The sequence below is a fragment of the Strongylocentrotus purpuratus genome, unplaced genomic scaffold (genome assembly GCF_000002235.5).
Source record: "Strongylocentrotus purpuratus isolate Spur 01 unplaced genomic scaffold, Spur_5.0 spur5_scaffold_1, whole genome shotgun sequence".
NCBI classification, from domain to species: domain Eukaryota; kingdom Metazoa; phylum Echinodermata; class Echinoidea; order Camarodonta; family Strongylocentrotidae; genus Strongylocentrotus; species Strongylocentrotus purpuratus.
The window spans coordinates 28779373-28849343 of record NW_022145594.1 but is presented as its reverse complement, the minus strand read 5'-3'; the positions used below and the strand labels follow the sequence as shown (position 1 = coordinate 28849343).

General features: G+C 38.1%; 1 protein-coding gene across 3 annotated transcripts; it reads right to left on the bottom strand.

Annotated features, from left to right (window-relative positions):
• Positions 1-28325: 28325 nt before the first annotated feature.
• On the bottom strand, positions 28326-69752 carry LOC587715 (cilia- and flagella-associated protein 44). 3 transcript variants are annotated; one of them, XM_030977989.1, is made up of 35 exons: positions 69668-69752; positions 68807-68893; positions 66540-66740; positions 65333-65861; positions 64658-64820; positions 63613-63932; positions 62357-62636; positions 61401-61559; positions 60680-60827; positions 59974-60068; positions 58977-59186; positions 58000-58110; positions 56987-57139; positions 56420-56540; positions 55569-55675; positions 54983-55143; positions 54358-54679; positions 53297-53512; positions 52441-52571; positions 51399-51589; positions 50399-50559; positions 49416-49604; positions 48558-48742; positions 45431-45572; positions 43929-44206; positions 42897-43011; positions 42278-42464; positions 41497-41612; positions 41083-41259; positions 40374-40570; positions 39335-39560; positions 38867-39001; positions 36621-36635; positions 33439-33507; positions 28326-30360 (listed from the first exon to the last, which is right to left on the bottom strand). In XM_030977989.1, the coding sequence occupies exons 1-35, from the start codon at positions 69723-69725 to the stop codon at positions 30220-30222; spliced, it is 6096 nt and encodes a 2031-aa protein (XP_030833849.1). In that variant the 5' UTR covers positions 69726-69752; the 3' UTR covers positions 28326-30219. The 3 variants fall into 3 exon arrangements, with proteins under 3 accessions (XP_030833849.1, XP_030833850.1, XP_030833851.1); XM_030977990.1 differs by having other exon boundaries at positions 65333-65855; XM_030977991.1 differs by lacking the exon at positions 36621-36635.
• Positions 69753-69971: the final 219 nt, after the last annotated feature.

The following is a 69971-nucleotide window of genomic DNA, read 5'->3' as shown; positions in this document are numbered from 1 at the left end:
GTAAAAATTTGAATTATAACAACTTTCGGGCCGAAATTAGAAGGTCCGGGGTGGTCAGCATTTTGGAGGAAAATATATATTTTTTTAATAGGTTAGTTTCCCCACAATGAATGTCCTACATGTGCCATTATATGGATCTTGACCCCCATATCCCTTTGAAAGGGGCGTAGGGGCAAATATTGTGATAATTTGAATAAACACACCAATTTCATGCCAAAATGGTAGGGCCGGGGGTGGTTCAGCATTTTGGAGAAAATATTACATTTTTTTAATAGGCTAGTTTCCCCACAATGAATGTACATAAATGCCATTAGATGGATCCTGACCCCCATATCCCTTTGAAAGGGCATAGGGGCAAATATTGTGATAATTTGAATAAACACCAATTTCAGGCCAAAATTGTAAGGGCCGGGGTGGTTCAGCATTTTGGAGGAAAATATTATTTTTTTTGAATAGGTTAGTTTCCCCACAATGATGTACATACATGCCATTATATGGATCCTGCCCCTAATCCCTTTGAAAGGGGCGTAGGGGCAAATATTGTGATAATTTGAATAAACACCATTTCAGCCAAATGGTAAGGGCCGTGGTGGTTCAGGATTTTGGAGGAAATTATGTATTTTTTTTAATAGGCTAGTTTCCCCACAATGAATGTACCTACATGCAATTAAATCGATTCTGACCCCCCATATCCCTTTGAAAGAGGCGTAGTGGCAAATATTGTAAAAATTTGAATTATCACAACTTTCGGGCCGAAATTGTAAGGGCCGGGTGGTTCGCATTTTGGAGAAAATATTATATTTTTTTAATAGCTAGTTTCCCCACAATGAATGTACCTACATGCCATTAGATGGATCTTGACCCCCATATCCCTTTGAAAGTGGCATAGGGGCAAATATGTGTGAAATTAGAATAACACCAATTTCAGGCCGAAATGGTAAGGGGCGGGGTGGTTCAGCATTTTGGAGGAAAATATTATATTTTTTTAATAGGCTAGTTTCCCCACAATGAATGTAATACATGCCATTAGATGGATCTTGACCCCCATATCCCTTTGAAAGGAAACATAGGGGCAATATTGTGATAATTTGAATAAACACCAATTTCAGGCCAAAATGGTAAGGGCCGGGGTGGTTCAGCATTTTGGAGGAAAATATTTTTTTTTTTGAATAGGCTAGTTTCCCCACATCAATGTAAATACATGCATTAGATGGATCCTGACCCCCATATCCCTTTGAAAGGGGCATAGTGGCAAATATTGTAAAATTTGAATAAACACCAATTTCAGGCCAAAATGGTAAGGCCGGGTGGTTCAGCATTTTCGAGGAAAATATTATATTTTTTGAATAGGCTAGTTTCCCCACAATCAATGTACATACATGCATTAGATGAATCCTGACCCCCATATCCCTTTGGAAGGGGCGTAGGGCAAATATTGTAAAATTTGAATTATCACAACTTTCGGGCCGAAATTAGAAGGTCCGGGGTGGTTCAGCATTTTGGAGGAAAATTTACATTTTTTAATAGCTAGTTTCCCCCAATGAATGTACATAAATGCCATTAGATGGATCCTGACCCCCATATCCCTTTGAAGGGCATAGGGGCAATATTGTGATAATTTGAATAAACACCAATTTCAGGCCAAAATGGTAAGGGCCGGGGTGGTTCAGCATTTTGGAGGAAAATATTTTTTTTTTTTTAATAGGCTAGTTTCCCCACATGAATGTCCATACGTGCCATGAGATGGATCTTGACCCCATATCCCTTTGAAAGGGGCGTAGAGGCAAATATTGTGATAATTTGAATAAACACCAATTTCAGGCAAAATGGTAAGGCCGGGGTGGTTCAGCATTTTCGAGGAAAATATTATATTTTTTGAATAGGCTAGTTTCCCACAATCAATGTACATACATGCCATTAGATGAATCCTGACCCCCATATCCCTTTGAAAGGGCATAGGGGCAAATATTGTAAAAATTTGAATTATCACAACTTTCGGGCCGAATTGTAAGGGCCGGGGTGGTTCAGCATTTTGGAGGAAAATTTTTTTTTTTTTGAATAGGCTAGTTTCCCCACAATGAATGTACATACATGCTATTAGATGGATCCTGACTCCCATATCCCTTTGAAAGGGGCATAGGGGCAAATATTGTGATAATTTGAATAACACCAATTTCAGCCAAATTGTAAGGCCGGGGTGGTTCAGCATTTTGGAGGAAAAATATTATTTTTTTTGAATAGGTTAGTTTCCCCACAATGAATGTACATACATGCCATTATATGGATCCTGACCCCTAATCCCTTTGAAAGGGGCGTAGGGGCAAATATGTGTGATAATTTGAATAAACACAATTTCAGGCCAAAATGGTAAGGGCCGGGTGGTTCAGGATTTTGGAGGAAATTATGTATTTTTTTTAATAGGCTAGTTTCCCCACAATGAATGTACCTACATGCAATTAAATCGATTGACCCCCATATCCTTTGAAAGAGGCGTAGTGGCAAATATTGTAAAATTTGAATTATCACAACTTTCGGGCCGAATTGTAAGGGCCGGGGTGGTTCAGCATTTTGGAGAAAATATTATATTTTTTTAATAGGCTAGTTTCCCCCCACAATGAATGTACCTACATGCCATTAGATGGATCTTGACCCCCATATCCCTTTGAAAGTGGCATAGGGGCAATATTGTGAAAATTAGAATAAACACCAATTTCAGGCCGAAATGGTAAGGCCGGGGTGGTTCAGCATTTTGGAGGAAATATTATATTTTTTTAATAGGCTAGTTTTCCCCACATGAATGTAACTACATGCCATTAGATGGATCTTGACCCCCATATCCCTTTGAAAGGAAACATAGGGCAAATATTGTGATAATTTGAATAAACACCAATTTCAGGCCAAATGGTAAGGGCCGGGGTGGTTCAGCATTTTGGAGGAAATATTTTTTTTTTTGAATAGGCTAGTTTCCCCACAATCAATGTAAATACATGCCATTAGATGGATCCTGACCCCCATATCCCTTTGAAAGGGGCATAGGGGCAAATATTGTAAAAATTTGAATAAACACCAATTTCAGGCCAAAATGGTAAGGGCCGGGGTGGTTCAGCATTTTCGAGGAAAATATATATTTTTTGAATAGGCTAGTTTCCCCACAATCAATGTACATACATGCCATTAGATGAATCCTGACCCCATATCCCTTTGGAAGGGCGTAGGGGCAAATATTGTAAAAATTTGAATTATCACAACTTTCGGGCCGAAATTAGAAGGTCCGGATGGTTCAGCATTTTGGAGGAAAATATTACATTTTTTTAATAGGCTAGTTTCCCCACAATGAATGTACATAAATGCCATTAGATGGACCTGACCCCCCATATCCCTTTGAAGGGGCATAGGGGCAAATATTGTGATAATTTGAATAAACACCAATTTCAGCCAAAATGGTAAGGGCCGGGGTGGTTCAGCATTTTGGAGGAAAATATTTTTTTTTTTTTAATAGGCTAGTTTCCCCACAATGATGTCCATACGTGCCATGAGATGGATCTTGACCCCCATATCCCTTTGAAAGGGGCGTAGAGGCAAATATTGTGATAATTTGAATAAACACCATTTCAGGCCAAAATGGTAAGGGCCGGGGTGGTTCAGCATTTTCGAGGAAAATATTATATTTTTTGAATAGGCTAGTTTCCCCCAATCAATGTACATACATGCCATTAGATGAATCCTGACCCCCATATCCCTTTGGAAGGGGCGTAGGGGCAATATTGTAAAAATTGAATTATCACAACTTTCGGGCCGAAATTAGAAGGTCCGGGTGGTTTCAGCATTTTGGAGGAAATATTACATTTTTTTAATAGGCTAGTTTCCCCACAATGAATGTACATAATGCCATTAGATGGATCCTGACCCCCATATCCCTTTGAAAGGGGCATAGGGGCAAATATTGTAAAATTTGAATTATCACAACTTTCGGGCCGAAATTGTAAGGGCCGGGGTGGTTCAGCATTTTGGAGGAAAATTTTTTTTTTTTTGAATAGGCTAGTTTCCCCACAATGAATGTACATACATGCTATTAGATGGATCCTGACTCCCATATCCCTGTGAAAAGGGGCGTTGGGGCAAATATTGTAAAAATTTGAATTATAACAACTGTCGGCCGAAATTGTAAGGGCCGGGTGGTTCAGCATTTTGGAGGAAATATATTTTTTTTTTAATAGGCTAGTTTCCCCCCACAATGAATGTACATACATGCTATTAGATGGATCCTGACCCCCATATCCCTGTGAAAAGGGGCGTTGGGGCAAATTTGTAAAAATTTGAATTATAACAACTTTCGGGCCGAAATTAGAAGGTCCGGGGTGGTTCAGCATTTTGGAGGAAAATATATATTTTTTTTAATAGGTTAGTTTCCCCACAATGAATGTCCATACATGCCATTATATGGATCTTGACCCCCATATCCCTTTGAAAGGGGGTAGGGGCAAATATTGTGATAATTTGAATAAACACCAATTTCAGGCCAAATGGTAAGGGCCGGGGTGGTTCAGCATTTTGGAGGAAAATATTACATTTTTTTAATAGCTAGTTTTCCCCACAATGAATGTACATACATGCTATTAGATGGATCCTGACCCCCTATCCCTTTGGAAGGGGCGTAGGGGCAAATATTGTAAAATTTGAATTATCACAACTTTCGGGCCGAAATTAGAAGGTCCGGGGTGGTTCAGCATTTTGGAGGAAAATATTACATTTTTTTAATAGGCTAGTTTCCCCACAATGAATGTACATAAATGCCATTAGATGGATCCTGACCCCATATCCCTTTGAAAAGGGGCATAGGGGCAAATATTGTAAAAATTTGAATTATCACAACTTTCGGGCCGAATTGTAAGGGCCGGGGTGGTTCAGCATTTTGGAGGAAAATTTTTTTTTTTTGAATAGGCTAGTTTCCCCTAATGAATGTACATACATGCTATTAGATGGATCCTGACCCCCATATCTCTGTGAAAAGGGGCGTTGGGGCAAATATTGTAAAAATTTGAATTATAACAACTTCGGGCCGAAATTGTAAGGGCCGGTGTGGTTCAGCATTTTGGAGGAAATTTTTTTTTTTTTGAATAGGCTAGTTTCCCCACAATGAATGTAATACATGCTATTAGATGGATCCTGACCCCCCATATCCCTGTGAAAAGGGGCGTTGGGGCAAATTTGTAAAAATTTGAATTATAACAACTTTCGGGCCGAAATTAGAAGGTCCGGGGTGGTTCAGCATTTTGGAGGAAAATATATATTTTTTTTTAATAGGTTAGTTTCCCCACAATGAATGTCCATACATGCCATTATATGGATCTTGACCCCCATATCCCTTTGAAAGGGGCGTAGGGGCAAATATTGTGATAATTTGAATAAACACCAATTTCAGGCCAAAATGGTAAGGGCCGGGGTGGTTCAGCATTTTGGAGGAAAATTTTTTTTTTTTTAATAGGCTAGTTTCCCCACAATGAATGTACATACATGCTATTAGATGGATCCTGACCCCCATATCCCTTTGAAAGGGGCGTAGGGGCAAATATTGTAAAAATTTGAATCATAACACTTTTGGGCCGAAATTAGAAGGTCCGGGGTGGTTCAGCATTTTGGAGGAAAATATTTTTTTTTTTTAATAGTTAGTTTCCCCACAATGAATGTCCATACGTGCCATTAGATGGATCTTGACCCCCATATCCCTTTGAAAGGGGCGTAGGGGCAATTATTTGTAAAAATTTGAATTATCACAACTTCGGGCCGAAATTGTAAGGGCCGGGTGGTTCAGCATTTTGGAGAAAATATTTTTTTTTTTTAATAGGCTAGTTTCCCCACAATGAATGTACATACATGCTATTAGATGGATCCTGACCCCCATATCCCTTTGAAAGGGGCGTAGGGGCAAATATTGTAAAAATTTGAATTATAACAACTTTTGGGCCGAAATTAGAAGGTCCGGGGTGGTTCAGCATTTTGGAGGAAAATATATTTTTTTTTATAGGTTAGTTTCCCCACAATGAATGTACATACATGCTATTAGATGGATCCTGACCCCCATATCCCTGTGAAAAGGGGCGTTGGGGCAAATATTGTAAAAATTTGAATATAACAACTTTCGGCCGAAATGGTAAGGGCCGGGGTGGTTCAGCATTTTGGAGGAAATTTTTTTTTTTTTTGAATAGGCTAGTTTCCCCACAATGAATGTACATACATGCTATTAGATGGATCCTGACCCCCATATCCCTGTGAAAAGGGGCGTTGGGGTAAATTTGTAAAAATTTGAATTATAACAACTTTCGGGCCGAAATTAGAAGGTCCGGGGTGGTTCAGCATTTTGGAGGAAAATATATATTTTTTTTTAATAGGTTAGTTTCCCACAATGAATGTCCATACATGCCATTATATGGATCTTCACCCCCATATCCTTTGAAAGGGGCGTAGGGGCAAATATTGTGATAATTTGAATAAACACCAATTTCAGGCCAAAATGGTAAGGGCCGGGGTGGTTCAGCATTTTGGAGGAAAATATATATTTTTTTTAATAGGCTAGTTTCCCCACAATGAATGTCCATACGTGCCATTAGATGGATCTTGACCCCCATATCCCTTTGAAAGGGGCGTAGAGGCAAATATTGTGATAATTTGAATAAACACCAATTTCAGGCCAAAATGGTAAGAGCCGGGGTGGTTCAGCATTTTCGAGGAAAATATTATATTTTTTGAATAGGCTAGTTTCCCCACAATCAATGTACATACATGCCATTAGATGAATCCTGACCCCCATATCCCTTTGGAAGGGGCGTAGGGGCAAATATTGTAAAAATTTGAATTATCACAACTTTCGGGCCGAAATTAGAAGGTCCGGGTGGTTCAGCATTTTGGAGGAAAATATTACATTTTTTTAATAGGCTAGTTTCCCCACAATGAATGTACATAATGCCATTAGATGATCCTGACCCCCATATCCCTTTGAAAGGGCATAGGGGCAAATATTGTGATAATTTGAATAAACACCAATTTCAGGCCAAAATGGTAAGGGCCGGGGTGGTTCAGCATTTTGGAGGAAAATATTACATTTTTTTAATAGGCTAGTTTCCCACAATGAATGTACATACATGCTATTAGATGGATCCTGACCCCCATATCCCTTTGGAAGGGGCGTAGGGGCAAATATTGTAAAAATTTGAATTATCACAACTTTCGGGCCGAAATTAGAAGGTCCGGGGTGGTTCAGCATTTTGGAGGAAAATATTACATTTTTTTAATAGGCTAGTTTCCCCACAATGAATGTACATAAATGCCATTAGATGGATCCTGACCCCCATATCCCTTTGAAAGGGGCATAGGGGCAAATATTGTAAAAATTTGAATTATCACAACTTTCGGGCCGAAATTGTAAGGGCCGGGGTGGTTCAGCATTTTGGAGGAAAATTTTTTTTTTTTGAATAGGCTAGTTTCCCCCTAATGAATGTACATACATGCTATTAGATGGATCCTGACCCCATATCCCTGTGAAAAGGGGCGTTGGGGCAAATATTGTAAAAATTTGAATTATAACAACTTTCGGGCCGAAATTGTAAGGGCCGGTGTGGTTCAGCATTTTGGAGGAAATTTTTTTTTTTTTGAATAGGCTAGTTTCCCCACAATGAATGTACATACATGCTATTAGATGGATCCTGACCCCCATATCCCTGTGAAAAGGGGCGTTGGGGCAAATTTGTAAAAATTTGAATTATAACAACTTTCGGGCCGAAATTAGAAGGTCCGGGTGGTTCAGCATTTTGGAGGAAAATATATATTTTTTTTAATAGGTTAGTTTCCCCACAATGAATGTCCATACATGCCATTATATGGATCTTGACCCCCATATCCCTTTGAAAGGGGCGTAGGGGCAAATATTGTGATAATTTGAATAAACACCAATTTCAGGCCAAAATGGTAAGGGCCGGGGTGGTTCAGCATTTTGGAGGAAAATATTTTTTTTTTTAATAGGCTAGTTTCCCCACAATGAATGTACATACATGCTATTAGATGGATCCTGACCCCCATATCCCTTTGAAAGGGGCGTAGGGGCAAATATTGTAAAATTTGAATCATAACAACTTTTGGGCCGAAATTAGAAGGTCCGGGGTGGTTCAGCATTTTGGAGGAAAATATTTTTTTTTTTTTATAGGTTAGTTTCCCCACAATGAATGTCCATACGTGCCATTAGATGGATCTTGACCCCCATATCCCTTTGAAAGGGGCGTAGGGGCAATTATTGTAAAAATTTGAATTATCACAACTTCGGGCCGAAATTGTAAGGGCCGGGGTGGTTCAGCATTTTGGAGGAAAATATTTTTTTTTTTTAATAGGCTAGTTTCCCCACAATGAATGTACATACATGCTATTAGATGGATCCTGACCCCCATATCCCTTTGAAAGGGGCGTAGGGGCAAATATTGTAAAAATTTGAATTATAACAACTTTTGGGCCGAAATAGAAGGTCCGGGGTGGTTCAGCATTTTGGAGGAAAATATATTTTTTTTTAATAGGTTAGTTTCCCCACAATGAATGTACATACATGCTATTAGATGGATCCTGACCCCCATATCCCTGTGAAAAGGGCGTTGGGGCAAATATTGTAAAAATTTGAATTATAACAACTTTCGGGCCGAAATGGTAAGGGCCGGGTGGTTCAGCATTTTGGAGGAAATTTTTTTTTTTTTGAATAGGCTAGTTTCCCACAATGAATGTACATACATGCTATTAGATGGATCCTGACCCCCATATCCCTGTGAAAAGGGGCGTTGGGGTAATTTGTAAAAATTTGAATTATAACAACTTTCGGGCCGAAATTAGAAGGTCCGGGTGGTTCAGCATTTTGGAGGAAAATATATATTTTTTTTAATAGGTTAGTTTCCCCACAATGAATGTCCATACATGCCATTATATGGATCTTCACCCCCATATCCCTTTGAAAGGGGCGTAGGGGCAAATATTGTGATAATTTGAATAAACACCAATTTCAGGCCAAAATGGTAAGGGCCGGGGTGGTTCAGCATTTTGGAGGAAAATATATTTTTTTTTTAATAGGCTAGTTTCCCCACAATGAATGTCCATACGTGCCATTAGATGGATCTTGACCCCCATATCCCTTTGAAAGGGGCGTAGAGGCAAATATTGTGATAATTTGAATAAACACCAATTTCAGGCCAAAATGGTAAGGGCCGGGGTGGTTCAGCATTTTCGAGGAAAATATTATATTTTTTGAATAGGCTAGTTTCCCCACAATCAATGTACATACATGCCATTAGATGAATCCTGACCCCCATATCCCTTTGAAGGGGCGTAGGGGCAAATATTGTAAAAATTTGAATTATCACAACTTTCGGGCCGAAATTAGAAGGTCCGGGGTGGTTCAGCATTTTGGAGGAAAATATTACATTTTTTTAATAGGCTAGTTTCCCCACAATGAATGTACATAAATGCCATTAGATAGATCCTGACCCCCATATCCCTTTGAAAGGGGCATAGGGGCAATATTGTGATAATTTGAATAAACACCAATTTCAGGCCGAAATGGTAAGGGCCGGGGTGGTTCAGCATTTTGGAGGAAATTTTTTTTTTTTTTAATAGGCTAGTTTCCCCACAATGAATGTACATACATGCTATTAGATGGATCCTGACCCCCATATCCCTGTGAAAGGGGCGTTGGGGCAAATATTGTAAAAATTTGAATTATAACAACTTTCGGGCCGAAATTGTAAGGGCCGGGGTGGTTCAGCATTTTGGAGGAAATTTTTTTTTTTTTGAATAGGCTAGTTTCCCACAATGAATGTACATACATGCTATTAGATGGATCCTGACCCCCATATCCCTGTGAAAAGGGGCGTAGGGGCAAATATTGTAAAAATTTGAATTATAACAACTTTCGGGCCGAAATTAGAAGGTCCGGGGTGGTTCAGCATTTTGGAGGAAAATATTATATTTTTTTAATAGGCTAGTTTCCCCACAATGAATGTACATAATGCCATTAGATGGATCTTGACCCCCATATCCCTTTGAAAGGGGCGTAGAGGCAAATATTGTGATAATTTGAATAAACACCAATTTCAGGCCAAATGGTAAGGGCCGGGGTGGTTCAGCATTTTCGAGGAAAATATTATATTTTTTGAATAGGCTAGTTTCCCTACAATCAATGTACATACATGCCATTAGATGAATCCTGACCCCCATATCCCTTTGGAAGGGGCGTAGGGGCAAATATTGTAAAAATTTGAATTATCACAACTTTCGGGCCGAAATTAGAAGGTCCGGGGTGGTTCAGCATTTTGGAGGAAAATATTAAATTTTTTTAATAGGCTAGTTTCCCTACAATGAATGTACATAAATGCCATTAGATGGATCCTGACCCCCATATCCCTTTGAAAGGGGCATAGGGGCAAATATTGTAAAAATTTGAATTATCACAACTTTCGGGCCGAAATTGTAAGGGCCGGGGTGGTTCAGCATTTTGGAGGAAAATTTTTTTTTTTTTTAATAGGCTAGTTTCCCCACAATGAATGTACATACATGCTATTAGATGGATCCTGACCCCCATATCCCTGTGAAAAGGGGCGTTGGGGCAAATATTGTAAAAATTTGAATTATAACAACTTTCGGGCCGAAATTGTAAGGGCCGGGGTGGTTCAGCATTTTGGAGGAAATTTTTTTTTTTTTGAATAGGCTAGTTTCCCCACAATGAATGTACATACATGCTATTAGATGGATCCTGACCCCCATATCCCTGTGAAAGGGGCGTTGGGGCAAATTTGTAAAAATTTGAATTATAACAACTTTCGGGCCGAAATTAGAAGGTCCGGGGTGGTTCAGCATTTTGGAGGAAAATATATATTTTTTTTAATAGGTTAGTTTCCCCACAATGAATGTCCATACATGCCATTATATGGATCTTGACCCCCATATCCCTTTGAAAGGGGCGTAGAGGCAAATATTGTGATAATTTGAATAAACACCAATTTCAGGCCAAAATGGTAAGGGCCGGGGTGGTTCAGCATTTTCGAGGAAAATATTATATTTTTTGAATAGGCTAGTTTCCCCACAATCAATGTACATACATGCCATTAGATGAATCCTGACCCCCATATCCCTTTGGAAGGGGCGTAGGGGCAAATATTGTAAAAATTTGAATTATCACAACTTTCGGGCCGAAATTAGAAGGTCCGGGGTGGTTCAGCATTTTGGAGGAAAATATTACATTTTTTTAATAGGCTAGTTTCCCCACAATGAATGTACATAATGCCATTAGATAGATCCTGACCCCCATATCCTTTTGAAAGGGGCATAGGGGCAAATATTGTGATAATTTGAATAAACACCAATTTCAGGCCGAAATGGTAAGGGCCGGGGTGGTTCAGCATTTTGGAGGAAAATATTATATTTTTTTAATAGGCTAGTTTCCCCACAATGAATGTACATAAATGCCATTAGATGGATCTTGACCCCCATATCCCTTTGAAAGGGGCGTAGAGGCAAATATTGTGATAATTTGAATAAACACCAATTTCAGGCCAAAATGGTAAGGGCCGGGGTGGTTCAGCATTTTCGAGGAAAATATTATATTTTTTGAATAGGCTAGTTTCCCCACAATCAATGTACATACATGCCATTAGATGAATCCTGACCCCCATATCCCTTTGGAAGGGGCGTAGGGGCAAATATTGTAAAAATTTGAATTATCACAACTTTCGGGCCGAAATTAGAAGGTCCGGGGTGGTTCAGCATTTTGGAGGAAAATATTACATTTTTTTAATAGGCTAGTTTCCGCACAATGAATGTACATAAATGCCATTAGATGGATCCTGACCCCCATATCCCTTTGAAAGGGGCATAGGGGCAAATATTGTAAAATTTGAATTATCACAACTTTCGGGCCGAAATTGTAAGGGCCGGGTGGTTCAGCATTTTGGAGGAAAATTTTTTTTTTTTTGAATAGGCTAGTTTCCCCACAATGAATGTACATACATGCTATTAGATGGATCCTGACCCCCATATCCCTGTGAAAAGGGGCGTTGGGGCAAATATTGTAAAAATTTGAATTATAACAACTTTCGGGCCGAAATTGTAAGGGCCGGGGTGGTTCAGCATTTTGGAGGAAATTTTTTTTTTTTTGAATAGGCTAGTTTCCCCACAATGAATGTACATACATGCTATTAGATGGATCCTGACCCCCATATCCCTGTGAAAAGGGGCGTTGGGGCAAATTTGTAAAAATTTGAATTATAACAACTTTCGGGCCGAAATTAGAAGGTCCGGGATGGTTCAGCATTTTGGAGGAAAATATATTTTTTTTTAATAGGTTAGTTTCCCCACAATGAATGTCCATACATGCCATTATATGGATCTTGACCCCCATATCCCTTTGAAAGGGGCGTAGGGGCAAATATTGTGATAATTTGAATAAACACCAATTTCAGGCCAAAATGGTAAGGGCCGGGGTGGTTCAGCATTTTGGAGGAAAATATTTTTTTTTTTAATAGGCTAGTTTCCCCACCATGAATGTACATACATGCTATTAGATGGATCCTGACCCCCATATCCCTTTGAAAGGGGCGTAGGGGCAAATATTGTAAAAATTTGAATTATAACAACTTTTGGGCCGAAATTAGAAGGTCCGGGGTGGTTCAGCATTTTGGAGGAAAATATATATTTTTTTTAATAGGTTAGTTTCCCCACAATGAATGTCCATACGTGCCATTAGATGGATCTTGACCCCCATATCCCTTTAAAAGGGGCGTAGGGGCAATTATTGTAAAAATTTGAATTATCACAACTTCGGGCCGAAATTGTAAGGGCCGGGGTGGTTCAGCATTTTGGAGGAAAATATTTTTTTTTTTTTAATAGGCTAGTTTCCCCACAATGAATGTACATACATGCTATTAGATGGATCCTGACCCCCATATCCCTTTGAAAGGGGCGTAGGGGCAAATATTGTAAAAATTTGAATTATAACAACTTTTGGGCCGAAATTAGAAGGTCCGGGGTGGTTCAGCATTTTGGAGGAAAATATATATTTTTTTTAATAGGTTAGTTTCCCCACAATGAATGTCCATACGTGCCATTAGATGGATCTTGACCCCCATATCCCTTTGAAAGGGGCGTAGAGGCAAATATTGTGATAATTTGAATAAACACCAATTTCAGGCCAAAATGGTAAGGGCCGGGGTGGTTCAGCATTTTGGAGGAAATTTTTTTTTTTTTGAATAGGCTAGTTTCCCCACAATGAATGTACATACATGCTATTAGATGGATCCTGACCCCCATATCCCTGTGAAAAAGGGCGTTGGGGCAAATTTGTAAAAATTTGAATTATAACAACTTTCGGGCCGAAATTAGAAGGTCCGGGGTGGTTCAGCATTTTGGAGGAAAATATATATTTTTTTTAATAGGTTAGTTTCCCCACAATGAATGTCCATACATGCCATTATATGGATCTTGACCCCCATATCCCTTTGAAAGGGGCGTAGGGGCAAATATTGTGATAATTTGAATAAACACCAATTTCAGGCCAAAATGGTAAGGGCCGGGGTGGTTCAGCATTTTGGAGGAAAATATTTTTTTTTTTAATAGGCTAGTTTCCCCACAATGAATGTACATACATGCTATTAGATGGATCCTGACCCCCATATCCCTTTGAAAGGGGCGTAGGGGCAAATATTGTAAAAATTTGAATTATAACAACTTTTGGGCCGAAATTAGAAGGTCCGGGGTGGTTCAGCATTTTGGAGGAAAATATATATTTTTTTTAATAGGTTAGTTTCCCCACAATGAATGTCCATACGTGCCATTAGATGGATCTTGACCCCCATATCCCTTTGAAAGGGGCGTAGGGGCAATTATTGTAAAAATTTGAATTATCACAACTTCGGGTCGAAATTGTAAGGGCCGGGGTGGTTCAGCATTTTGGAGGAAAATATATTTTTTTTTTAATAGGCTAGTTTCCCCACAATGAATGTACATACATGCTATTAGATGGATCCTGACCCCCATATCCCTTTGAAAGGGGCGTAGGGGCAAATATTGTAAAAATTTGAATTATAACAACTTTTGGGCCGAAATTAGAAGGTCCGGGGTGGTTCAGCATTTTGGAGGAAATATATATTTTTTTTAATAGGTTAGTTTCCCCACAATGAATGTCCATACGTGCCATTAGATGGATCTTGACCCCCATATCCCTTTGAAAGGGGCGTAGAGGCAAATATTGTGATAATTTGAATAAACACCAATTTCAGGCCAAAATGGTAAGGGCCGGGGTGGTTCAGCATTTTGGAGGAAATATTTTTTTTTTTAATAGGCTAGTTTCCCCACAATGAATGTACATACATGCCATTAGATGTATCCTGACCCCCATATCCCTTTGGAAGGGGCGTAGGGGCAAATATTGTAAAAATTTGAATTATCACAACTTTCGGGCCGATATTAGAAGGTCCGGGGTGGTTCAGCATTTTGGAGGAAAATATTACATTTTTTTAATAGGCTAGTTTCCCCACAATGAATGAACATAAATGCCATTAGATGGATCCTGACCCCCATATCCCTTTGAAAGGGGCATAGGGGCAAATATTGTAAAAATTTGAATTATCACAACTTTCGGGCCGAAATTGTAAGGGCCGGGGTGGTTCAGCATTTTGGAGGAAAATTTTTTTTTTTTGAATAGGCTAGTTTCCCCACAATGAATGTACATACATGCTATTAGATGGATCCTGACCCCCATATCCCTGTGAAAAGGGGCGTTGGGGCAAATATTGTAAAAATTTGAATTATAACAACTTTCGGGCCGAAATTGTAAGGGCCGGGGTGGTTCAGCATTTTGGAGGAAATTTTTTTTTTTTTTGAATAGGCTAGTTTCCCCACAATGAATGTACATACATGCTATTAGATGGATCCTGACCCCCATATCCCTGTGAAAAGGGGCGTTGGGGCAAATTTGTAAAAATTTGAATTATAACAACTTTCGGGCCGAAATTAGAAGGTCCGGGATGGTTCAGCATTTTGGAGGAAAATATATATTTTTTTTAATAGGTTAGTTTCCCCACAATGAATGTCCATACATGCCATTATATGGATCTTGACCCCCATATCCCTTTGAAAGGGGCGTAGGGGCAAATATTGTGATAATTTGAATAAACACCAATTTCAGGCCAAAATGGTAAGGGCCGGGGTGGTTCAGCATTTTGGAGGAAAATATTTTTTTTTTTTAATAGGCTAGTTTCCCCACCATGAATGTACATACATGCTATTAGATGGATCCTGACCCCCATATCCCTTTGAAAGGGGCGTAGGGGCAAATATTGTAAAAATTTGAATTATAACAACTTTTGGGCCGAAATTAGAAGGTCCGGGGTGGTTCAGCATTTTGGAGGAAAATATATATTTTTTTTAATAGGTTAGTTTCCCCACAATGAATGTCCATACGTGCCATTAGATGGATCTTGACCCCCATATCCCTTTGAAAGGGGCGTAGGGGCAATTATTGTAAAAATTTGAATTATCACAACTTCGGGCCGAAATTGTAAGGGCCGGGGTGGTTCAGCATTTTGGAGGAAAATATTTTTTTTTTTAATAGGCTAGTTTCCCCACAATGAATGTACATACATGCTATTAGATGGATCCTGACCCCCATATCCCTTTGAAAGGGGCGTAGGGGCAAATATTGTAAAAATTTGAATTATAACAACTTTTGGGCCGAAATTAGAAGGTCCGGGGTGGTTCAGCATTTTGGAGGAAAATATATATTTTTTTTAATAGGTTAGTTTCCCCACAATGAATGTCCATACGTGCCATTAGATGGATCTTGACCCCCATATCCCTTTGAAAGGGGCGTAGAGGCAAATATTGTGATAATTTGAATAAACACCAATTTCAGGCCAAAATGGTAAGGGCCGGGGTGGTTCAGCATTTTGGAGGAAATTTTTTTTTTTTTGAATAGGCTAGTTTCCCCACAATGAATGTACATACATGCTATTAGATGGATCCTGACCCCCATATCCCTGTGAAAAGGGGCGTTGGGGCAAATTTGTAAAAATTTGAATTATAACAACTTTCGGGCCGAAATTAGAAGGTCCGGGGTGGTTCAGCATTTTGGAGGAAAATATATATTTTTTTAATAGGTTAGTTTCCCCACAATGAATGTCCATACATGCCATTATATGGATCTTGACCCCCATATCCCTTTGAAAGGGGCGTAGGGGCAAATATTGTGATAATTTGAATAAACACCAATTTCAGGCCAAAATGGTAAGGGCCGGGGTGGTTCAGCATTTTGGAGGAAAATATTTTTTTTTTTTAATAGGCTAGTTTCCCCACAATGAATGAACATAAATGCCATTAGATGGATCCTGACCCCCATATCCCTTTGAAAGGGGCATAGGGGCAAATATTGTAAAAATTTGAATTATCACAACTTTCGGGCCGAAATTGTAAGGGCCGGGGTGGTTCAGCATTTTGGAGGAAAATATTTTTTTTTTTAATAGGCTAGTTTCCCCACAATGAATGTACATACATGCTATTAGATGGATCCTGACCCCCATATCCCTTTGAAAGGGGCGTAGGGGCAAATATTGTAAAAATTTGAATTATAACAACTTTTGGGCCGAAATTAGAAGGTCCGGGGTGGTTCAGCATTTTGGAGGAAAATATATATTTTTTTTAATAGGTTAGTTTCCCCACAATGAATGTCCATACGTGCCATTAGATGGATCTTGACCCCCATATCCCTTTGAAAGGGGCGTAGAGGCAAATATTGTGATAATTTGAATAAACACCAATTTCAGGCCAAAATGGTAAGGGCCGGGGTGGTTCAGCATTTTGGAGGAAATTTTTTTTTTTTTGAATAGGCTAGTTTCCCCACAATGAATGTACATACATGCTATTAGATGGATCCTGACCCCCATATCCCTGTGAAAAGGGGCGTTGGGGCAAATTTGTAAAAATTTGAATTATAACAACTTTCGGGCCGAAATTAGAAGGTCCGGGGTGGTTCAGCATTTTGGAGGAAAATATATATTTTTTTTAATAGGTTAGTTTCCCCACAATGAATGTCCATACATGCCATTATATGGATCTTGACCCCCATATCCCTTTGAAAGGGGCGTAGGGGCAAATATTGTGATAATTTGAATAAACACCAATTTCAGGCCAAAATGGAAAGGGCCGGGGTGGTTCAGCATTTTGGAGGAAAATATTTTTTTTTTTAATAGGCTAGTTTCCCCACAATGAATGAACATAAATGCCATTAGATGGATCCTGACCCCCATATCCCTTTGAAAGGGGCATAGGGGCAAATATTGTAAAAATTTGAATTATCACAACTTTCGGGCCGAAATTGTAAGGGCCGGGGTGGTTCAGCATTTTGGAGGAAAATTTTTTTTTTTTTGAATAGGCTAGTTTCCCCACAATGAATGTACATACATGCTATTAGATGGATCCTGACCCCCATATCCCTTTGAAAGGGGCGTAGGGGCAAATATTGTAAAAATTTGAATTATAACAACTTTTGGGCCGAAATTAGAAGGTCCGGGGTGGTTCAGCATTTTGGAGGAAAATATATTTTTTTTTTAATAGGTTAGTTTCCCCACAATGAATGTCCATACGTGCCATTAGATGCATCTTGACCCCCATATCCCTTTGAAAGGGGCGTAGGGGCAATTATTGTAAAAATTTGAATTATCACAACTTCGGGCCGAAATTGTAAGGGCCGGGGTGGTTCAGCATTTTGGAGGAAAATATTTTTTTTTTTTATAGGCTAGTTTCCCCACAATGAATGTACATACATGCTATTAGATGGATCCTGACCCCCATATCCCTTTGAAAGGGGCGTAGGGGCAAATATTGTAAAAATTTGAATTATAACAACTTTTGGGCCGAAATTAGAAGGTCCGGGGTGGTTCAGCATTTTGGAGGAAAATATATATTTTTTTTAATAGGTTAGTTTCCCCACAATGAATGTCCATACGTGCCATTAGATGGATCTTGACCCCCATATCCCTTTGAAAGGGGCGTAGAGGCAAATATTGTGATAATTTGAATAAACACCAATTTCAGGCCAAAATGGTAAGGGCCGGGGTGGTTCAGCATTTTGGAGGAAATTTTTTTTTTTTGAATAGGCTAGTTTCCCCACAATGAATGTACATACATGCTATTAGATGGATCCTGACCCCCATATCCCTGTGAAAAGGGGCGTTGGGGCAAATTTGTAAAAATTTGAATTATAACAACTTTCGGGCCGAAATTAGAAGGTCCGGGGTGGTTCAGCATTTTGGAGGAAAATATATATTTTTTTTAATAGGTTAGTTTCCCCACAATGAATGTCCATACATGCCATTATATGGATCTTGACCCCCATATCCCTTTGAAAGGGGCGTAGGGGCAAATATTGTGATAATTTGAATAAACACCAATTTCAGGCCAAAATGGTAAGGGCCGGGGTGGTTCAGCATTTTGGAGGAAAATATTTTTTTTTTTTAATAGGCTAGTTTCCCCACAATGAATGTACATACATGCTATTAGATGGATCCTGACCCCCATATCCCTTTGAAAGGGGCGTAGGGGCAAATATTGTAAAAATTTGAATTATAACAACTTTTGGGCCGAAATTAGAAGGTCCGGGGTGGTTCAGCATTTTGGAGGAAAATATATATTTTTTTTAATAGGTTAGTTTCCCCACAATGAATGTCCATACGTGCCATTAGATGGATCTTGACCCCCATATCCCTTTGAAAGGGGCGTAGGGGCAATTATTGTAAAAATTTGAATTATCACAACTTCGGGCCGAAATTGTAAGGGCCGGGGTGGTTCAGCATTTTGGAGGAAAATATTTTTTTTTTTTAATAGGCTAGTTTCCCCACAATGAATGTACATACATGCTATTAGATGGATCCTGACCCCCATATCCCTTTGAAAGGGGCGTAGGGGCAAATATTGTAAAAATTTGAATTATAACAACTTTTGGGCCGAAATTAGAAGGTCCGGGGTGGTTCAGCATTTTGGAGGAAAATATATATTTTTTTTAATAGGTTAGTTTCCCCACAATGAATGTCCATACGTGCCATTAGATGGATCTTGACCCCCATATCCCTTTGAAAGGGGCGTAGAGGCAAATATTGTGATAATTTGAATAAACACCAATTTCAGGCCAAAATGGTAAGGGCCGGGGTGGTTCAGCATTTTGGAGGAAAATATTTTTTTTTTTTAATAGGCTAGTTTCCCCACAATGAATGTACATACATGCCATTAGATGTATCCTGACCCCCATATCCCTTTGGAAGGGGCGTAGGGGCAAATATTGTAAAAATTTGAATTATCACAACTTTCGGGCCGATATTAGAAGGTCCGGGGTGGTTCAGCATTTTGGAGGAAAATATTACATTTTTTTAATAGGCTAGTTTCCCCACAATGAATGTACATACATGCCATTCGATGGATCTTGACCCCCATATCCCTTTGAAAGGGGCGTAGGGGCAAAAATTGTGATAATTTGAATAAACACCAATTTCAGGCCAAAATGGTAAGGGCCGGGGTGGTTCAGCATTTTGGAGGAAAATATTATATTTTGTGAATAGGCTAGTTTCCCCACAATGAATGTACATACATGCCATTAGGTTGATCCTGACTCCCATATCCCTTTGAAAGGGCGTAGGGGCAAATATTGTAAAAATTTGAATTATCACAACTTTCGTGTCGAAATTGTAAGGTCCGGGGTGGTTCAGCATTTTGGAGGAAAATATTATTTTTTTTGAATAAGTTAGTTTCCCCACAATGAATGTACATACATGCCATTAGATGGATCCTGACCCCCATATCCCTTTGGAAGGGGCATAGGGGCAAATATTGTAAAAATTTGAATTATCACAACTTTCGGGCCGAAATTAGAAGGTCCGGGGTGGTTCAGCATTTTGGAGGAAAATATTTTTTTTTTTAATAGGTTAGTTTCCCCACAATGAATGTCCATACACGCCATTAGATGATCCTGACCCCCATATCCCTTTGAAAGGGGCGTAGGGGCAAATATTGTGATAATTTGAATTATCACAACTTTCGGGCCGAAATGGTAAGGGCCGGGGTGGTTCAGCATTTTGGAGGAAAATATATATTTTTTTTAATAGGCTAGTTTCCCCACAATGAATGTACATACATGCCATTAGATGGATCTTGACCCTCATATCCCTTTGAAAGGGGCGTAGGGGCAAATATTGTGATAATTTGAATAAACACCAATTTCAGGCCAAAATGGTAAGGGCCGGGGTGGTTCAGCATTTTCGAGGAAAATATTATATTTTTTGAATAGGCTAATTTCCCCACAATCAATGTACATACATGCCATTAGATGGATCCTGACCCCCATATCCCTTTGAAAGGGGCGTAGGGGCAAATATAGTGATAATTTGAATAAACACCAATTTCAGGCCAAAATGGTAAGGGCCGGGGTGGTTCAGGATTTTGGAGGAAAATATGTATTTTTTTTAATAGGCTAGTTTCCCCACAATGAATGTACCTACATGCAATTAAATCGATTCTGACCCCCATATCCCTTTGAAAGAGGCGTAGTGGCAAATATTGTAAAAATTTGAATTATCACAACTTTCGGGCCGAAATTGTAAGGGCCGGGGTGGTTCAGCATTTTCGAGGAAAATATTATATTTTTTGAATAGGCTAGTTTCCCCACAATCAATGTAAATACATGCCAGTAGATGGATCCTGACCCCCATATCCCTTTGAAAGGGGCATAGGGGCAAATATTGTAAAAATTTGAATAAACACCAATTTCAGGCCAAAATGGTAAGGGCCGGGGTGGTTCAGCATTTTGGAGGAAAATATTATATTTTTTGAATAGGCTAGTTTCCCCACAATCAATGTACATACATGCCATTAGATGAATCCTGACCCCCATATCCCTTTGGAAGGGGCGTAGGGGCAAATATTGTAAAAATTTGAATTATCACAACTTTCGGGCCGAAATTAGAAGGTCCGGGGTGGTTCAGCATTTTGGAGGAAAATATTATATTTTTTTAATAGGCTAGTTTCCCCACAATGAATGTACCTACATGCAATTAAATCGATTCTAACCCCTAATCCCTTTGAAAGGGGCGTAGGGGCAAATTAGTTTTGCCGCAGACTTGCCGTAGACTTGCCGCATACTCTTTCAGTATGATGAAGAGTCTGCGGCAGACCTGCCGCAGACTTGCTGCAGACCTGCCGCAGACTTGCTGCAGACTTGCCGCATACTCTTTCAGTATGATAAAGAGTCTGCCGCAGACTTGCCGCATACTCTTTCAGTATGATAAAGAGTCTGCGGCAGGTCTGCCGCAGACTTGCCGCATACTCTTTCAGTATGATGAAGAGTCTGCGGCAGGTCTGCCGCAGACCTGCCGCATACTCTTTCAGTATGATGAAGAGTCTGCGGCAGGTCTGCCGCAGACTTGCTGCAGACTTGCCGCATACTCTTTCAGTATGACTTGCTGCAGACCTGCCGCAGACTCTTCGTCATGAATATTCACATCTCATATAGACCTGCTGCAGACCTGCCGCATACTCTTTCATATCCAGTACGTGGCAATAAAGTATGCATGTACATGTAGAAGAACCAGTGATAAACTGATTGATACTTCATAATCGATATTGGCAATATCAATATTACCAATTAGGTAATACCAATATATATATATATATATTATCAATTAGGTACATTCTATTCTCAATTGTATTAACTTCATCACATTGATCATTTGAAGTGTATTCAAGAGTAACATTTAAAGTGACACAGGCTCGTACACATATATATATACTAAATATGTATATTGTTTCTTGGTTAGTAATCATGTTTCTTGGTTAGTAATCAATATATCTATTGCTTAAACGTGAATGTAATTGTAACATGATCAGACAAAATAATCTATTGGTTATTAATGGCAAAAGGAAAATAGAAATCACAAAAATGATGTGCATTGTCTTAATTTGCTTAACAAATCATGATAAATGTATTTTTCTGTCACACGTGTAAAGTAATAATGAATATGCATGAGATGATTGGTTTCAATTGGCCCTATTAGACTTTAATGGGATTTCCTGTGGCAGACCTGCCGCAGACTGTTCCTGTGGCGTACTGGTATGCGGCAAGTCTGGAGCAAAGTTTCGCCCTGCCGCAGATCTGCCGCAGACTGTTCCTGTGGCATACTAGTATGCGGCAAGTCTGGAGCAAAGTTTCATCCTGCCGCAGATCTGCCGCAGACTGTTCCTGTGGCATACTAGTATGTGGCAAGTCTGCAGCAAAATTTCATCCTGCCGCAGATCTGCCGCAGACTGTTCCTGTGGCATACTAGTATGCGGCAAGTCTGGAGCAAAGTTTCATCCTGCCGCAGATCTGCCGCAGACTGTTCCTGTGGCATACTAGTATGCGGCAAGTCTGCAGCAAAATTTCATCCTGCCGCAGATCTGCCGCAGACTGTTCCTGTGGCATACTAGTATGCGGCAAGTCTGCAGCAAAATTTCATCCAGCCGCAGATCTGCCGCAGACTGTTCCTGTGGCATACTGGTATGCGGCAAGTCTGCAGCAAAATTTCTTTCTGCTGCATACTTCGGCATACTCTTTGCCGCAGACTAAAAGTCTGCGGCAGGTCTGCGGCAGATCTGCGGCAGGTCTGCGGCAGGTCTGCGGCATACTTTTCACTTTCCTATGGGTCATTTTCGACTGCGCGCAGTCAAAATTCCATCTAGTTTATATATACAATGTTTTTTGATGGTTTCTTGTCAATTCGAGGGTGCTGATTCCAAATCCGATGAGTGCCAGACGCGAAACCTTGAGCATTTCTCGTAAACGGCGAAAATTCAAAATGGCCGCCAAAATGGCCTCCAAACCATGAAAACGCTTATTCTTTGGCCATTTAACAGGTTATTTTATGTTTTCTTGTCAATATGAGGGTGCTGAGGGTGCTCAAGGTTTCGCGTCTGGCACTCATCGGATTTGGATTCAGCATCCTCATATTGACAAGAAAACATAAAATAACCTGTTAAAAGGCCAAACATTCGCAAAGAATAAGCCTTTTCATGATTTGGCGGCCATTTTGGCGGCCATTTTGAATTTTCGCCGTTAACGGGAAATGCATAAGGTTTCGCGTCTGGCACTCATCGGATTTGGATTCAGCACCCTCAAATTGACAAGAAAACATAAAATAACCTGTTAAAAGGCCAAACATTAGCAAAGAATAAGCCTTTTCATGATTTGGCGGCCATTTTGGCGGCCATTTTGAATTTTCGTCGTTTACGTGAAATGCATAAGGTTTCGCGTCTGGCACTCATCGGATTTGGATTCAGCACCCTCAAATTGACAAGAAAACATAAAATAACCTGTTAAATGGCCAAACATTTGAAAAGAATAAGCCTTTTCATGATTTGGCGGCCATTTTGAATTTTTCGCTATTTACGAGAAATGCATTAGGTTTCGCATCTGGCACTCATCGGATTTGGATTCAGCACCCTCGAATTGACAAGATAACATCAAATAACCTGTTAAATGGCCAAAGAATAAGCGTTTTCATGATTTGGCGGCCATTTTGGCGGCCATTTTGAATTTTCGCCGTTTACGAGAAATGCTCAAGGTTTCGCGTCTGGCACTCATCAGATTTGGAATCAGCACCCTCGATTTGTTAAGAAACCATCAAAAAAACATTGTATATATAACAAAACAAGGTTCCTTGCTCTCTAGCCTGGACTATAGCAAGTAAACGGGTTTCCTTGCATAATTTGAATATGAGGACACTGCTAACGTTTAAATTTCACAGATAGGACATACATGACATATTCATAATTCCTGCAAAGTTCTACAGCATTTGAGGTTGGCTGCAAAAGGGACATAATACCTTTAAATATGAAGAATATATGATTTATGGATAAAAATGTGAATGTTATTACCATATTTGCATAAATTACCATAAATATGCAAATGAGTGAATATTTCAAAAAAATTGAAATTACCATAGTATACAAAAATACACTACCTTGAGAGGTTCTGGTTAAAACTATGCGCAAGAGGTGACTCCAATAGTACTATTTGCTGAGGGGCGCAGCCCGAAGCAAATGGTACTTTTGGAGTCACAGAGGCCCATAGTTTAACCAGTACCTCGAATAGAAGGCATGGTTATATAACAACAAAAAAAAAATCACATTTTTTTTTCAACTCCCAAATAGTAAACCAAAATAGTACTCTCATATAGTACTTTCTAAAAATAGGTCAAATATTTCTGGTCATGTGACGAGCTCTCAACCAATCAAAAGCCAACAAATTTTTGATGCAGGATATAATATTCTATACACTTCACTTGACATGCATGCAAATTTTTGCAGCGATAGGTCGTTTCACGGCTGAGTTCATAGGGGGGGGGGGGGCCTTAGAAGCCCCCCCCCCCCCCCGGGCTATATAGGGTTAAAGGTGTTTATGAGAAAGTATATTTTCTACTCTGTAATTTCAAATTTTGGAAGCAACAACCAACTAAAAGAGCCTGTATTTAATTGATCTGTTTTTTCTAATCTTGAGTTCGTTAAGGGATTGTCATTCTTTACAACCTTGGCTACTTGTCCCTTTTTTTTTTTTTTAGATACAGTAAGCTGTTGCATTGATTTTGGTCAAAATAAAAACAGTATGTGCTCAATTTGCTTGCCCAGTTTTAAGACAATGTGATGATCTCTTCACAGAAATGTTTGCACAATACCTCGAGGGTCAGAGTACATGAATTAATAACAGACTTTTACCACCATTTTCTCTACATCAACATTCTTTAAACCTCAACTGAAAATCACACCTTACAACTCTTTGACGGTTTTGTGGTGTCTGGTCATATTTATATTTTTATATTTTTTCCTTTTCTTTTGTTTTCTTTGACAGGGTGTACTTCTCCTCGATGATGATCTCGACCAGACCCCTCGAAACAAGATCCGGGTCTTCTAACTCCAGCTTCCAGAGCCACGCCCGAAGATGGAGAGAAGGGATGCAGTTCCAGTATGATAGAACCCTTTGAGACAGTTGATAAATAGGATCTTGGAGTCTTCTAGCTTAAGCTTATCTTCCAAAGCCTCATTGTGGCCTGGATAGATAAAGTGATGCAGCCCCGATTCTGTTCAGATTATAATAAGAATTCTTTGAATCGCGATGATGGGTACCTGTGATGCACTCCTCATCTAACAGTGTCAATCCTCTGGGGTGTCTGTTAAAGGGGGTGGAGCATGACGAGTCTACGTGTCTTTCCCGTGGCCGACTCGGGGCCAATCGGGTATAATACGACTACGGACAACAGGACTACAGTATCGACATGCGTGTAACCTACTCGAAACGGAAGCGTGAGGAGAACTTCAGTCTGTTTCGCAAACACAAGAGACTTTTATTGCTCGATCTACATGTACCTCTGCCAACCATTGGCGATGCAGCACAAATATACAAACATTCCGATTTTAAAAATCTAAACCATTCCAACATTTGTTATGTACATTGACATTTCGATCTGCTTGCCTGTACACAGTGTATTTTAATTCCTGATCCACTTTATACAGTGTACTCTGTAATACCCAGAAAATATAAACTTGCTTTTATTACAGTACATGTACCTGTGCCGGTTGAAAATGTTATAGCCGTACACGTATGCTTAGGCCCGTTTTGGACATGTTCTCTGCATTTTATCTTTGTATGTCTTGCCAGCACATTTTAGCTGCGATGAACATTTTGTTTCAGATGCCTATTGTTTTATAATGTGCTATTGATGTGAAAGTATCTGAATTTTCTTTTGTTCTGTCTTTTTAAATGAAAAATAAAGGTAAATCATCTTTAAAACTTGAAGGTTTTAGTAAAACGATCTAGTGGAAACCTTGATTTTAAAAAAAATTAAAAAATTGAAAATTAAAAAAAAGCAAATGGTCAGTTATAGATATGCCAATGCCATTATTTTTTGTTAACCATTTATATTGCCAATATTTACTATAGATCTTGTTTTAAATTTGTGAATAGTTTTTCTGTGTAGCGATATGTAGTATTGATAGTAATATTGCTCGAGGTATATGTAGGTATATACACAAGATTATTGGAGTCAGTTTTGTGCAATTTGAATGAGGCATGTGTACATGTACATGTATGTAGTCAATGTTATAACTTTGTTTATGTCATGTAGCATGCCTGAATTTAAAGAACAAAATGTAGTTTTGTGTTCATTTTTTAAATATTATTTATTCATTAATTTGTATGTTTTTATTTTATTTTTTATTCTACTTTTTTTAAATTTGTATTACTGTTAATATTATTATTATATATAAAAACAAGTTGTTAGGGTGGAGTTTTTTTTCTTCTTAATTGCTGAATTAAAACAAGTTTCAAGCAAATAATTAGGGCAAGTTATACACTGTTCATTCTCTTGATTCTAAGTTTGTAGAATTCTAGATTTTTAGATTTGTCTCTTGAATCAACCATATATATTGAGCAATATCATTGTAAAAGGTATAGGTTTATAAGAGACTTCTATAGAAACTTAGAGCTCAATGGTACTCAACAATTGTACTAATGTGCCTATTGAAAGTGAAATCAATCATTCATTGGTTTGAAGAAATAGCAGATCTAAGTACGATCACTTTTTTTAATCCTTTTTTATTAGGTTACCTGTATAAAATCTTTCTAACAGAAAAATATATATCGTATTATGTATATAGTAATGTTGAGAGAGAGAGAAAGCGGGGTGTATCGATCTGTTCATGCTTTTATTCCAAGTCGACTATTGGAAAGATGATTCTAAATGTTTTGTCAATTATGAATAATTATTGTACATGTTTGCATGTGAGGGGCTTTTCTATTTATTCAAGAGCATAATCACCTTTACTATAATACTTACAGTGTACAGGTTTTTTAAATTTTTATTGCAAAAAGATGCATTTTATTATATTATGTTGATGCTACAATGTACCTATGGATGTTCAAAATATATTAAAGTATTTCTGTCTGCATTATAAATAAATTTATGCATTTATGACTCGCGATTCTTCCATAAGGCCTTTAAAAAAAGATGTTGCATTGCCCTTTGGGTGCCAGTAGCACCTGGGTTGGTCGGTCAATTTTCTTTTTTTGTGTGTGCTTTTTCTCTCTCTTTGGGCTGATATTTTTCAGTTTTGAATGCTTTAATACATATTTTGGGATTAATTTAACATTTTTTCTTCTTCTAAAAAAACGGTGGTCGCAAAGGGCAATACAACCACTTTTTTTTTAATAGCCCAACTTCAGTACTCTATCACTTTGCATGTGTATTGAATCATTACCATTGAGTATTAATTGTATCAATTGTAATGTAATGGTTACATTTTGTTTGTTTCAATACTTGTCCAAGTATGGGACTATCAGGACATTTCCAGGGGTTATGGAATGACATTTCAAGAGAATGTAGATATTTTAATGAGAACTTTTCTCAAAGTTTAAAATTCTCTTAAAATGTCATTCCGTAATGCTTGGAATTGACTGTTACACTGTTTACAGATATGTACATGTAAAGTATATGTATTAAACAATGATTTGTATAGTGATTCATAATGTAGTAAAGTTATGTGGTGATATATATGAATGTTTTACTTTACACTGTATTTTTTTAACTTAATTAATTATATGTGGAGCTATCACAAATTATATTGTATATGTTATGTAACAATGGGGGACTTGAAGTACAAGTTCAGTGAATAATCATGTTGTAGGAAATACTTTTACGATTAAAAGGCGATTACTGTAGTTGTGTGTAAAAGGTTGCATGATGTGTTAAGCATTACAAATGGTCAAGGTCTAAACACTTTTCCCACACTCATGGATCTATTGGACATGTATTCGTTTCTGCTGCATTTGTGCAACAGATGGAGCTGTTCAATATCCAAAGTCAGAGCCAGAGCCATCTAGACACAGAGTTTGGCCAACTTTGTATCACTTGGTCACAACAAGGCGTGTGTTCTTTTGTTTTGTGCTTCCCAACTAAGCAGTATTCACCATATTGTGCCCAACTCAAACCGAGTTGCCCAAACTCTCCTGATTAATGGCTCTGTTTGAAGCTCAGCTATGCCAACTAATTTCCCCCTAGATTTGAATAAAATTTACAGAGGAAAAAAGGATGTTACAAGTAAAGAAGTTATTTTATTTTATATCAATGTTGCCTTTGATATAATCACGTTATGTTTTTGTTTTCACTAGATAAACACTTTTGCACAACTCATTCTAAAGTAGATGAACAAACAGATGAGAAAATAACCAGACAAGATCCTTTTTTTCTGAAATGAAAGAACATTTATTTAGCATAGAATTTAATTTTCTTGTATGGACGGAGTTTGTACAATATGGTAGATAAATATCAACAATTCTATAAATGCTTTTAAAGTTTCTGAAAATAGAGAACATGTGAAGGCGGTAAATAGGTAGAGTATGTGAAAGAACAGGTGATAAATTCTAATTTTTCTTCCTTGCATATGTATAATTCAAGTACAATATCAAAGGTGTAAGTGATTATAAATTCTTGTCTAATCTTTGCAATATTGTATGTACACTTAAATTGCATAACTTTATACACTTTTATTATAAATGTGACTATCGTAATAAATTAAAATCTATGAATACGTTGTCAACACAATACTACTTGTTAGGTTGGTCTGTTTCTTAAAGTATTTTGTGTGCATGTGAAGTGAAATTTCTTGTACATGAAACCGACCCTTCATTGACAAAATCTATGGCATTTGGGGGCCACATCAGTTCACTGTCAGTTTTTTGTGTGGGTACAGTTCCCAAATCTGCCAGTCTCTGATCATATACATGTAGTCTGTTTGGAGCCAGAAGGGTGTTAACTTATTTGCTTTAACACAGGGTTAAGGCCCTTTTGGCTTTTAACAGACGATATGAAAATGCCTGAAAGATCTTAAACCCAAAATTTGTGACAGATCACTTTGGGATAGTTCTGGAAGAGCACAGAGTATATAAATGTTCATTAGAACTACAAATGCCTTATGCAATATATTATTCATATATACAAAACAAAATATATATAGATATATTCATTAATGTAGTGTGCTGTGGATTTTTGTTGGGGGGGGGGCATAGTTGCCTGAAATTTTTGAATTTTTGAACAAAAATGCACCATAAAGACTACATCACAATGGAACCTGGTATCTGCAAACTATGTGTCAACCATCCTATCGTGACTAAAAGAAGAATTCAGTGTTTTGAAATATGCAACATCATTCTTTTTACACAGACATACATAATGGAATATTTGTCTGAACAATGTACAGCCAATTCAATGTACAGCCAAACCTGTGATATTGGCCCCTTCTTAAAGAAGCAAAGCACCCTACACAGAAGTACTTCTTCCTATTACAATATTTCATCATACATGTACAGTCAAACCTGCTTAAGTGAACACCTTTCTACTAAAAACACTATTTGTGTTTCCCTTGGGCGGTCACTATAGACAGGTTTGACTGTACATGCACCACCTCCTATGAAACCAGAAAGCAACCAGAAACTATTGTATTCTTGAAACTTCTGAGCATTTCACAAGCGGACCCTCTCAGCAAAAGTTAAACGTTGGGAACGAGTGACTTCAACACCTTGGGTGGTATTCTGAAAACGATGTTCCTTTCATGTTAGCAAAACCATGTTTATGATTGTCAATAACAAATCAAATTAAGACATGCCATTGTTTATGTCTGCACAAAGCTGGCTGACCTCGGGTAAAATTACACAAGATATCCGCGCAAGCACCAATGGTACTTGTTAGTCCCATGCATTTAGAGCTTTTTATTTTCACTGACATAAAGATAACATTAGTTTTCAGAATACGTTCCAAGATTTCCATGTTTTCTGGTCATGAAAAATCCATCGACTACTGAATTTCTTCATTCCCACATACTTCAATACAGGGACAACCAGGGCCCGGTTTCATAAAACTTGTTATCAATAACAATATACCATAATTGTTATAAGCTACTGAAGTCCTTGCATTTGATTGGCTGGGACCAGATTTTTCATAGATATGTGGCGGTTGTTATTGATAAACAAAGCTTTGTGAAACAGGGCCCGGTTCCTGTAGGCGCAAGATTAACAATTCACACAAGTTTCAGGTCACAACAAAAGTTACTGATTTCACAGCAGGCAGACAGCATCGCCTAGTTGTGACCGTTGACTGCCGACCTGACGCCGTGGGGGGTATGCGGAGCAGGGGGTTGGGTTGGGGGTAGGATGTGACCCCCTTTCCTCGAGAGCAGACCGATCTCCTCCTTGAGGGCCTCGATCTCCTGGGCTTGGAGCTGCAGAGGATGGAAGAAAAAAAAGAAATGGTGGCAAATTTTGTTAAAACCTTGTTCAATCTAAATTTCATTAAGACTTTACCCAAGACAGAATACAGTTAACTAGATACTTGAAAGAAATTGGTATTAAAAACTTCCTTAAAATACAAGATATAGAATTTCTTTATGACTTTTTAAAAAACTTGTTTATTGTTATAACAGACACTTTTGCTACAATGAAATTCTTATAAAATGTCAATGGCGATTACTGCAGTATTGTAGTAAAACAAAGTGAAGAGATACAGTTGTGCTTTGAATTGCGGTTCAAATATCTAACAGCATGCTAATTAAGAGAATCAAAATCACAATGTGCTTGAGAAGCTCGCCAACATTTCATGCACGCACACATTTCTTCAGCAATGTTGCCAATTTTTAGGCAAGCAGCTTATTCATCAAGCCCTCTTCAGCGAAAAGGAGGGGGGGGTCTAGACATCAACATGCTCTAATGATATCCTTGTGATTCAACTTAGTTGGTGGTCTGAGTATTAATGTATCATCTCTTTCTAAAAATATATCACAGCCAATTTATAAAAACATGAAAAAGAAGTTTAGCCTCCTTTCCCTTGAACCATTCTGCAAATTCATGTTGAGATTACGCGACGATAAGAGGAACATTCAGCGGAGAGTCTCGATGTGACTGATTTGGGAATTCTGCTTGTATTTCTGGCCTTTCAGGTCTATTTTGGGAGTCGGTGAAAGAAGGCACCTCAAGAAATTTGGCTCTGATTTTAAAGGATGCCATTTTCGTCGAAGAAGCAATATGATTCTATCAGTATAAATGGCTTTGCTTGTACTCATTTTGTTGCACATTTGTTTACAAAACAGACCTTCCCTGCCATTATAATTGTAATGTTTTCTTTATCCAATTTTCAATTATTTATTGTTTTGGCCCTTCTCTCCTCTATGATCTCCCTCATCTCCAACTAATTCTATTTCAACTCTTCCTACATTTATATCTTTCCCTTCTCTTTTTTCTTTGAAGTTATCATCTTTATCCTTTTTTTAGAAATCCTACTTCCTTCTTCAGTCCCTTCTCATCCTGACCCTCTTTTTTATGCAACTTTATTGTGCAACTTCTTGAAAAGTCTCCCCCTTAACTCATCTAATAGTAATAGTAGGACAATAAAAGGTGGAAGGAAAAGAGGGAGATCGAACCTCAAGATAACGCCCACGCAGAACCATGCCCTTCTGACTCAGGTGAGGTGAAATCAAGTTGATCATCAGTCCACGAGGGGGGGGGGGTGTTTCACAAACATCCTAAGTTGAACTTATCTCTAAGATTCATGTTCTTGATGTGTAACTTATGAAAAGTCTAAAATACTTGAAATGTTGATTTGAACACATTTTTATTTTAAGGCTACAAATGGCTCTCCATAATATTTAAGTCCAACTTAGAGTTAAGTTCGACTTAGGATCTTTGTGAAACACCCCCAGGAGGGGGAAGGGGGTGAGGGGGGGGGAGGGGGTGAGGGCAGGGGCAGGGGCTTAATCTTGACATACAAATACAATGTACAGTACATGTAAGTCGGAGGGCGATTAAGTCTAAAGTCTAAAGTCAGAAGAGAAAGAGAAGGAAATGAAGTCTCAAGAGTATGCCCCAAATCACAATGATCATTGTCTACAATCTAGTCACTCACTTCTGGTAAGTTTAAGAGAGAGAGAGGTGGAGAGAGTGATGGGGGGGGGGGGGGGGAGGTATTATGTCATTAATTCCCTCTTTTATAATAATGTCATATTAAATTATGAGCCAGGAGGAAGAGAGGGAGATGGGGGCCAAAAGCTTGTGCACACCTACAGTACATGTACATGAACCCATTTCTGACTTGATTTAATTAAGATGATTTCTTTCAATTCAGAGAGTCCGAGTGACAGGGGAGGGGGGGGGGGGGGGGGTAATTGTTTGTTCTTTTTTTCTGCTAAAGGATTATGTAAAAATAGTACAATCAGGGGGAAGGGACCATCCCCCCCCCCCCAAACAAAAACAAAAACAAAAAAAATCTCTGAATGGAATATGTACAATTATAACCTTTTTCTCCTTTTTAAACTTTTCTCGAGAAGTAACTGTACAGGGTACATACAATATCACTATCGGAAATTGAGTAAGCAAATATTGCATCACTCAATACGACAAGACAAGCACAACAAAATGATACAGAGACAAGGGAGTCAAGAGGGTTTTCAGTTTTCTTTCGGAGTTTGTACAATTACAATCGGGAGGAAGAGAGGGAAATTGAGTACGCAATCAACGCATCACTCAATGCAACACGGCGCGCACCGCAAATCTCCAGCCCGACATTGTTTCCTTTATCTCTCTCTGATCCGACCGGGATAATGGGTGGATTTGCAGAGATTCCACCCCGCTTAGTCCCATCTGTTCGTTGAAATGTGAGCTTCAGGCCTAAGCCAGAACCAAATTTAGTGTTTCCCTAAAGTAGTTTATACATGCACTGCAAAGTTTTCTTTTTGTGTGAGTGTGTCAGGAAAGACGCGTTTTAGCCTGGAAATATCAAATCTTGCCTGTCATGTCCCTTTTCTTTAGTTATTTGGGAACAATGTCGTTGCCAAATGAAACAAGAGAGACTTTATACAAGCAAAGTTGCTAGACTGAAGAGTGTCTGTCAAGTTGAACAAAGTAGTAATTCTAACGCCTAACTTGTACATAACACCTCAAAGCAGAAACATCCTGTCTTGACAGGGTATTTTTTCTCTCCATTTAGTTTACCTTACTGCAGAAAATGCTACAGCTAGGTATGTGTAGCTAAAATGGGAACCAAACAAAAATGGGGTCTTTCTAATCTCTTTATGGGTTGTCACTATAATATACTGAAAACAAGTTGCCGGTACAAAAACAATAGTTTTCTCTTAGAAATGCAATAAAAGGCAGAAAAGAGTGGTTTTTCTATTCACTAAAGCAGGATGGACTGAGTTAATGACAGATTTTAATCAGTAATTTAAAAACATACACAAATGTGGTCTTTCTATAAAGGTTACCATTGCAAACAATCTTGACAGTATAAGCAGTGAGAATGTATGACAAACCTGTACAAGTTGGATCAAGCGTTTCCTCTCCACCACGTCGGCTTTCCGGCTACCCTGAAACTCACCGCCCTGTAAAATTGTGGGATAGAAGAAAGAGAAAATTGTCATTAACAAAATTAGCATTAGTAATTGCGAAGAAAAAAAATAATAATTCACATGAACTTGAAGTCATGTCAAATAACTTTTTTAAAAATATATTATAAAGAAATTATATTGGATTTACTTCTCTGCATATTTAAAAAAAATGTACATACATGTACCTACAGGTACAGGTAGATGTATAGCTATGTCACCAAAATGTATGCAAACTTTGTCAAGAACTCTTCATGATAGAAAATGGAAAACTTAAATTGTAAATAAAAAATATAATAATTCACATGAAGTCATGACAACTGACTCTACAGATTTATAAAAAAAAGGAAAACTTAAATTGTAAAGAAGAAATAAAATAATTCACATGATGGTCATGTCAAATGACTTTTCTTATATATATATATATATATATATATATATATCATACAAATTTAATTGGATTGTTCACCAAACTGATGAAATCTTTGTCGAGCACTCTTCAGAGTAAAAAAGGAGGGAAAAAAAACTGAATCAAACAGCATACAATGTAAGGAATACTTCAAATGAAATAAGAAACAATCCTTTTTGCTGATGTCCATTACAAAAATTGTTAGCAATTTAAAGAACTGAACTGTGGTAGTATGACAACTCTGTCAAGAAAACTTAGTTTGTAAGTAAGAAAGGACAATGTCTTTATTAATTCTCTCTAAACTAAAAAAGAATTTAAAAACAAATTGGTAAATGGTAAAACAGTAAAGAGAAAGGAAAAAGGAAGCAACAAAACAAGGGGGGAGAGGGGAGAGTGGTGTGCTGAGAAAGGACACAATTTGCCCTAAATGTACCCTCAATGGAACGTCCATGAAACTTGTAAGCATACCCGTCTCGTACCCGGCCAACTACGAGTTTATGACTGAGTTCCTACATGGACACATCCCTAATATTCCCTACACATATACTATGTATCATCTTTCGGGGCTGTATACGACACCCACTAATTAATACTCATAAGCGTCCTCGTCTCATACACCCAAATACCAGTCGATGAATGGGTTCCTATTTATGGACACATCCACAATTTCCCCTAAATCAAACATCTCTATATACATGTATGGAGTACCGGTACATACATTTCATAGACTCAAATACCAGTTAACAAACGAGTTCCTTTTCATGAAATTGTCCCTAATTTCCCTTAAAATGGGAGTACATGTACATTTCATAGACTCAAATACCAGTTAACAAACAAGTTCCTTTTCATGAAATTGTCCCTAATTTCCCTTAAAATGGGAGTACATGTACATTTCATAGACTCAAATACCAGTTAACAAACAAGTTCCTATTTTTGAAATTGTCCCCAATTTCCCTAAAATGTATCATTTTTAGAGTACCCCCGTTTCACAAGGGTATACTAAAGGTGCATGTACTGTAAGCGTATCACGATACCCATGATAGTTCTTAACATATTATGACGCCCTCAGCAGTCTTAAACAAATTGTCTCATACCTAGGTATCACTTTATGAATGAGTTTCTATTTACGGGACGCATATCCCAAAACTATATCCTTCATATCAACCACCTAGTTATTAATGTTTGACACCCATCACTCATGTTAACACTCCTGTCTCCTTCCTTAATTCCAGATTATTGAAGACTTCCTATTTTTAGAAATGTTTACAATCTTCCCCACGGTTACAACAAAGCTTCAAGGTCATACTACATACTACCTTCAGTAAGAAAACCACCCAAACTTTATTGACGTCGACCCCAAAGTTGAACGACAAATCCCGCCTAAAACATATTCCTTGATATAGCCCCGATTACTTGCTCATACCAGTGAAATACACCCAGCGTCAATGGATATTACCCAAGGCGACTAAAAATAGCAGGGATTTTTTTCCTTTCTTTTATGTTGGGATGTTTCTTGCCGTCATTTTGAATCATGAATTGATAATCCTGTCTTCCTTCAAAGGCGTGAGGTATCAAGTTTAGGTTAGAGCAGTCTCGAACTGAAAGGGCTTGTGAACTTTACAACACTTATGATACGGAAAAGAGACATATATATCCTTGCCAAACATCACTGAAGTATTACAAGGAGTGTATTCTTTTGATTCATTTAATTTTCACCTTTTGAATCTTTCTTAAAAAATTGATTTCATGCCAGGATTTTTCTTGGCGTCATTTCGAATCATGAATTGATAATCCTGTCTTCCTTCTGAGAAGGTGTGAGGTATAAAGTTTAGATTGTAGCAGTCTCCAAACGAAAAGGGCTTGTGAACTCTATGACACTTTAAGACACATCCTTGCCAAGCATCTGTATTGCAAGAAGTGTCTCCTTTCAATTTCAGATTCTTACTTTACAAACAAAATTAAAAAAACAGAATCTTTCGTTTGCATAGAATGTTTGCGAGTGGTTCAGTTTTGTGAAGTTTCTTATAACCACAAAATAATTGAATCACAGTTTGTGAAAGCTTAATTGTAAATGGCCATTCGTGAAAGTTCAGATCACAAGAGTTTTGGGTTTTAACAGAAGCTTTATCACACTTGAATATGGAGAAGAACAAAATCTTTGCCAAACATGGAAACTTCAGGTATAACAAGAAGTTTTTCCTTTCAAATTCAAGCAACTTCAAGTTTACAAGTTGAAGTTCCTTCTTATGCAATAAACTGTAAAATCAGAACCTTTGAGAGCATGACTTGCTTGCAACTTTTGTAAGCGGTCCAGATTTACAAAAGTTCATGCCGAGAAGCAATTGCATCCCTAGTGACACTCCACTAAATTCTTGCAATTAGCAAGAGTTTTTTGCTGTAAAAATGGCCATTCCCGCTAACGTTTTGTTAAATTTCTATTTGGTGAAAGTTTCTACAATATACCACACAAAGGTGCAAAGTTAAGTGGGAGATAACACAAGAAAGAAAATAAAAAGAAAGACATAAAAATAGCAAAGTATATCAGAAAGAAAATGGGATTTAGTTTCAATTAATACATCATTAAAAAGTGTCTGATATTCTAGAGAGGGGAATAGGGAATATCAAAAGAAATTATCATATAAAAATTGTTAAGTGTTAAGTATGCAATAAAATTAAATTAAAAAACTAAATCACTATTTACCGATTTTTGCCCAGTCTGACGAGCATGATTAAATCATTGATAAACAATGTTATTGAAAATAAAAAGAACAATGAAATAAGTCAAATAAAAATTCAAACATGTTATCATGCATGCTACAATAAAAAAGATCAAACAATTATAGCTTATTACAGCTGATATGTAACTTGATAAAATTATCATTAAACTTGAAAAAAGGACGGGCAATATCATTTATTTCCAAAAAAGTATGTACATGTAGTATATATATATATTCTCTTATCTCTTGGACTTTAAGTTTAAAAAATATATTTTATTTTTTAAAATTCTGTCAGAATACAAATTTTCAATGCCACCAATTTCTCCCCCCCCCCCTCCTCCTTTTTCTTCTTCCCCCACTACTACATATCCATCAAGCTTTAGCTAGTGAAACACATGTTTTCTTGCAAACATTTGAATTTTGCAAGCACATCCACAGCAGCAGTAGTACATGTAAATACCACCAATTTCGGTTACAAGAAATGACTACTTATAAAAATAACAATGAACATGTTTATACCGAGTATAAAATCTCTCTGCAAATTATATACATGAATTACTAAACAGAATTATGTTCTTTTTATACGTTTACATGGTGTGCAGTTACCATCACAACAAATGTAGAGCAGCAATGGGCTCAGCTAGCACTAAATACATAGACGAAGTTTGTAAACAAAGATGAAAGCGTAATTGCAATTCATACACAAGTACATGTACAAGTATTCTGCTTGCCTTTACATCTACCAAGTAATTCCTCTCTCTCTCTCTCTCTCTCCATCCTATAATTTTATTTTTCTTCTTGAATTGCTTCCTCCTCCTCCTCCTCTTTTTTTGTCTTCTTTGTCTTCTTGTATCATATACTAGTTTTATATTTTGCTTTAATCTAAAAAAAACACTACTTAGATAAAAAACTAAACATAAAATACTTTTACAATCAAAGCTGCATGAAGATGCTAAACACAAAACCATGCTAACAAATAATTTTGTTTAAAGGCTGTAATTTGCTTTAAAAAATCACTTATCTTCATTTCTAGATGTCTCATGTCTCATGTCACATGGAACATTTTAAAACTACAGTCAAACCTGTTTATTAAGGCCACCCAATGGAAACACAAGAAGTGACCACTGTAGACAGGTGGCCTATATATATACAGGTTTTTCATCACATGTTTCCTCTTAAAGGAAGGCAATACCGGTGACACTGATACACAGGCTGCCTTTATATAGAGGTCGCTACTAAGACAGGTTTGACTTTACATTGAATTCTGCTATCAAATCAACAAAAACAACAAAAAAGCAAATCAAATTCTGAAATTTGGCAGCACAGATAACCTTATAACAATATGCCAACATACAATCAATGTAACGTTTATTGAACCATTGAATTTAAAGCAACATAAACAAAACTGAACTTGTTCCTAACAAGGAAAGCAACACAGCTAAAGGCATTGTAACATTGACTAAATTGTCTGATAGACACATATTAAAAGCAATAAGCTTTTTATATCCATCTAGAATTATCTTACCTCAACACTAGGCACATCTAAGTCAAATTTATTCTGATTACAGAAAGAGATATAGGTTATTTTTTCAATATTTCAGATGACTGGCACATTCGTCAAAGGGTATTACTATTAAAGAGCCTGGCTGTCATATTACAATGGGATGTAATTGATAAGATGGTAATTGTTACTAATTGCATGTATCAATCGTAAATTGAATGTACATAATATATCACCTGTTAAGACATAGTACACCCCACCAACAAAAAAATAGCTATGAAAACTTGAAAATCATTTTAAATGGAAAGAAAAGGCAAGAGACAATATTGTTTGTGAGTTTCTTTTTTTTTGGGGGGGGGGGGGGTCGTAGTTGCTTACAACTACATGTATCATCCAATCTCGCCTGTATATTTTGACAAAAAGATACTGGAATGGGATTTGACTATAGTTTGTTAGTAAGCACAGATCCTTTAAATATTTTCCACACATATTACATTTATGCCATCTAAATGGGGGCAGTATGATTGAATATGAGGGTAAATAAGTTAACTTCAGTGAATTAGCAGACATTAATCCCTATACTTTTCCTTCAAAGATCAATGCATAGTGCATATAAACGGGGGAAATTGACAAATTACATGCAATCTTCCATTCGAAATACACTGATAATCAAGATGGAAGGGAGTAGCTAGTAAATGGGACGGAAAATGAAAAGAGAGGTGTACTTACAAGACTTGTCTGCCGGGAATCAAGCGCCTTCTCCAGGTCTTTATTCTCGCCTACCAGGTACGTGAGCTGCTGGAGCCGCTCCGTGTTGTCCCGCGTCAGCTCCGTGATTCGCTTCTTCTTGGCTAAGATCTTTTTCTGTGGAGGGTAGGAAGCGGGGTTAGGGTAATTTGTGCTTTCTGTTGTTCCTGTTCATGTGTAGATGTGTTGATACATGGACCGTTGTTTAAGTCCTTCTCAAAAATGTGTTCTATTCACAGGAAATCAGAATTGCCCTACTACCAGCTCTAACATTAAGATTAAAAGTATTTTCAGAATCGTTGATCGATCTAACTATCAAAAATATTATCATCAACAGAATGAAAATTATCATCGTTATCAACACCATCATCACCATCATCGACATCACCAGCACCATCAACATCGTCATCACCCTCCTCCTCCTCCTCCTTTAAGTGCCATGCAACTTACCTCCCACTTCTGTATCTCCTGGGCGTTGCCCCCCTCGTTGATCCTCAACTTCTCCTTGAGTTCCTCCACGTTGCGGTTGACGCCCACCGTCTCCATCTTGTCCAGGTCGACGATGCGGCCAAACTTGAGCCTCATCATCTCGTTGCTCTTCTCCTCCAGCTCGTTGATGCGGGACTCCATCAGCTTGCGGTCCTTGATCAGTTGGACGTGCTGCTGCCGGTGTTCCCTGCGTGAAGAAAAAACAAAGTGTATAAGTGAAATGAAAAACACAATACCCAGCATACGAATACTTGACAAATTGTGGGCCACCATGCTTTCGGAGAGCAGTCTTTGGAATAATTTACCATTTAATTTGAGAATTATAATTTCCTTAGAGACCTTTAAATCCAAGCTGAAATCTTATCTTTTTCAACAATACCTGTACTTGGCACTATGACACTCATGCAAACTCTCTCATCCAAACTTTCTCATTCTTTCTATTTTTCTTGTGCGCCTCGGAATAGCATTGTCTAGATAGACGGCGCTATCCAAATGCCTATCATTATTATTATTATTACTGAATTTTCAAGAGAAAAATTGCTTCACTGATAGATATGATGTGAAAATTTAGGGAGACAAGAAAATGGTCTTTATAAGCAGGTGGTCTTTGTAGACAGGTGCCTATAGTGCGTGTTTCAATGAGAAACCATTTTCAAGGGAAACAAAAAATGTGGTCTTTGTAGACAGGTGGTCAATAAAGCAGGTTTGACTGTATAAATATATACATTCATACAAAAAGACAAATTCAATAAAATAATTTTGAGTTGACAGAAAACAAGCAATTCCAAACATAGATAAATATCATGCATGGTAAACCCAATCCATGATCAATTTACTTGTAATGTTGTCTCTGGACAGTCTTCTCTTCCTTCAGTTCCCTGATCCTCTGCTGTAGCTTCCTGATTAGGTTTCTATCAATCTATCTGTCTATCCATCTATCAATCTTTCCATCCTTCTCTCTCATTCAATCTTTCCCCCACTCTGTCTTTGGCCAACTCACTTGTAATGTCGTCTCTGTGCAGTCTTCTCCTCCTTGAGTTCCCTGATCCTCTGCTGTAGCCTCCTGATGGCCTGGTTGGTGAAGACCAGGCACTGGCTCAGGTCCTGGGGCACTGCGCCATTGACCACATGCTCCACCTGATGAAGCCGCAGGGTCACGATCACATCCAGCTCATTCAGCTTCTGCTGTTTCTCAAGCTACAGATTGAAAAGAGAGGAATGGAAGTGTAACATCAGTCATGAATAGATCACAAATGACAGGTCAATCTCAAGGCCCTCTTTGATAGAGATGGATGAAGTTCAAATGGGTTTGACTAAAGGCTCGTTCAGATATAATGCGGTATTAGTTGCCACAAAAAAACTTGCTGCCATTTTCCTTCTACAAAATGAGTGATTAATTGATTGATTGATTTTATTGAATATTATCCATTCTCGCAGTACAAAGACTGAATTGAAATAGTTACAACAGTTTACAATGTATAGACATGATAAAAGCAATTATACAAGAATGATTAAAACAGTCCAAGCAATCTAGAATTAGATTCAAATAAAAGTGATCAAATGACAATAATAATGGCAATTATCTTAAGTTAGATTTACAGCAATAAAAGTTTGCCATTTGCAAAAAAAACATTTTTGGGGGGCAATGAAAATGGCCTTCATCAACAATTCTTAAAAGTTTCTGATTTTGCAGGACTTCCAAAACTCACCTGGAACTGTTCAAGGTCTGCTTCAGCCGTCTTGAGACCGTTCTCGATGATCTTCTGTTTCTTGATGAGGGCGTCTGTCTCCTTCTTGAGAGATTCAGCCGTCTTCTTCTCCTCGGCCATCAGCTCCTCAATGTCCAGGCGCTTCTCACGCAGGGCACAGGTGTTGTCAAACAGTGCCTGATGATGGAAAAGGGAGAAAAGTTTGCAGTTTATGAATTGTTGTTAATAATGTCTTGTATTTCTAGAGGATTTGTCTCTTTTGTCTAGTATGTTTTTGATGATTTTCACTGTTATCTCTGTCATTGTCATGATTAGCTACTCCATTATGAACAGAATCAAGCATGAAATTGTCAATCATCATCATCACTAACATCTTTATCATCATCATCATTGCTGAACTCTTTAATATCTCACCTGATCACATCCTGGAGGGCAGACAGAATCATCCAGCTGCTCTTCGCCTGACTCGTCATCATCGCTTGACCAGTCTGACTCGTCATCCGAGCTCTCGTCGCTCTCTTCATCAGACTCTGCAGGGATAAAAAGAAAACATGTACATGTATAAAATGAGAATTTTTAGAAATTATCCCAAATTTGTATAGATTTCATGATACATTTGCCAAAACAAACAAAAACATAAAATAAAAGCATACACAATCTCTTTCTTTTTCCTGGTCCTTAATTTCTTTAGCTTAAAAGCTTTCTATTTTCTAACATTATCAAAGTGTATTTACAGGTCTGTAATCTCTCTCTTTCCCTATCTCTCTCTCTCTCTCTCTCTCTCTCTATCTCTCTCTCTCTTTCTGTATATATCTCTGTCTCTCTCTCTCTAACCAATTCTACATTCAAACACTTCTTCATCTCATCTCTCCTTTCCTTTCTTCCAATACCTATAACATTCATGTACTGTACACTCCAAAAAGATCCAATCAAGCAAGATCTTAACCCGTTGACTACTGAATTGTATAGGTCCCATAGGCTTAACACAGGGACCATCAGGGGCCGGTTTCACAAAACCTTTTTTTCAATGACAGATAACAAAAATCAGTGACAAATCTGCTAATAACCAATCAGAAGCAAGGATTTCAGTAGCTTGTAACAAAAACTGTCATTTGTCACTGATGAAAAGTATGTGAAATGCCCCCAGGTTCCCGTAAGCAAAAGGTTAACAATAACAGGAGCATGTTGAACATACCTCCTTCCGTCTTCGCCTTCTTCTTGGCTCTCTTAATCTTCTTCTTGAAGACCTTGGTGAGGAACTCTTGGAACTTGTTGTTCTCGCCGAGAGACGACTGGAAGGTGGCGTAGAGGGCCTTCTCTCTCTCGTTCTGCTTCTCAATGTCCTTGCGCTTGCCGTCGAGCTTCATCTGACATTCAACAACCTACAGAGGAATGTACAGAAGCAAATTATGTTAGTTTAAGATCATTTAAAGATGGTGCTTTGTACTGCACAGTAAGTTAGGTCTTTGTTTTCTCCATATTTGTACATGGATGTAAATTATTGACTGATTGACTTCAATTCAATTTTGTTTTTTGTCCAATAATGACATGGAAATTCATTGTGAGATTTTACATGAGATAACCACCTGCCAGTGACCTTGCAGGGAGGTCTAATCACTCCATGCTAAACTTGTGGAGAGGGGCTTTAAAATAATGTATAAAAAGACATAAAAAGCATGACATTAAAATAAGAAAATTTGTATGCAGTATCATAACAGGTAATATGAGGCACATTTCAAAGACTATTAATTCTTATCACCATTGTGAACCATATCTTATTCAATGACTTGTGGAATGATCGAGGTTGTACGTACCTTGGCCTGCATGTCTGAACGTTCCTTGATCTTGATATCGACCTTGGCTGCGAGCACATTCTCACGCTTCTCAAACTCCTTCAGCAGCTGCAGCTCTTCAAACAGAGTCACACGTCTAGGACACAACCACAACAAAAGCATGATTTAAAGGCATTGTTTAACAATGTTAAATCTGAGATGCATCAGAAATAATACTTATTATTAGTGTCTGTGATGTGGTGTAATATTGAAGCCCTAAGAAAAATTGCGCTTCAAAATGATCATGAAGTGCCTTAAAAAAGTAACAATCTTTGAGCGACCGGTTTTACTATACTCATTTTCCCCAATAGACTGTAGTGTTATAAGAACTGTTAGGAAAACAAAAATTAAATTTTGATTTCCAATCATAAATATCTTGATAATCAGACAGGCGATCTGCTTGTACAAGTCATGGGATTCCTGACTGACCTAAAGGTTTATAATTATGATTGCAGCATGAGCTAAATCCAGGATTTTGTTTCAGAATCTGAGACAATGTTCCTGAGTCACTTTAATTGAAATGAAAGGCAGTACAATGATAAGGCAGTGCAATGATAAGGTTATAGATTCCATCTCATATTTGAATACTGTCACAAAAATAAGGTTCTTCCACACATGACACAGTAAACCCTGCTAGAAAAGGACTCTTATGTACATTTAGCAAAATGAATGAGTCTTGCATCTTGAACAAAGATGTATCTCATGACAACGATCTGGGGAGTGTTTCACAAGTCTAAGATCGACATTAAGTTGGACTTAACTATGGCAGGCTGTTCATGCCACTGTTTTCTCTCACCATAATGATCTTCAAATAACATTTTTTCCTTCAATAATGAATTACAAAAAAATGTAGATTCTGTAGATTTGTGACCATGTTTTGAACATCCCTTGAGAGACCAATGCCAGTAAATAGTGAGAGCAAACAGTGGCATGAACAGCCTGCCAGAGTTGAATCCAACTTTAAGTCGATCTTTGTCTTTGTGAAACACCCCCTGGATTACCAAGACAAATTACCTCAGATCAGCATTCTTGAGGTCCAGGTCCTGGTTGAACTTCTCGTGGCGGAGGAGACGGAGCTCGGCGTCAAAGTTGACGACCAGTTCCTCGATGCGTCCCAGGAGCTGGTCTTGCCTATAGAGCATGTCGATCATATGGACCTCCTTCAGCTGGTACTCCAGAGGAGAGAGTAGGGTGGGGTCGGACGGGATTGGAGTGACCAGGTTGGTCCCACTGCGGTAGGACATGGCCGACTTGCGCAGCATGGCAGGGCTGGGGCCCTTTGCATCGGCTTTCTGTAAGGTTACAAGAAAGATACAGGTACATACACTATGAACATGACTGACAAAGAAAGCGGACAAAATATACAGTTCCTCAGGTGGACAAAGGAATATCCCTTCACTGCTATTATGTAAAACTGTGTAGAACAGGTGTCTCATGCATATTCACCTTTTTACATAATAGCAGTAAAGGGATGTTCCTTTATCTACCTGAGGAACTGTATATTTTGTCCGCTTTCTTTGTCAGTCATGTTCATAGTGATATAATATATATTTTAACACGTTTCAGATATTGCATTGTCTAATAAGTGACAATGTAAATTTGTAATATGTTATCGCATCTTACATTTGATGTACATGTATATGAAGAAGTGTATACAAGTTGAGACAGAATTTTTGCAAACTGTGCATAACACATGCTCATGTCAAGCCTCAGGGACTTTGTAAAGAAAATATATACCCCATACTTAATGTTAAAGGTAATACAAAGTTTTGGTATGGGGTCATGATTTTGGCTCAAATGAATATATTGGAGGCATATGCGATCCTACAATATTCAGTGATCATTGTCGCGGTTGAAATCGAGTCTAAAGTTATGAAATTGTAAATAATAAACTCTTTATGTTGTATAGCTCCCTCTCAAGGTCAATATATTAATTAAGCTATAAAACAATTTTTCTTGACTAAAATCAACCGATTAGCTATTACCGTTTGGAAATTATATATCACAACTACATATTCTGAAATTTTCATGGTCGCAGCTATCATTTTACGCCGTAGGCGCTATTTGAAATTTATCAAAATTTACTGGGAGCACCGGTAAATTTGTATGTTCAATTTTTCTCGAAAGCAGTAGGGACTAAAGTTTCTAGTGCTTATAATACATCCACAGAGGCATCCAAATATATCCAAATTGTAAAGAATCACTATCCACCCAATTTTCAAAATTTCCCAAAACTTTGTATTACCTTTCGGTCTCTCTAGCATAGATATCAAAAGAGCCAAATCCATAGTAAATATTTTGTATCATACATGTGTCAATGCATACATTCGATATACAAAACGTCTCCATCTACCCAAAATTATATCTGTTAAATTTCTCGCTTTGGACAAAGCCAAAGGGAAAATCTTTTATTTTGTATTTGTATTTGTATTTTTGTATGAAGGAATGTCTACAATAACAAAATTTAAAAATAAATTAAAAGGATTAATGCAGGATAAATAGAAGAAAGTTCTTACCTGGGGTGCGGCGTTGCCCCCTCCCATGCCTCCGAAGCCCCCTCCAAATCCTCCTCCCTCTCCCCCGGTGATCTTGGCAAGCTCCTTAGCCTTCATCTCCTCTCTGAACTTCATCAAGGACTCCCGGGTATACTCATACTTCCTGAAATATCCAAGGTGATGTGAAAGGGTTATGACATGCAGGCCTACATTTCTTTTCATTATCCTTCTGATGGTGTACAGGAATAAAGTTTGCTGTAATTAGCATATTGTTGTGTGCAAGCCAGCCAAGAAGGCACAAACTCAAAGATTGGGATCAAATGTTCAATATTAGTTTACTAATGAAGTGTTTGTTTTTTAAGTTGAGAAGAGTCTAAGCTATTAAATTACTATGATTACTAAACAGAAAGGAACAAACCCAAAGATTGGGATCAAATTTTAAATGTAAGTTTGACTTAAGATAATATTTTTAAAAAGTTGAGTAATTTGTAAGCTATCACTATTACTACTATCTACAGACTGAAATCTATTTTGTAAATAGTCTGATGTAGTCAAAGACATGTCTAAATTGAAAATACAATGCATGTTTCTACAAAAATACATATCCACTCGCCACATAACACAACAATTTTACCTATCATACTGTATTCTTATGGGGATTATAATGTACATGTATACATTATGGTAGGTGTATGTGTGTGTACATGCAACATGTGATCATTGTGTTATTTTGCTCTTTCACTGAATTCAATTGAAATTCATTGAAATTGAGCGTGATCCTATTTTGTTTATAATTAATCAACATAATTCAATATGACTTTAGATTTCAAGACACCATGGGTTTCAGTCTGTATTGATCAATCATGATGTACTGAACTGACTGAATGTTTGAAGGAAAAAATGAAATCAAACCTGAATAAAAGAAAAACTATAGAATATTTTATACCATACAGGTAATCTAAATCTCTTGTGACTGAATGTCAGTCTAAAAGAAATTTGGTATGTATCTCTAATGTAAACATCTGTCGCCTGTGTTAACATTTATACTGAAAAGGCTTCAAAACTAAATGCTTGCATGACATTTCACAAAAAATAAAAATAAATAAATGAATAAATACAAAAATATGTAAATAAATAAACAAATGAGATAAGAGAGAAGAGCTTTGTTCCCATGTAGTCCTTTTGCATGCAATAAAAGGGCATGGGTGATTAACACTCATCAATATGAGGAGAAATTGAAGGAGGGAAATTGTGTATTATACATGTACATGTTGTCATAATGTGAACAGAATTAGGTATTTTACATAAATACAGTGAAACCTGTCTATAAAGACCACCCAAGGGCCCCCGAGACAAGAAAAGTGGTCTTTATGTACAGGTGCCTATAGTACATGTTTCAATGAGAAAACGTTTTAAAGGGAAACAGAAAATGTGGTCTTTCTATACAGGTGGTCACTAAAGCAGGTTTGACTGTATATATACATATTTATGAGTTGGTGCTGCTATCTACTACATGTCAATGGATTTGTGTCTATTAATAGACTAATGATGTTAATGGGGACAATTGTGCAGGCACTAAATATTGTCTTCTACTTACATTACTCATCAATAACAAGTTCTATTTTCATGATCTACATGTAGAAACCTGTCTATAAAGATCACCAAATGGAGACAAGAAAAGCAGTCTTTATAGGCAGGTTGTCTTTGTAGACAGGTGGTCACTAAAGCAGGTTTGACTGTACTTGTCATGAAGATGCACATGGGCTCTAAAAGTACAGTTAACAACTGAATTATTCATACCCCTTGTCAAAATGTGATGCTTTTTGTGTTCTTTGTATCTCAAGAATGAAAAATGAACTGGTTGAATTAGGGCGTTTGCTGTACTTTTAGATGTTAGCTTTAATATGTAACATTATCAACAGACATAAATCAGGACCAATCATTTTTTTTCACATGCTTAAACAATTACAAAAGTTGGTAAGGGTATGAATAATTTAGTTTTTAACTGAATATGTGAATATACTTAGGTTATCAAAGTCTGTGTAAAATTGTACATACATTGTATATAATATTAATTATTCATGTATAACTACTGTACTTCTGTTTTTATGTGCATGCATGTCTATGGGTATCATATAATACATTGGTAAATAGGGACCAAGATGCACTATACTGCATAGATTTGATATGAGTGGGATAAATATATTTGTATAAGTACAGGGGGAAGGGGCAGTGTACATATACATTCATATGGGTGAGTAGAAATACCCTGTTTTTGATGGACACTTGAGAAAAATTTGCTTAAATTTAACCTTTCGATTAAACTCAAGGAGGGATTCTCGAGAGCAGTCTAATTTCCTTGAAAAAGAAGAAGATAGAAAGTGGAGAAAATAGTGTTTAACAATAGATCATGTAGAAATGAATTCAGTTCAGCCATCTTGATTCCTGGAACCTGATGAGAGAAATACTTTCAACTACAAAAAAACCAGGGCCCTGCTTCATAAAACTTTTTATCCAGAACATATGCTCAATTTCTATGACAAATATGCTCACAGCCAATCAAATGCCATGATTTCAGTAGCTTATAACAGTTATTGTAACTTGTTAAGGATAACATGTTTTATGAAACAGGACCCAGAATATGGTTAAATTAGAAGGATTCAAATTCAAAGACACTCTCTCTACACTAAGAAATTATCCACCAACTGTTATCTTAGCTTTCATTGCTCACCTTTGTAGAACCAGGGAAAACTTCATGACATCTATTTATCTATTTCTGATATTTATACTTATTTTACCAAAAGTGGTGGTCTTCTAAGAGGCCCTATTTTAAAGTCAAGTTTTCTAATTCAATTCAAAGATTTAAGATTCAATATTAAAATCTGGTTGGTTATAGAGGGATTTAAAGAAAAGATAGTAAAAGGTTAGAGATCTGACAGAATTGAAGCCCACTTACTTTTCCAGGACTTCAAGCAGGACTTTGGAACATCAGAAGTTCTGGGACAGATTTGCTTAGTCAAAACATTTGCAAGGAAGCATGATCGCTCAGTGGGAGAGCAATCAAACGTAAAGCTGATAGATTATATAGTTAGGATAATAGGAAAGTAAATTAAGGGTTAAGGTACTGAGAGTGAAAAGGCCTGCTTACTTCTCTGGGACCTCGAACGGGTGGAGCACGGGGAGCTCCGGGACTGGTTTGGTCTGCTCCTGCTGGAGACTGGACTGGATGTCCTCCAGCTCCTCCAGGATCGTCTTGATCTCCTGGATCATGGACACCTTCTTGTCCCGGAGACGGATCACCCGCCGGTTGATCTGCATCTTGTGCGTGTGGATCTGAAGAAAGAGAGAGAGGACACAGATAGAGAGAGAGGGGAGAGAGATAAAAAGAGGTCCAAAAAAGGTTAAATTCCAACGGCATTTGAAGGACAATACTTATCTAGAACTTCCCTCAAAACGATAGGGTTTGAAGATGGCTATTTGTGGGAAAATAACGACCATTAGTTGTTGAACTGACATACTGTACAGTAAGTGATTGCAATCACCTAATAGTCTGATTTTCAGACCGTTGTACCGAATGGTCATACGTTTTGTGCTGCACAAAGATTCTATCAGGTTAATTTTGGCCATTAGGTTATTGATGTAGATAAATGCTCATGTACTTGTTACAGCTCATTTTATGTATGTTGCAAAGAAAAAAAGATGTCAGTCAGTCACTCAATAGTGTCTGACAGGGAGTCTAGAAAGTAAACAGGTCTCCTTGCATAATTTGAATACTAGGACACTGCTAATTAATGTTTAAATTTCCTAGATAGGACATACATGATATATTCATAATTCCTGCAAGGTTCTACAGAATATGATGCTGGCTGCAAAAGGGACATACATGTAGTATCTTTAATATACAGCACTCAAACATAATCAAACATAGAGACAAGCATTAACATAAAAATGAATAATAAACCCTAAAAATGAATTTTGTAAAGTTAAAGGCTTTGTTGCAACTTACCAGTTCCTCCAGAGTGAGAAGCTGATTGCGTTTCTTGAGGGCATTCATGCGGAGGTGTTCAGGGACGACGTAGTCCTTGGCGGTCTTGAGCTTGAAGTCTCCCATGTGGTCCTGAGCCTCCTTGATAGCTGACACATCGGCGGGGTCTTCATAGTCTTCTGGGGGCTTGCTCTTGTTCAGCTCATTCCACTGGTTGTGGGAGAGATAAATTTGACAATGATCTATTTTTTTTTCTTCAACAAAGGTTAAAACACTTTTGGTCATTTCAATCTAGCTCATTTAAGGTCATTTATCAGGTCAGGTCAGCTAAGGTCAAGTAATGTCCTTTTGTCCTGTGTCTCCTTGATAGCTGACACATCGGCTGGGTCTTCATAGTCTTCTGGGGGCTTGTTCTTGTTCAGCTCATTCCATTATAGAGATTAAGATTCATTGAAAATTATTCTATGTGTTTTGTTTACAACAAGTGTAAAACACTTTAGTTCATTTCAATCTAACTCAGTTAAGGTCCTTTGTCAGGTCAGCTACATTGGTACAGTCTTCATGTATTGTAATCGTCTGGAGTCTTGCTATTCTTAAGCTCTCTCCATTAGAATGGATCACAAAACAACTTTTGTTTAAATTTGGTCAATGTACTGTAGTTGGTTGATTAACTTTTATAAAGGTCAAATCATTTACCTCAATTTAGGTCATTCACCAGGTCAGGTCATGTTGGGTTGCATCAGGTCAAGTCAAGCTGTGTCTTTTCATATCACAGAAAATAACACCTCATCAAGTAACAGGTCAATTTCGAATCAAATCGGTTCATTAATGACATACTAAGCTGACACTATTCTACTTCCAACAGACAACACACGCTTTTCATAATGCTGTAAAACTTCCCCATAATCAACAAGAACTGCGAATGTTGGTTGTCAATATAGATGAATATAAAGAATTGTTAACATTTTTTTTTCCAGGAACAATTTGGGGTGATTCAGACTCACCTGTTTGGCTCTGGCCGTCCTCTTCTGCTTGACCTTCTCAGCTTTCTGCAAGGCCTTGTTGACCTTCTCCCCAAGTCTACCAGTCAGTAGGGTGGCCTTCTTGGTCTGGGTGCCTGGGACCCTGCCAGCATCGATCTCAGTTTCACTGAGCTTGGACTGATCTGAAATCAAGAATATGATGAATGGAAGAACATGATAGAGAGGTGGAATGGATTGGGTGCTAGTGAAGGAAGGTTTGGAATCAAGACTACCAGGGGCCCATTTCACAAAACTTGTCATCAGTGACAAATGCCAGTTTTTGTTATAAGCTACTGAAATACTTGCTTCTGATTGGTTATCAGCAGATTTGTAACTGATTTTTGTCATTTGTCTTTAAAAAGGCTTTGTGAAATGGGTCCCAGGCAGAAGGGCATTTTGACCAAGGGTTACAAGATAAGAGCCCTTCTTGCTATAAGCAGTAATCCTATAAAAAGCCACATGAATTTTCTTAAGACATTCTTATCAGCAGATGACTTTTCACATTAACTTTATCATTGTAACCCGGCATTGCAATTATCACATCCAATATCATCATCATCATCATCATCATCACCACCATCATCATCAACATCTTCATCATCATCCTATTCATTAAAACCATCATCATCATCATCATCACCATCATCACCATCATCATCATCCTCAACACCATCTTCATCATCATCATCATCATCATCATCCTATTCAGCTTCATCATCATCTTCAACACTATCATCATCATCACCATTATCATCATCATCATCCTCATTCATCCCAACCATCATTATCAACCTCACCATCATAGTTATCTGCATTATAATCCTTCCCCCCCCCCCACTTATCTGCATCAAATTTATCATCAATGAGTCACGTCTATTGTTAACATTGTGAGCATCTCCACCCTCAGATCCTAAACCCAACTGCACCACGACCAACATCACCATCACCATCTTCATCACCACTACCACCACCATTATCCTACCAGCAAACAGCTGCTCCCTGGTGGGGTCCCTGGACAGTGATTTCTCCGACACCATGGTCGCCCGCCGGCTCCATTCCTCCTTCTGCAGCAGGAAGTCCTTGCTGAGCTCCGCCGTACGGTAGGTGGCCACCTGATGGGAAGACCTCACCGCCACCACCACGATGCGCTCGCACTCCAGTTCATCCTTGAATCTGCGGGTGAGATGGAGATGGAATGGATCATAGCATATTTAGAGAGATAGTTGTGACACGTGCATGTGTCAAAGGTCAATTGATAGAGCTTCCAATAGTCTGCAATGTCTAACGGAGGGAACTATTGTGGCGCTCCATGAATTTGACCTCTGAATGAACATGACTTCCGCTGACGTAACTCTGTCTGCTCTACTTAGCAATGGAATGCATGCAAGGCGAGTTAAACAACAAATAGTACTGCATGGCAATGGAGAAAATACGGTGATCAACAATTTTCATTCCTGTGGTTTCATATGAAGTTTGGGTTTCTATTTGAAACATATTGTATCATACGGGTGGGCTAAAGCGTGCAAAATATGTGATTTCAGAAAATTGGGTCCACATACATCGCTTGGGTGAGGGCAGTGTTGGATCGAGGAAAGAACCTTTTGAAGGAAAATTGAATCAAGTAATAAAACAAAAACCTGTTTAAAGACGGGTGGACTTTAAAAATAAAGAGATGGAGGGAATGCATTGTGAGTGCAGTATCGTTATTAACCCTGATGATTGGGGTAATAATACACTGTAAATAAAGTTTGATCATATGTCTGGTAGTTGGAAAGGAACCATTATCACTCAAAGCCATCATTTTAAAGCCTATCTGCACTAGTTTGGCCAGGAGGGATTAGACCTACCTGTATGGTCACTCACAAGTGGTTGCCTCATCAATTCAGCTCTAAATTAACATAAGAAAAAGGGGACCATGGGGGGACCAATGGACACTGCTGAGGCATTGTTTGAAATATAGAGGGCGCAACTAGCTATAAGTAGTGCAGTGGAGCTTTAATACGCATTCATAGTTAGTTAGTTACCTTTGCTTGAGTTTTTCCAGCCCAACGCGATGTTTATCCGCCTCCCATGCGAGCTCTTTCCTCACCAGATCTATCTTCTCGGCCGTCTGTCTCTCAAGCTCACGCCTGATGCCCGGATCCATCTCAAATTCCTGCAAGAGATTAATTTCGATCATAATAATGATAATGTGATATTCGCAAATAATGGAGTGTAAAGATAAGATTCATGGAGGCTGTTCACACCGGCAGAGATAGCGCGCGCCAGACCGCGCTATCTCCGCGGTTTGGAAGGTACAACGTCGTTTCGGTCCGCCCAACAGCGAGCCACGGCGAGCCAATACTGGAGCACCTCTTGGGGGTGGTCCACGAGAGATAGCGCGGGCTAGCGCGCGCTAGAAAAAAGGGGGTGCTACGATAGACCGCGCTATCTCATTGCGGTGTGAACAGCCTCATGGAGATCTTATATGGCTATTGGAGAGCAATAAAGTAGTGGTCTTCTGAAATCGATGTTATCTTTTTTGTTAGGAAAATAATGTGACTTTGTCTAAACAAATCAAAACTAGGTAATTATCCTAGAGGGTAGTTGTCCTAGGGGGTAGTTGACCTAGAGGTTGGTTATTTAAGGGGTGGTTATCCGGAGGGAGGTTGTCCAGGGGGTAGGTGTCCTGGAACCACTGGGTTCTGTTTCATAAACATGTTATCAATAACAAGTAACAATATTTGTTATAAGCTACTGAAATGGTGGCATTTGATTGGCTTAGAGCACATTTGTCATAGCAGTTTAGCACTTGCTATTGATAACAAGTTTTGTGAAACAGGGCCCTGGTCTATTTAAGGATTAGACAGATTGGTAATTGGGAAATAAATGTCACATTACCTTCCTCTCTAGCTGGAGATGGGAAGGCAGTTCATGATTCCTCTCAAGGAGCTTCTTGAACTGCCTGCGGAGCTTGGCGATGGTCTTGCGGGCCTCCAGCTTCTTCTCCTCGGCGATCTTCATCATCTTGTCGTGTTCGGCTTTCTGCTTCTCCAGCTCGATGCTGTAATGCTCCTTGTTTTCAATATCAGCCACTGTCCGTTGTTCGTCCTCTTTCTGTTGGCGAACAAAGACATAATGGAATATTAGCCGCAAATATAATCACACTGATGACAATACCTACTTCTATGAGTGGTCCTAATAAGGAACATTTCCAGTTCATAGTGTTTTACAATGCATTATTAGCACATTCACTGAATATAAGATTCTATACTTGCTGTACCTGTTCTCCACACCGCCCCCCCCCCCCCCTCCTGTTACATTTCATAACACCGACCTTTACCCAAGTTTCACACTCATGTATTTTGTTTAGCAGATGGAAACAAGCTTATGCCGTTTGGTCTTTGGAGACAAAATATATTCTTGCATTGAAAAAATGTGATCAAAATACACACTAACAAATTAAACGCAAATCCCACACAATTCTAAATATGTGAAAGTCTAATTGCAGTGAGTGTTTGTATTGCATAATATTAACATGACTTTGAGAGGCAGCTTAGAATTGTGAACTAAATGAATAATCAAAGACTTCATATGATATAATCTTAAGTATAAACCATTGTTTCAAGTTGACAGTTTCACATAGCCGATTCACCAACAGGAGAGTGTTTCACAAAGACTAAGATTAACTTTAAGTTGGACTTAACTATGGCAGGCCATTCATGCCACAGTTTTCTCTCACCATTTACTGGTATCGATCCCTGAATAGACGTACAAATCACGGTCACATATCTACAGAATTTACATTTTTTGATAGTTCATTATTGAAGGAAAAAATATTATCTACAGATCATAATGGTGAGAGCAAATAGTGGCATGGACGGCTCAAAGTCCAACTCAAAGTCGATATTGGTTTTTGTGAAACCGTCCCCTGGTTGTCACGCAATATCAAATGAGTTTACCCTGGCAGAAGGAATCTTGGCCCTGGCCACCGCCTTGGCCTCCTCGATCTTCTCATCGCTCATCATCTCAAAGATGAAGAGGTTCCCGTCGCCTCCGCTGGATACGACACACTTATCATCGAAACTCGTCTCGATGGTGCTGATGCTTCCGTAGTTGTTGTCGTGGACGTTCAGCATCCAGTAAGGGCCGAGCTTGCTGAGGTCGGCCTGGGAGGAGGTGAAGGGTCGCTTCTCGGCGTTCTTGGGGTCGTTGTCCTGGACGACAAATTGGATGCGGATGACTCCGTTCTCCATCCCCATCAGGGCGTGGGTGCCTTCGGAACTGTAAGAATTTAAAGGAAGAAAGTCAGAATAACGAATGTTTGTTTCCCTGTTTGTTTGTTTGTTTGTTATAATTGTGTATGGATTTTTTATTTTGGTGCCAAGATACTATAAGGCTATCTTTCGATTTACTTTTTTCTTTCTTCAAAGCATTCTCCTTTTAATATTGAGAGGCATAAGGATAGATAGAGAAGAAAGGTAAATGAAAGGAAGGAGGAAGAGGATTGAGGAAGGCTACAGGATAAAGAAGAGGGCTAATAAAGAATGAAAAGGGGGAAGGGGGAGGGGGAGGGGTATTCCTTACTTGAAGGTGATACAGGTGATGGGGATGTCATCACTCCCGGGGACGGGGATAGCTCTTTTGGCTTCCTTGATGGCGTTCTCTCGGCTGTCCTTGATCAGAGCCGTCTTCTCCTCCTCGCTGTAGAACTTGCATTCATAGAGGTAACCTGCATCAAAGGCTCCCTACAGGCACAAATGGAAACATATTTATTTTAAAGACATAGTTTAACAATGTTAAATCTGAGATGCACGGCCTTACGTGTTATTTGTGTCTGTGATATGGTGTAAAATTGAAGCCCTACAAAAATTGTGCTTCAAAATGATCATGAAGTGCCTCTAAAAAAGTAAAAATCTTTAAGAGACCGGTATTACCATACTAATTTTCCCCAATAGACTGTAGTGTTTTCAATTTCAACATTTCTATTTTTCAATCATCAATATCTTGATAATCAGACAGCTTGTAAAAGTCAAGGGGTTCCTGACTGACCTAAAGGTTCATAATTATCATTGGAGCATGAGCTAAATTCAGGATTTTGTTTCAGAATCTGAGACAAATTTACCCAATCCTTTTAAATTGACGGTACCATAAATGAACAAGTTTGACTCACCATGGAAACCCAGAAAGTGTCTGGATCGTTTGGAGCGTACATTCCAAAGAGAATAGGACTGGGCTCCTCAGGGATGTACAAGGGCTGTGGCTCCTCCTCTTTCTCCTCTGACAAAAGGAAAAGACAAAAGAAGAGCAAATGAGAAATCTTAATAATAGGCTTTTATATAGCGCCATCTATCTAGACTATTTCGAGGCGCACAAATTAATTATTACCCCAGATTTAGCCTAGCTGCCATTACAGTGCTCCAGCATTTCAAGGAATTAATTCCTGCCAGGTACCCATTTATCTTACCTTGTGGAGTGTGGCAAATGTAGATTAATGCTTTGCCAAAGGACATTAGTGCTGTGTCGGGGATCGAACCACAACCTTCAAATTTCAAGTCAAGTGCTTAAACCACTCGACTACGACACTTCAAGGAGAATAACTGCCCCGTACCATTTCTGATTTGTTTTTTGTTACATATTTTCTTCCACCCAAATATGTCTTACCCACGTCCGACATGACCCTTTACAAATATAAAAAAAATTGTGCTTGTACATTTATATTCTTGACCAAACAATTATGAACACCTTTTCACTTCATTTAAATCATACTGTACAGAGTGTGCATGTATATCTCACAGATTTATATAAAAGATTTCTATGTAAAAGATATTGATAAAAATAAAAGATATTGTAAAAGATAAATGGGTATAATTTTTCCACTGTTATATTTTACATAGAGTACTTTATCCCTGTAAACTTTTGCATATGTTTCATGCAAGGAAAATAAGGCGTTGATTTGTTAATCAGCAATTAAAACAGTTGAACTTGATTTTTACACTACAACACTGATAGGATTGTTTTTACCTTCTTCCTCCTCCTCTTCCTCATCTTCAAGTCCACGTTCCCGACGGATACGTCTCTGTCTCTCCTTCTCCTTCTGCTTCTCCTCCTCTTCAATTCTCTTCCTTTCCTCTTCCTCTTCTCTCTATCATTTGTAAAGTGTAAACAAAAACATGAGCAATAGTTTAAACATCATATCGTTAATTCCTTCACTAATTTTGTCTTTTATGTTGTAATATTCTTTTTTTCCTTCCGCCTCAATATAAATACTGCTACTGAATAGAACATGTCTCTAGAGCCTGATGAAATCCGTATATCAGTAGATACTGATTGTAGAGTAGGGGGATACTACCACCCAAAATAGAATATTATTTATTGACATGAAGAAAACAAATTGGTATTTCGATGTCGCATATTTTCACTGCAGAGACCAGGGACCCATTTTACAAAACCTTTATTCAATGACAAATGACAAAAATCAGTGACAAATCTGTTGTTAACCAATCAGAAGCAAGGATTTCAGTAGCTTATAGCAAAAACCTGCCATTGATGACAAGTTTTGTGAAACGCCCCACAGTACACGTTTCTTACCCTGAGTCTAGACTTGATGCTGGTAAACGAGAAGGACCTGGTTTCCAGACCTGTGATGTTGAAGGTCTTGGAGGTGTCGTAGCTGCCTGGCTCTGGGGCCGTGACCTCCATCACCTCACCATTCGCACAGAACACCAGCAGGGTGTTCTTCTCCTGCAAAGGTCAAAGATCAAAGGTCATAAATTAGAGATAAAATCCAAAAGGCAAGTTATTATTATTAGGTAAGTGATGTTGAAGGTCTTGGCGGTGTCGTAGCTGCCAGGTTCTGGGGCCGCGACCTCTATCACTCTCGTATCCTAACAGAACACAAGCAGGTGTTCTTCTCCTGCAAAGGTCAAAGATCAAAGGTCATAAATTAGAAATAAAATCCCAATGGCATGTTATTCATTGGGTAAGTGATGTTGAAGGACTAGGAGGTGTCCGTAGCTGCCGGACCTAGGGACAGTGACCTCTATCAATTGCCACTGCTAATAGAACACAAGCAAGGTGTCCTTCTCCGGCATAAGTCAAAGATCCAAGGTCATGAATCAGATATGATAGGGTACAGGCTTTTTATCATTACTTCAAGTAATTTACTTGTAGCTATTTAAAGTGCATGGCCCAAAATCTTAAACCTGGGTAAACTAAGTTTTAAAATTTTATAGGAGAGTACAAACGGTCACGCTTTGTTGTAAAATAGTCAACTTAGTCAACTTTTAATGTTTAACATAATAATCAATGAAATATCAAAGTTGTCGATATGATGATGATGATGATGATGATGATGATGATGATGATGGTAATGATGACGATATTGGATTTGATAATGGCAATGGTATCAATGGTTAAGTTGATGTAAACATTTATTTTTCATGAGCATTAATTATTCTAGTGCCTTCATCCATTTTTGTTTGTATTTCGAGGAAAATGTCAGTCGATGTTAGTCCAATTACATCGTCCAACCTCAAACTTTTGGTAGGACTTGCCCACCTACGACACTAAAAGGGTTAATATGGATTTGGAGCAGTACTTACAAAGTTGCCGGGAGCCCAGGTGAGGTGCGTTACTGGCCCTGGCATCTCAATGTATCCAACAGGACTGAACGTATCACTGACAGACATGAAGAACACTGTTCCGTCGGCTCCCTGTAGCGAAAACAAGACATTGAAAAAACTAGCTATTAAGGACTGGTAACAAAACTGGCATGCAAAAGATATCAGCACATTGTAACGGGGCATGTATATGGAACAAATATTCAATTAGTAATTGCTTTATCTAACTGTGAGTTGTTTTTTATTTTCAAAGTGGCAAAGTAGAATGCATAGTGCAGAGGACTAGAGAATGAGATTGAACTGTCACATAAACACCGAGATGATTTCCCTGGCGCTTGAACCATTTTTCAAAACATACATGATGCGTAGAACAAGTAATCAAGAATAGTACCCAAAAAAAAAATCATAACAGTTTCAAATCAATTATGCTTTCAGTGATTTCTTTAGGAAGAGTCAGTGAATCAAACAATATGATGGTTAATGTAATCTGAAGCGTGATGCAAATATAATTTCAAAAATTGTCAACCCTATTTCTTGACTTATATTGTCATGTCATGTATATTAATCAATGCATGAATTCAGCTTTCAACTGAGCAGAAAATGTATGCTTGGATAATCGAGAACCAAGCTTAAAGGGAGTGTAGCTTGGCAAATACTGGTTAACGCCATCCACGTCTTCTTCTGGACAACTGCACGTAAACAAATGGACTTGATATTAACGGTAGTCAGCGACTTAATCTCAACATGGTCAGCATTCGCAAAACAGACCAAAGTTCTCCTCACGCTTCGGTTTAGCGTATGTTGCACACACATGATTGCTGCGGTCGCATCGTCCGTTGTTGTATGATACCCGATTGGCTCAAAGTCAGGCCACAGGAAAGACACATACTGTAGTCTCATCAGTCTACACTCCCTTTAATTATAAGTACTCTGAATACAAAATAAGAAGATGTTTTTACCCCAGAAGCGAGCAGTTCCCCCTTGTTGTCTAGAGCCATCGCTGTGACGGCCTTGGTGTGAGGTTTGAAGGCCTGCTTGAGGATGAGCTGGGCTTGGGGTTGGTTCTGGCCCTTCTTATGGTGGTCTTGATGGTCCTGTCTGGCGATGACCAGTACTCTGACCACGCCGTCGTTGAATCCGGCCAGGACGGTGGCCCCCTTGGGGTCAATCTATAAATTACGAAATGGGCTGACTATTCAGCTGGCATGCTCATCATAGGGGAACAGGCATATGTTTGGAATCAATCTGAAAACAGGTATCACTATATTTAATCCAGGTTCAGTTCAGTTTCAGTGTATTTTCATATTTCACATGTTGTATAATACATTATTACATTTGGCATGTTACATCTTTTTGTTTGTGGTATTAATACAAGCGAACAGAATAATACATAAAACCGAGTTAAATAAAGGGAGAAATATAATGGAGCCTGAAGAGAAAGCAAGGCTTAACCAAGTCATTACCATGATTTTTTTTTTCTTCAATATAATGAAATAAATCAAATTGGAGGACTGCAATCCCAAGTAAATATATTATCATTGAAAAATATCATTGAAATAAGAAGTTATACTGGGATCAATCTGTGAACAGGAATGCTATTAGTCATAAACTTGGCAGTGTAATAGATTTAGGAAGATACCTAAAAGCATTGGGCTATCTGTAAACAAATAAAGCATTTAATCATTTATTTGGCATTGTCAGCAAAGCCACAATTTATCACCACTTACTTGACATTTGAATTGTTGGGGGTAGTTCAAAAAAAAGTATATTTTTATCTACCTTATTTTTTCTGTTACATTAGTAATCAAAGGTTGTATAAGAGCTAATTCATGGATGTACATGTAGATCATAACAAATTGTATGATTACAATTTTATCAAACACATATAAATAACAAAATATGACCAACTTAATAAACACATTCATATATCCAACTGCAATCCTTTGTCTAACTTACAATCTGAGGCAACCACAAGAGGGAGGTGGATCCAGCGTTGAACTTGGTATGGCACAGTGGCGTCTTGGATGCATTGTCATACACACGAACAGTAGCTAAACAAAGCAAAGATAAGCACAATGTGTAACAAGTGGCATTTCTGTACAGATTATATCTCATAAAGTGGTGGAGTCTGATCAGAGAGAGAGAGGGGGGATTTTCTTGAGAAATTGATTCAATCCCGTGAATGTGTATTGGTAAAAACAATTTATAATGTGGATGTATATCGATCCTGGTGCCAAAAGCTCTGCAGTTGATTTCAAACTCTAATCCCATTCCTTATATCAACCCTAGCAACACTATAAACCACTCTGGCCAGTACTAACATAAAATTTAATTGCCACCCGAAACCCAAGCTACGACACTGTTTGCCCATCTCAAGCATGAGTTTGAATGTGAAGACAAAATATTATTTCAAGAAAAAACAAAGCATTTCAGCAAAGCACATTCACATCTGTACATTATTAAAATTGTTATCAGTGATATTATTTTGTGAGCAATGATAGCTAAACAGGTTAGAAGTATGACCAAAAAGTTGCGTTAGCACCCCTCTGTCCAGCACATGAAACGTAAATTTTGACATCGAAGCTCAAATTTTGCAGGAAGAAAAGTTGCATCACCAATTAAACGGGTGGGGCACAGAGAATCAAAAGGCAGTGTCACTTACCATCATGGGCAGTGGAAGCAATGAGCTGCGAGATGGGTGACGTCGCTACGGCAGTGATCTCTCCTGCATGGTACGAGAAGAGCTTCTCCGGGTCCTTGGTGGTGTGAGAGAACGACAGGTCCAGCTTCCAGATCCCACCGTTGGCATCCTGACAGAGACGAAAAATCGAATGAAGAACATGAATTACAGGAGCAGGAGCTCAGGAGCTTTCCATTTTTATATCGAACGACTTGCGCGAGAGGAGTTGTAGGACGATCATCAAAATTGATTATCTCTGTCAATTTGCTAAAAATGACTCTCTTAAAGGTTGATTCTCAGTTGAGACCTTGCAGACATTTTTTGTTATCATTTTCTTTCATCTTGTCAGAGAATTTCAAGTGAAAAAGCAACCAAAAATATCTGATCACCCTTTATTATATGTTTTTGGTCATCAGAAAATATTGAAGCACTCCCCCCCCCCCCCCCCCCCCCCCCCAAAAAAAAAAAAAAAAAAAAAAAAAATCAACAAAAATATGAACTTTATTTTTGTAATCTTGTATTTAAACAGTACATTTGGAACAGTACACTCCTGGAACCCAAACAAGACATCTTTTGACAATTATTTCAAGAGACTTGTATTAAAAGGAAAACAAGTTGACCAGAAGATGGTTATAGCAATTGAGTACGCTTTCCCCTGGAATCATTTCTAAATGTAATTTTTTAACAAGTTATTATTACTTACCTGGCCGTACCACAGGCTCTGCACCTCAGGGTCAACTGACTTGACCATGGACATGAGATGGACGTCGTTTCCAACCTTGAGGTCGTTCATAGGCTCCATCTCAAAGACGCCGGACTCGTCCATGGAATCGGCCGTGTCAATCGACTCAAAGTCCCACACCTGAAGAAAAATAAAGAATAAATTATTTCCAGTGGCTATGGTTGAGAATGTTTATACAGTTGAACCTGCTTTAGTGACCACATGTCTACAAAGGCCACATTTTTTTGTTTCCCTTGAAAATGGTTTCTCATTGAAACAAGTCCTAAAGGAACCTGTCTACAAAGACCACTTTTTGAGTTTCCCTTGGGCAGTTGTTATAGACAGGTTTGACACTACTTTGACTATATCAGTGTATTTGAAAGGATTATCAAATATTATAGATCTAGCTAGTGCTACAAAAGAAATTACATCTATAAGGATACTACAAGAATACATGTATACATTTGATCTGCAAAAACTTGGTTGAGCAGACTACATGTATGACAGACTCAAAGAGACACAGAAACTACAGAAAGGAAAAACATGGTTTTGAAAATCAGGTATAGAAACATATTAGTCACAATATGAAGGAAAGCATGAGACGATGAACAACAGTGGAGGGAAAAAAACTTCCAAAATTAGGAGCACATAAATGGAAGTAAACGTTTTATAGACAAATATCATGAAGAAAAATATATACAAATACATCCAATTTTATAGTAATATAATAATCAGAATAAATAATTTCCTACTCTCCCAAGGAGGTGGGCTTGTATATCTATGCACATGAACCCCTGTTTAAATTTTAATATAGGGGGAGGGGCAGGAAGGAAAAGAGGAGGGGGTATTTAGAGTAAATATTGGGGAGAGGGCATTTGCACCCCCAACCTCTCTTACTGGTGGGCCCTGCAAAATACTGAATGAAAACTGCGACTTACCCTAATAAATCCATCAGCGCCGATCGTGATCAGCTCGCCTTCATCCATCACAAACTGTTCAATAGCCCCTTGATGGCAGGGCTTCTTGCCCTTACGGCCGATCTGGACCTTGATCAGGCCCCCTTCCCAGAGCAGCATGTTGCCCGAGTCCGTCCCGGACAGCACCTTGCCGTCCGGCAGCTCCACATAGCCCCGGATGTCCGAGATCTCGGTGCGGCCAAACTTGCCCAGTGCCCCCTGGAGCTTGAGGCCGGTGAAGGTGTCGGCCATCTTCCAGAACCTATTAGAATTTGAGAAAATCCATGAAATAAAGTTCCTACATGCAAAGGTCGGGTAGAGTTAAAGGCAATAGTAGCATGGCAAATACTGGTTAACGCCATCCACGTCTTCTTTTGGACATCTGCACGTAAACGAATGGACTTAATAAACGGTAATCAGCGACTTAATCTCTACATGGTCAGCGTTCGCGAAACAGACCGAGGTTCCCTCACGCTTCAGTTTTGCGTATTGTATGCATCGTCTGTAGTCCTATTATACCCGATTGACCCCGATTGACCTGGAGTCAGGCCAAGGTAAAGACACGTAGTCTGGTCAGTTTACACTCCCTTTAAGCGTGGCAGAAAGATATTTTTCACACATATTTTTGCAAAAATTTCAATCACAACTCAACAGGCTACAGCACTATTAATCTTTGTGTTCATCAGTTAGCATAAATAATCTAACCCAATATTCATCACTGTAAAATTGCGAAATTTATTGAGGGGTTCATAATATTGTGTTAACCTCATTTACATGCACAAGCTGCTTTTAAGAGGTCCTGGGGAGTGTTTCACAAAGACTATAAGATCGACATTATCTTTAGATAATATATTTTCCTTCAATAACGAATTATCAACAATTGTTAATTCCTTAAATTTAGTGACCATGATTTGCACCACCCTTGGAGAGACCAGTGCCAGTTATTGGTGAGAGCAAATAGTAGCATGAACGGCCTGCCATAGTTAAGTCCAACTTAAAGTCGATCTTAGTCTTTGTGAAACACTTCCCGGGCCTATTATGTACAGTCAAACCTGCAGTCAAACCTGTCAAGTGACCACCTGTCTACGAAGACCACATTTTTTGTTTCCCTTGAAAATTGTTCTCTTGAAACATACACTAAAGGAACCTGTCTACAAAGACCACCTGCCTATAAAGACCACTTTTCTTGTCTCCTTTGGGTGGTCTTTATAGACAGGTTTCACTATATAAACACTAACCTGATGTGGCCGGTGCCGCTGGTTGTCAGCTGCCCCTCGTTCTCAGGGGAGAACGTGACCCTGAAGACATCCTGGGAGAAAGCCTTAGATCTCAATTGGATCTTCTCCTGCTGCCAGTCCCATAGGGTCAGCATGAAGTCAGGGTTACAACCCACGGAGGCCAGGAGGGTCCCGGCAGGGTTGAAGTCCACAAAGGCGTAGCCCTTCTCTGTACCGCCCCTCAGGATGCGGTAGAGCTTGAGGGAGGGGTACTCGTAGAAGATGATGTTGGGCATGTCCCCTTTTTCAGCGACCACAAAGTATTTCAGACTTGGGTGCACCTATCATTAAAAAGAATTTTAAAAATGAGAAAGAGCTTGTTCGTTCGTGTCTCCTTAGATCAAGAATAATGTACAGTTCCTTAGTTAAATTAAATTAAGTTAAGTTCTTCCATCGCCCCAAGGCGGCGATGGCCATCTCATTTACAAGGGCCAGGTCTTCATCTGTGCAACCCGTTCCGCCGCACTGCAAGATGTGATTCATCGTCTGAGAAAGAGCTGGAAAGGCTGGAAACACCTCTAGAAAATATGTTCAATAGTTTTGAACCATCAAGATGTAACATAGTTTGCAGGACAAAGAAATTCTTTTCTGAGTTTTTATTCACTTATTATTTTTTTACGAATTTATTTTATGTTCACACTAATACATTCAGGGAGTATTTGTCTGGAAGAAAAAAAAGTTTCACCCAACTGAGTTTAACATTTCAAAGTCAACATTACTCAGCTTAATAGAGAGGGATTATGAAGTTATAACTAAATCCTTAAATTAGCAACAGTTTGAGCGATTAGAAATTATTGTTTTTCTACCAAATCTTGCTATTTTTTCATTTTTTCGACGACATTCTTGCCCATGTATATCGTCTTCACAAACACAACATTTTATTTTAAGAATGTAGGAATAAAAGAAATATATTGTTGCCAATTGGAGGAAAAACATGTGATCAATTTAGCCCTAAAATCAATGTTGTCCTGAAAGGGTGAATAGGAAATATTCTGTTTTAACTTACAGTGATGGCACCAACTCCACCGCCGCTTGTCGTCCTGACGTATCGCTGCTCCTTGGTCACGAGGTTCAAGATTTGGACTATGTTACCAGCCGCAAAGAGGACTGTGTTGGCATCCAGCATGTACAGATTGGACAGCTTCTTGCAGTCATATCCAAAAGAGTGACTGGTGAAGTAAGACTACAAGTCAAGGATAATACTAGATTTAGGAGTTGATTAATGGGTTAAAGACCCTGTCAGATGATTTATATATCAACAGAAAGCTTATTTAAGCCATAGATTAACATATAATAATAATAATAGTAACAGCTCTCTGAAAAGACAAAATCTAAAGCTATTAATATCAGAAGATGTTGACCTAAAAACAAGCTATTGACTTGATGACATCATCTTACATGTATGTGGAGTAAACATCATCATCGCCTCAGCTATATAGACAAACCGATCAGGTTCACATAACAATTTGACAACAAATTTGTTATCATTTCCAAACCTAGATTCAGAAACCACCCAGTTCCTAAAGTGTTAATAGCTTAATTTGTTCTGTCATTGTATTTTACTTGAATCTGTTTATGTTCCCTCTGATTGTAATTTGTATATGTTTGTAAATGTGAAAATTCAGTAACAATTCAGCCGCAAGGTTGCGAGTATTGAATAAATTAAATCTTCAAAGGATACAATAGTTTGAGCATGTCGTTGGGTAGGCCAGAGTCCTCGGCAATAACTGGCTTGGAGCTGTGTTCTTCATAGTCGTAAAAGAAATCTTTAGGTATCAGATTCTCATCCACTTCCTCCTTAGACTCCTCTCCTTTCTCTCCCTCCGTCTCCTCTGCCCCACCCCCATCGGCCTGTGTCTCCCCACCCTCGGGTTGCTGCTGGGGCGGGGCGTCCTGAGGCTTTGGTTCCCCGTCCCCACCAGTGTCTGCTTGTGGTTGTTGGGATTCTGTCGGGGGTTCTGTTGTGGGTTCTGCTGCTGGTGTCTCCTGTGGTGCTTCTCCCTGTGTCTCCCCCTGTCCTTCTGCCGGTGCGTCTTGGGGTGTGTCATCTTGTGTCTCCTGGGGTGCGTCACCCTGTGTCTCCTGGGGTGTGTCAGCCTCTGTCGCTCCCTCTGCAGCTGGGGCGGCGTCACCATCTGTGACACCCTGTTCCCCTTCAGCCTGGGCTTCCGGTGCCGTTTCTTCGGCAGCCTGGGGTGCATCAGCTAAATCTAAAAGTGATATCAGAAGATCATTCATGTTGAAATCGACATATAATATTTGTTTTAACATTAAATGAGGAACAGATCTGCAACACACATGAAACTCATTTATCATTAGCATCTAATGCACTATTCGCTTTTTTTAAATGCATGTTAAAAATTCAGACCAACTGGGGATGGGAATTACATTGCAAACATGTATATGTGTTGGGAAATTTGTTTTAGGGTTGTTGTTTTTTCATAATTATTCTCCCGGTCAAAATGACACTGGTCGTCCAAGGGTAATTTGAAATTTTGAATCACATTGCAAACAGAAGTTTCATTGATATATGGAATTTTGTATTATCCACAAGAATGAATAGTGATTATATCTCACAAAACTTGTTTAAAGAGTTTTTGTTTTCAATATTATTTTCAAACATTTCAACATTTTCAACAGTAACTTTGGTGTGTCTCTTTTATACTTGTCTTTGTTGCCTTTGTTTTGACAATTTTTTTGTCTTCATATTGATATGTTATTTCATTTTCACTTAAGGTAATATCAACATTTCATCCTTTGTACTGCTGGGGGGGGGGGGATCTATTGAAGTATGGAGAACAATGACTATATACATCACTGATAATTTCATGCCACCTTTCCTAATGCCTCAACAAAGTTAAAATTGGATGAATTATAATAAAACACACCTTCTGGCGCTTGTCCATCTTCAGGAGCATTTTCTATCGGAGGCTCTACCGCATCTGTATTCTCTCCGCCACCTTCCTGCTCCGCTTTCTGCTCACCATCTCCCTCCGTGTTTTGTGGGTCATCCGCACCCTCAGTTGCTGGGGCATCTGCCCCACCCTCCTGACTCACTTCAGCTGTTTCTGCATTGTCATTAGCAGGCTCTGTAATGAAATAATGAAATGAAATGAAATTATGGAAGCCCTTTTAAAATAGAATAAATGTGCCAGATTTGTTTAACTTTAGTGAGTATACACATCAAGACCAGAAAATCATGTACGAATGGCTCTAGAAAGAATACATGTATGCCTGAATTATAAACATTATCATTTTAAAAGCTGTAAATAAATTATCTCTTTATGACATCCACACTGAATTATTATCATTATCATTTTAAAAACTGGAAGAAAAAAAAAGAATACACGTATGCCTAAATTATAATCATTATCATTTTAAAAACTGGAAATAAATTATCTCTTTATGACATCCACACTGAATTATTATCATTATCATTTTAAAAACGGGAAATAAATTATCTCTTTATGACATCCACACTGAATTATTATCATTATCATTTTAAAAACGGGAAATAAATTATCTCTTTATGACATCCACACTGAATTATTATCATTATCATTTTAAAAACGGGAAATAAATTATCTCTTTATGACATCCACACTGAATTATTATCATTATCATTTTAAAAACGGGAAATAAATTATCTCTTTATGACATCCACACTGAATTATTATCATTATCATTTTAAAAACGGGAAATAAATTATCTCTTTATGACATCCACACTGAATTATTATCATTATCATTTTAAAAACGGGAAATAAATTATCTCTTTATGACATCCACACTGAATTATTATCATTATCATTTTAAAAACGGGAAATAAATTATCTCTTTATGACATCCACATTGAATTATTATCATTATCATTTTAAAAACAGGAAATAAATTATCTCTTTATGACATCCACACTGAATTATTATCATTATCATTTTAAAAACTGGAAGAAAAAAAAAGAATACATGTATGCCTAAATTATAATCATTATCATTTTAAAAACTGGAAATAATTTATCTCTTTATGACATCCACACTGAATTATTATCATTATCATTTTAAAAACGGGAAATAAATTATCTCTTTATGACATCCACACTGAATTATTATCATTATCATTTTAAAAACGGGAAATAAATTATCTCTTTATGACATCCACACTGAATTATTATCATTATCATTTTAAAAACGGGAAATAAATTATCTCTTTATGACATCCACACTGAATTATTATCATTATCATTTTAAAAACGGGAAATAAATTATCTCTTTATGACATCCACACTGAATTATTATCATTATCATTTTAAAAACGGGAAATAAATTATCTCTTTATGACATCCACACTGAATTATTATCATTATCATTTTAAAAACGGGAAATAAATTATCTCTTTATGACATCCACACTGAATTATTATCATTATCATTTTAAAAACGGGAAATAAATTATCTCTTTATGACATCCACATTGAATTATTATCATTATCATTTTAAAAACAGGAAATAAATTATCTCTTTATGACATCCACACTGAATTATTATCATTATCATTTTAAAAACTGGAAGAAAAAAAAAGAATACACGTATGCCTAAATTATAATCATTATCATTTTAAAAACTGGAAATAAATTATCTCTTTATGACATCCACACTGAATTATTATCATTATCATTTTAAAAATGGGAAACAAATTATCTCTTTATGACATCCACACTGAATTATTATCATTATCATTTTAAAAACGGGAAATAAATTATCTCTTTATGACATCCACACTGAATTATTATCATTATCATTTTAAAAACGGGAAATAAATTATCTCTTTATGACATCCACATTGAATTATTATCATTATCATTTTAAAAACAGGAAATAAATTATCTCTTTATGACATCCACACTGAATTGTTATCATTATCATTTTAAAAACTAGAAAAATAAATTATAAGTTACCCCCCCCCCCCCCCCCTTCCTTCAGATCACCATCTCATAAAGTGGGGAAGTTGTCAATTACTGATGAAAGACTTCATTTAAAAGAAGAAAAAAATTGATTGAAGTTGGATCGCCAAGAATGACTCTTGAAAGACAGCTAGCGTTTAATGCCACAGCGAGGCAATGCCTGGTTTGGTAAATTATTTGTCATTCTTGATGTGTACCTTGTTCTGTTGTGTCTTCTTGTGATGTCTGGTTAGTTTCCTGCTCAGCATTGGTCTCTTCCTGCTGCCCATCAGTAGCAGCAGGTTCTGCAATGAAAGATAAATTTGATTTTGAATCTCCATTATTTTGAGGTGACAAACATAAATTAAAAACCATAATTTGTAGACAGGTCAGGACAGTACATTTGTCAGTAGACTAGCATAATTTCAACAGCTCGTTATCACACTGTTTAATCTTGAACATCTAGATCTACCTTACTTAGCATGTCCAACAATGTTGACAATTACAAATCCCTTCAAAAGTTCAAGCTGAGCCGCTTTGCCTTATTTAGTTTGACGCACGTCACTCACTCAAGTTTGATCTGTCTCTTTCTTTCTTTCTTGTTTTCGTTTTAGAATCTGAGACCAGAGTTGATGATTGATCACATTGTCATTGATTGCTGATTTAGAAATTACAGTCTACAATCATACATAATATCTAGGTCAATATTCAGGTGGAAGCAATCTGCCCCACCCAAATAGACCAAAATATAACATGAAGCCTACAGACAGTCGTTTTTCGCATTCCACCTAAATTTCCACCCCGCCGTGTGTGGCCGACCGTGCACCAGGCCCACGGCCCGGCAGCTTCCCTTCCGCCGTCACTCTCGGCCCATACACTGACCGCATTACGGCGAGCTTCAAATTCCTGCTGAAAAACATGGGCGAGTTCTTTGCTATATTTATACAATTAAGAAACCCCAATAAATAAGAATGTCAGTGATAATTATAGCTTTATAGTTGATACGAACATCTCACTAGAATAAAACAAAAAAATATATACAATCATGACATTTTACGGTGTAAACAATCACTATTTACCTGCGTTCGCCTGTTGCTCGTCGTCCATTTTGGAGTTACCCGTTGCTAAGGTTGCCATTGCGCAGGCGCAGCAAGCCAGCTGGCCCAAAAAAGTAACAATTTGCTGCCCTCTTGTGTCAATAGGTAAGATAGTCGTTTTTATGGTGTAATCTTCCCCATTCTAAATCTAAGATATAAAAGTGCATCACATTCTTAATGTTCTTTCTTCTCAGAAGGTATGTTCAGTTGTTTGTTGTACATTATCTTTCAATTTCGCTTGCTTCATTTTTTTTGGGGGGTGCGCTTTTTTATTGCTCTTTTAAAT

Excerpts from the sequence above, each read along its gene's own strand:
- LOC587715 (XM_030977989.1), bottom strand. The coding sequence starts at position 69,725 with ATGGCAACCTTAGCAACGGGTAACTCCAAAATGGACGACGAGCAACAG. Across the intron at positions 60,828-61,400 it reads AGAGCCTGTGGTACGGCCAG|GATGCCAACGGTGGGATCTG; the intron begins GTAAGTAATAAT and ends CGTCTCTGTCAG. Across the intron at positions 30,361-33,438 it reads GCTTGATCCAACTTGTACAG|CTCCAAGCCCAGGAGATCGA; the intron begins GTTTGTCATACA and ends CATCCTCTGCAG.